Raw genomic sequence first — 72089 nt, forward strand, 5'->3', positions numbered from 1 at the left:
GAGGTCCCGTAACAGAGAATCTGGCCTTATGTCAGCGCAGAATCTGTATTCATGTCATAGCAGAGAATCAGGCTTCACGTCACCCACCACTGGAACAGGCCACTGTCACACATTTAGGCCCAGGCACCCAGTCAGAGGAGAGAGGTCCCGTAACAGAGAATCTGGCTTGATGTCAGCACAGAATCTGTATCATGTCATAGCAGAGAATCAGGCTTCATGTCAACCACCACTGGAACAGGCCACTGTCACACATTTAGGCCCAGGCACCCAGGCAGAGGAGAGAGGTCCCGTAACAGAGAATCTGGCCTTATGTCAGCGCAGAATCAGTCTTCATGTCATAGCAGAGAATCAGGCTTCACGTCACCCACCACTGGAACAGGCCACTGTCACACATTTAGGCCCCGGCACCCAGACAGAGGAGAGCGGTCCCGTAACAGAGAATCTGGCCTTATGTCAGCGCAGAATCTGTATTCATGTCATAGCAGAGAATCAGGCTTCACGTCACCCACCACTGGAACAGGCCACTGTCACACATTTAGGCCCAGGCACCCAGGCAGAGGAGAGAGGTCCCGTAACAGAGAATCTGGCCTGATGTCAGCACTGAATCTGTCTTCATGTCATAGCAGAGAATCAGGCTTCACGTCACCCACCACTGGAACAGGCCACTGTCACACATTTAGGCCAGGCACCCAGTCAGAGGAGAGAGGTCCCGTAACAGAGAATCTGGCCTTATGTCAACACAGAATCTGTCTTCATGTCATAGCAGAGAATCAGGCTTCACGTCACCCACCACTGGAACAGGCCACTGTCACACATTTAGGCCCAGGCACCCAGGCAGAGGAGAGAGGTCCCGTAACAGAGAATCTGGCCTTATGTCAGCACAGAATCTGTCTTCATGTCATAGCAGAGAATCAGGCTTCACGTCACCCACCACTGGAACAAGCCACTGTCACATATTTACGCCCCGGCACCCAGACAGAGGAGAGAGGTCCCGTAACAGAGAATCTGGCCTTATGTCAGCGCAGAATCTGTATTCATGTCATAGCAGAGAATCAGGCTTCACGTCACCCACCACTGGAACAGGCCACTGTCACATATTTAGGCCCAGGCACCCAGGCAGAGGAGAGAGGTCCCGTAACAGAGAATCTGGCCTTATGTCAGCACAGAATCTGTATTCATGTCATAGCAGAGAATCAGGCTTCACGTCACCCACCACTGGAACAGGCCACTGTCACACATTTAGGCCCAGGCACCCAGGCAGAGGAGAGAGGTCCCGTAACAGAGAATCTGGCCTTATGTCAGCACAGAATCTGTCTTCATGTCATAGCAGAGAATCAGGCTTCACGTCACCCACCACTGGAACAAGCCACTGTCACATATTTAGGCCCCGGCACCCAAACAAAGGAGAGAGGTCCCATAACAGAGAATCTGGCCTTATGTCAGCGCAGAATCTGTATTCATGTCATAGCAGAGAATCAGGCTTCACGTCACCCACCACTGGAACAGGCCACTGTCACATATTTAGGCCCAGGCACCCAGGCAGAGGAGAGAGGTCCCGTAACAGAGAATCTGGCCTTATGTCAGCGCAGAATCTGTCTTCATGTCATAGCAGAGAATCAGGCTTCACGTCACCCACCACTGGAACAGGCCACTGTCACACATTTAGGCCCCGGCACCCAGACAGAGGAGAGCGGTCCCGTAACAGAGAATCTGGCCTTATGTCAGCGCAGAATCAGTCTTCATGTCATAGCAGAGAATCAGGCTTCACGTCACCCACCACTGGAACAGGCCACTGTCACACATTTAGGCCCAGGCACCCAGGCAGAGGAGAGAGGTCCCGTAACAGAGAATCTGGCCTGATGTCAGCACAGAATCTGTCTTCATGTCATAGCAGAGAATCAGGCTTCACGTCACCCACCACTGGAACAGGCCACTGTCACACATTTAGGCCAGGCACCCAGTCAGAGGAGAGAGGTCCCGTAACAGAGAATCTGGCCTTATGTCAACACAGAATCTGTCTTCATGTCATAGCAGAGAATCAGGCTTCACGTCACCCACCACTGGAACAGGCCACTGTCACACATTTAGGCCCAGGCACCCAGGCAGAGGAGAGAGGTCCCGTAACAGAGAATCTGGCCTTATGTCAGCACAGAATCTGTCTTCATGTCATAGCAGAGAATCAGGCTTCACGTCACCCACCACTGGAACAAGCAACTGTCACATATTTAGGCCCCGGCACCCAGACAGAGGAGAGAGGTCCCGTAACAGAGAATCTGGCCTTATGTCAGCGCAGAATCTGTATTCATGTCATAGCAGAGAATCAGGCTTCACGTCACCCACCACTGGAACAGGCCACTGTCACATATTTAGGCCCAGGCACCCAGGCAGAGGAGAGAGGTCCCGTAACAGAGAATCTGGCCTTATGTCAGCGCAGAATCTGAATTCATGTCATAGCAGAGAATCAGGCTTCACGTCACCCACCACTGGAACAGGCCACTGTCACACATTTAGGCCCAGGCACCCAGGCAGAGGAGAGAGGTCCCGTAACAGAGAATCTGGCCTTATGTCAGCACAGAATCTGTCTTCATGTCATAGCAGAGAATCAGGCTTCACGTCACCCACCACTGGAACAAGCCACTGTCACATATTTAGGCCCCGGCACCCAAACAAAGGAGAGAGGTCCCGTAACAGAGAATCTGGCCTTATGTCAGCGCAGAATCTGTATTTATGTCATAGCAGAGAATCAGGCTTCACATCACCCACCACTGGAACAGGCCACTGTCACATATTTAGGCCCAGGCACCCAGGCAGAGGAGAGAGGTCCCGTAACAGAGAATCTGGCCTTATGTCAGCGCAGAATCTGTCTTCATGTCATAGCAGAGAATCAGGCTTCACATCACCCACCACTGGAACAGGCCACTGTCACACATTTAGGCCCCGGCACCCAGACAGAGGAGAGCGGTCCCGTAACAGAGAATCTGGCCTTATGTCAGCGCAGAATCAGTCTTCATGTCATAGCAGAGAATCAGGCTTCACGTCACCCACCACTGGAACAGGCCACTGTCACACATTTAGGCCCAGGCACCCAGGCAGAGGAGAGAGGTCCCGTAACAGAGAATCTGGCCTGATGTCAGCACAGAATCTGTCTTCATGTCATAGCAGAGAATCAGGCTTCACGTCACCCACCACTGGAACAGGCCACTGTCACATATTTAGGCCCAGGCACCCAGGCAGAGGAGAGAGGTCGCGTAACAGAGAATCTGGATTCATGTCAGCACAGAATAAGTCTTCATGTCATAGCAGAGAATCAGGCTTCACGTCACCCACCACTGGAACAGGCCACTGTCACACATTTAGGCCCCGGCACCCAGGCACAGGAGAGGTTCATTCAACTTTGGGTTGCCCCGCAATATAATGGTAAAATGAAATTAAAAATAGTATTGAATGAGGAAGTGCCCTGGAGTAGAATAATATATTGTTAAGGGGAGGTAGTTAATATCTAATCTGCACAAGGGATGGACAGGTCCTGTGGGATCCATGCCTGGTTCATTTTTATGAACGTCAGCTTGTCCACATTGGCTGTAGACAGGCGGCTGCGTTTGTCTGTAATGACGCCCCCTGCCGTGCTGAATACACGTTCAGACAAAACGCTGGCCGCCGGGCAGGCCAGCACCTCCAAGGCATAAAAGGCTAGCTCTGGCCACGTGGACAATTTGGAGACCCAGAAGTTGAATGGGGCCGAACCATCAGTCAGTACGTGGAGGGGTGTGCACAGGTACTGTTCCACCATGTTAGTGAAATGTTGCCTCCTGCTAACACGTTCCGTATCAGGTGGTGGTGCACTTAGCTGTGGCGTGGTGACAAAACTTTTCCACATCTCTGCCATGCTAACCCTGCCCTCAGAGGAGCTGGCCGTGACACAGCTGCGTTGGCAACCTCTTGCTCCTCCTCTGCCTTCGCCTTGGGCTTACACTTGTTCCCCTGTGACATTTGGGAATGCTCTCAGTAGCGCGTCTACCAACGTGCGTTTGTACTCGCGCATCTTCCTATCACGCTCCAGTGTAGGAAGTAAGGTGGGCACATTGTCTTTGTACCGGGGATCCAGCAAGGTGGCAACCCAGTAGTCCGCACACGTTAAAATGTGGGCAACTCTGCTGTCATTGCGCAGGCACTGCAGCATGTAGTCGCTCATGTGTGTCAGGCTGCCCAGAGGTAAGGACAAGCTGTCCTCTGTGGGAGGCGTATCGTCATCGTCCTGTGTTTCCCCCCAGCCACGCACCAGTGATGGGCCCGAGCTGCTTTGGGTGCCACCACGCTGTGAACATGCTTCATCCTCATCCTCCTCCACCTCCTCCTCATCCTCGTCCTCCTCATCCTCCAGTAGTGGGCCCTGTCTGGCCACATTTGTACCTGGCCTCTGGTGTTGCAAAAAACCTCCCTCCCTTCAGAGACTGGCCTGAAAGTGCTAAAAATGACCCTTCTTCCTCCTCTTCCTCCCGGGCCACCTCCTCTTCCATCATCGCCCTAAGTGTTTTCTCAAGGAGACATAGAAGTGGTATTGTAACGCTGATAACGGCGTCATCGCCACTGGCCATGTTGGTGGAGTACTCGAAACAGCGCAACAGGGCACACAGGTCTTGCATGGATGCCCAGTCATTGGTGGTGAAGTGTGTCTGATCCGCAGTGCGACTGACCCATGCGTGCTGCAGCTAAAACTCCACTATGGCCTGCTGCTGCTCGCACAGTCTGTCCAGCATATGCAAGGTGGAGTTCCACCTGGTGGGCACGTCGCATATGAGGCTGTGAGCGGGAAGGCCGAAGTTACGCTGTAGCGCAGACAGGCGAGCAGCGGCAGGGTGTGAACGCCGGAAGCGCGAACAGACGGCCCGCACTTTATGCAGCAGCTCTGACATGTCGGGGTAGTTGCGAATGAACTTCTGCACCACCAAATTCAGCACATGCGCCAGGCAAGGGATGTGCGTCAAACCGGCTAGTCCCAGAGCTGCAACGAGATTTCACCCATTATCGCACACCACCAGGCCGGGCTTGAGGCTCACCGGCAGCAACCACTCATCGGTCTGTTGTTCTATACCCCGCCACAACTCCTGTGCGGTGTGGGGCCTGTCCCCCAAACATATGAATTTCAGAATGGCCTGCTGACGTTTTCCCCGGGCTGTGCTGAAGTTGGTGGTGAAGGTGTGTGGCTGACTGGATGAGCAGGTGGAAGAAGAGGAGGAGGAAGCTGAGTAGGAGGAGGAGGAGACAGGAGGCAAATAATGTTGCCCTGCGATCCTTGGCGGCGGAAGGACGTGCGCCAAACAGCTCTCCGCCTGGGGCCCAGCCGCCACTACATTTACCCAGTGTGCAGTTAGGGAGATATAGCGTCCCTGGCCGTGCTTACTGGTCCATGTATCTGTGGTTAGGTGGACCTTGCCACAGATGGCGTTGCGCAGTGCACACTTGATTTTATCGGACACTTGGTTGTGCAGGGAAGGCACGGCTCTCTTGGAGAAGTAGTGGCGGCTGGGAACAACATACTGTGGGACAGCAAGTGACATGAGCTGTTTGAAGCTGTGTGTGTCCACCAGCCTAAATGACAGCATTTCATAGGCCAGTAGTTTAGAAATGCTGGCATTCAGGGCCAGGGATCGAGGGTGGCTAGGTGGGAATTTACGCTTTCTCTCAAATGTTTGTGAGATGGAGAGCTGAACGCTGCCGTGTGACATGGTTAAGATGCTTGGTGACGCAGGTGGTGGTGTTGGTGGTACATCCCATGTTTGCTGGGCGGCAGGTGCCAACGTTCCTCCAGAGGCAGAGGAAGAGGCCGAGGCGGCGGCAGCAGCAGCAGAAGAGGCCGAGGCAGCAGCAGAAGAGGCCGAGGCGGCAGCAGCAGAAGAGGCAGCAGGGGGAGCCTGAGTGACTTCCTTGTTTTTAAGGTGTTTACTCCACTGCAGTTCATGCTTTGCATGCAGGTGCCTGGTCATGCAGGTTGTGCTAAGGTTCAGAACGTTAATGCCTCGCTTCAGGCTCTGATGGCACAGCGTGCAAACCACTCGGGTCTTGTCGTCAGCACATTGTTTGAAGAAGTGCCATGCCAGGGAACTCCTTGAAGCTGCCTTTGGGGTGCTCGGTCCCAGATGGCGGCGGTCAGTAGCAGGCGAAGTCTCTTGGCGGCGGGTGTTCTGATTTTGCCCACTGCTCCCTCTTTTGCTACGCTGTTGGCTCTGTCTCACCACTGCCTCTTCTCCGAACTGTGAAAGTCAGTGGCACGACCTTCATTCCATGTGGGGTCTAGGACCTCATCGTCCCCTGCATCGTCTTCCACCCAGTCTTGATCCCTAACCTCCTGTTCAGTCTGCACACTGCACGCAGCAGTTGGCACCTGTGTTTCATCATCATCAGAGACGTGCTGAGGTGGTATTCCCATGTCCTCATCATCAGGAAAAATAAGTGGTTGTGCGTTAGTGCATTCTATCTCTTCCACCCCTGGGGAAGGGCTAGGTGGATGCCCTTGGGAAACCCTGGCAGCAGAGTCTTCAAACAGCATAAGAGACTGCTGCATAACTTGAGGCTCAGACAGTTTCCCTGATATGCATGGGTGTGATGTAACAGACCGATGGGCTTGGTTTTCATGCGCCATCTGTGGGCTTTCTGCAGAAGACTGGGTGGGAGATAATGTGAACGTGCAGGATCCACTGTCGGCCACCCAATTGACTAATGCCTGCACCTGCTCAGGCCTTACCATCCTTAGAACGGCATTGGGCCCCACCAAATATCGCTGTAAATTCTGCAGGCTACTGGGACCTGAGGTAGTTGGTTCACTAGGACGTGTGGCTGTGGCAGAACGGCCACGTCCTCTCCCAGCACCAGAGGGTACACTAACACCACCACGACCATGTCCACGTCCGCGTCCCTTATTAGATGTTTTCCTCATTGTTCCCGTTCACAACAATTTTGAGAATTGCAAATTTGGGAATGCTTTTTCAACCCAGAACAAAAAGTCTGCTTTGACGGTCACTACAAATAAATTGACCAGCTAAAACTGTGCAGATTTGGTTGAATAGAGATGTGAGACCTGTTTTTTTTTTGCGCTGTGTGACAGTTATAGGTTTAATCACAGAATGACACTTCTATCAGCACGCTAGCGCGTGTCTTAGGTTTTTCTGAATGATACTATCAATAACTTCAATGTAAGATTTTCTTTTTGGGATAGATTTCAAGTAGGCCTGAAATACCACAAACTAGTTATTTTCAGAATGGCAAATTTGAGAATGCTTTTTCAACCCAGAACAAAAAGTCTGCTTTGACGGTCACTACAAATAACTTGACCAGCTAAAACTGTGCAGATTTGGTTGAATAGAGATGTGAGACCTGTTTTTTTTTTGCGCTGTGTGACAGTTATAGGTTTAATCACAGAATGACACTTCTATCAGCACGCTAGCGTGTGTCTTAGGTTTTTCTGAATGATACTATCAATAACTTCAATGTAAGATTTTCTTTTTGGGATAGATTTCAAGTAGGCCTGAAATACCACATACTAGTTATTTTCAGAATGGCAAATTTGGGAATGCTTTTTCAACCCAGAACAAAAAGTCTGCTTTGACGGTCACTACAAATAACTTGACCAGCTAAAACTGTGCAGATTTGGTTGAATAGAGATGTGAGACCTGTTTTTTTTTTGCGCTGTGTGACAGTTATAGGTTTAATCACAGAATGACACTTCTATCAGCACGCTAGCGTGTGTCTTAGGTTTTTCTGAATGAAACTATCAATAACTTCAATGTAAGATTTTCTTTTTGGGATAGATTTCAAGTAGGCCTGAAATACCACAAACTAGTTATTTTCAGAATGGCAAATTTGGGAATGCTTTTTCAACCCAGAACAAAAAGTCTGCTTTGACGGTCACTACAAATAACTTGACCAGCTAAAACTGTGCAGATTTGGTTGAATAGAGATGTGAGACCTGTTTTTTTTTGCGCTGTGTGACAGTTATAGGTTTAATCACAGAATGACACTTCTATCAGCACGCTAGCGTGTGTCTTAGGTTTTTCTGAATGATACTATCAATAACTTCAATGTAAGATTTTCTTTTTGGGATAGATTTCAAGTAGGCCTGAAATACCACAAACTAGTTATTTTCAGAATGGCAAATTTGGGAATGCTTTTTCAACCCAGAACAAAAAGTCTGCTTTGACGGTCACTACAAATAACTTGACCAGCTAAAACTGTGCAGATTTGGTTGAATAGAGATGTGAGACCTGTTTTTTTTTGCGCTGTGTGACAGTTATAGGTTTAATCACAGAATGACACTTCTATCAGCACGCTAGCGTGTGTCTTAGGTTTTTCTGAATGATACTATCAATAACTTCAATGTAAGATTTTCTTTTTGGGATAGATTTCAAGTAGGCCTGAAATACCACAAACTAGTTATTTTCAGAATGGCAAATTTGGGAATGCTTTTTCAACCCAGAACAAAAAGTCTGTTTTGACGGTTACTACAAATAACTTGACCAGCTAAAACTGTGCAGATTTGGTTGAATAGAGATGTGAGACCTGTTTTTTTTTGTGCTGTGTGACAGTTATAGGTTTAATCACAGAATGACACTTCTATCAGCACGCTAGCGTGTGTCTTAGGTTTTTCTGAATGATACTATCAATAACTTCAATGTAAGATTTTCTTTTTGGGATAGATTTCAAGTAGGCCTGAAATACCACAAACTAGTTATTTTCAGAATGGCAAATTTGGGAATGCTTTTTCAACCCAGAACAAAAAGTCTGCTTTGACGATCACTACAAATAACTTGACCATCTAAAACTGTGCAGATTTGGTTGAATAGAAATGTCAGGTCTATTTTTTAGGCGCTGGGTGACAGGCTCAACTTGCCCCTGATGTAATATATGGCCAAAAAATAACCACACTGTTGATGGTTAAATGCACTTGGGTGACACAGGCTCAGCCTGCAGCTGATGTAGTATATGGCCAAAAAATAATCAGACTGTTGATGGTTAAATGCACCTGGGTGAAACAGGCTCAGCCTGCAGCTGATGTAGTATATGGCCAAAAAATAACCAGACTGTTGATGGTTAAATGCACTTCGGTGACACAGGCTCAGCCTGCAGCTGATGTAGGATATAGCACAAAATAACCACACTATCGATGGTTAAATACACTTGGTGATAGCTCGTGCTGGCGCACCACAAGTCACAAAATGGCCGCCGATCACCCCAGAAAAACAGTGATCTAAAAACGCTCTGGGCAGCCTCAAAAAAGTGAGCAAGTCAATAATAGCACTTCAATGATCCACAGCTGCAGATCGATCACAGAATGAAGTCTTTTGGAGGAGTTAATCTGCCTAATCTCGCCCTAACGTCGCAGCTGCAACCTCTCCCTATACTGATCATAGCAGAGTGACGTGCGGCGCTACGTGACTCCAGCTTAAATAGAGGCTGGGTCACATGGTGCACTGGCCAATCACAGCCATGCCAATAGTAGGCATGGCTGTGATGGCCTCTTGGGCCAAGTAGTATGACGCTTGTTGATTGGCTGCTTTGCAGCCTTTCAAAAAGCGCCAAGAAAGCGCCGAACACCGAACCCGAACCCGGACATTATACAGTTCGGGTTCGCTCATCCCTAGACATGAGCAAAGGGCAGGTGTCACACATAAGCTGCCACTGTATAAAGTCTAAGTTATGCCTTGTCTGTCTGCATCATTAAGAAATTGGTCACAGGTTTCCTCTGCTCATACAGTCGGTCCAACATGTGCAGCGTGGAGTTCCAATGTGTGAAAACGTCACATATGAGGCAGTGTAGGGGAACACCATTCTGCCTTTGCAGGTCAAGAAGAACTGTATAACCCCTCAGGTGAACATCGTAATTTTTTTTTTTAAAACTGTGCTAAAAAAAAACATTTTTTTGTCAACTTACATCACTAAAAGGGCAAAACCAAGCGATCAAAAAGGCGTATGCCCCCCAAAATAGTACCAATCTAACCAGTACCTTATCCTGCCCCTAGCTAAGACAATCGCCCAAAAAATTAAAAAAAACTATGGCTCTCAGACTATGTAGACATTAAAACATGTTTCAAAAATGCTTTTATTGTGTTAAATGTAAAAAACAAAAAAAATAGACATATTTGGTATCACCGCGTCCATAACAACCTGCTCTATAAAAATACCACATTACCTAACCCCTCAGGGGAAAACCGTGAAAAAGATCAAATAAAAACTGTGTCAAAAAAGCCATTTTTTGTCACCTTACATTACAAAAAGTGTAATACCATTCGATCAAAAAGTCATATGCACCCCAAAATCATACCAATCCAACAAATATGGTGCCAAAACAGCTATTTTTTGTTACCTTGCCTCACAAAAAGTGTAATATAGAGCAACCAAAATCATATGATTAGGTATGAATGGTGCAGCAGGTGAACTAGATAAATGTGCATATATATAACACACCGGCTGTTGACACTGAGTCGGACACACAGAAGTGTATGTATAACAGAAAAGATTCAGTATGAATGGTGCAGCAGGTGAACAAGATCCACAGGGTGATTATACTGTCCCTGCAGTCTCCCTATGTTCTCCCTACAGTTTCTAAAAACTCTCCCCACGATCTCCCTTCACTGTCCCTGCAGTCCCCCTATCCAATATTCTACAATTAATAGCTTTCTGAAACACTGTCCATAGCTCTTGCCAGGTGCTCAGCTCACTGTGAAATGGCGAACTGTAGACTGCATAGAATGAGGCTTTTGTAGTGCTGTGAATTCATAGACAATCTGAGGATTGTCTGGCTGCACGGCATTGTGGGTGATCTCTCATTCCCGGGCATCTTATGTTCACTTTGTAACATGTGTAGCTGCCATTTTAGGAAAAAACTATTAGTTACCACGAAGCGCGAGGAAATTTGCATTCATTGCAAATCTAATTTTTCCTAAACTTTGGATCCGAATTCCATTTCAGATGCTTTCATTCGCTCAACCCTAGTAATAATTATGTAATATTAAAATCTTAGACAACCCCTTTAATTTCTCCCCCCAAAAAAGCTTGTTAAATAAGTTAATCATTTCTAGTAGCTTCCAAACCTTGAGAAGTGCAATAATCAAATCATCCTACCTAAGATGCACCAGTGGTCACACCATAACTGAACATAACAATGGGACCAGACCACCAGGTATGTAATAGAAATTGAGTTTCATGTGTCAAGATACATGTTGAAATTGCACAGACTTGCGAACATACTGTATAATGACAGGGACATCAAAAGGAAACAACCTAAAAGCAAAATATTTAGAGAACCAAAATGATAGAAAAGAAAATGCACAGCATCAAACACCTCTCCCATCTTAAGCTTGACTTTTTTCTTCACGCAGTGAAATGTATATTTATTGACATGACTATGATCCCCGATGGTAAAACAATTTCAGCAGAGATTCAAATTAATTATTTTCAATGACATTTGTAGAAAATACAAGGAAAACATAATTTTGTCACATGAGAATACAGGAGATAATAACACAATGTATACAGGAGACAGACAACAAACATTGATTTTGCGTCATTTTAGAGTTGGGCAGGACTCAAAAAGGCAAATGATTTACTGTATATTGCAACAACATATTATCAAAAGTCCTCATGCATACAGTCAAATTACAAATTTACTACTTCTGCACAAATGGAGCCATAAGGACTCAACTAGGGATAAGCAAATTTCTTATTTTGAAATTTGTTTTCGCTTCGTGTTGTGGTATTTACTGAATTGCGTTATGGATTCTGTTACCACGGACCATAATGCAATTCTATGACAGAATGCATAACGGAATGCCTATAGAGACATTCCGTTATTCATTCCGTCATAAAAAAAGTCTATGGGCTGCATAACGGATCCGTCCCGTTTCCGTTATGCAGGAGAGAACTCCATTAACAGGAGGAGAGAACTCTATTACCACATTTAACCCGTAGGATACCAGCGCTGAAAGCTGGGACACAAATACCAGCGCCGTACAGCTACGGCGCGCTGATCAGGCGGGCAGCACTAATAGTCGGACCCCTGCTGTATACACCGGCATTGGTGAAAACACAGATGCCGGCGCATTAACCCTTGCATAGCCACGGTCAGCACTGACCACGGCACGTGCGGTATCCTGACGGGTGAAAAAAAGAAAAGTAGGCATATTAGGTATCAACGGATCCGTATCGACCGGCTCTATAAAAATATAACATGATATAACCCCTCAGGTGAACATCGTAAATTTTTTTTTTAAAACTGTGCTAAAAAAAAACATTTTTTTGTCAACTTACATCACTAAAAGGGCAAAACCAAGCGATCAAAAAGGCGTATGCCCCCCAAAATAGTACCAATCTAACCAGTACCTTATCCTGCCCCTAGCTAAGACAATCGCCCAAAAAATTAAAAAAACTATGGCTCTCAGACTATGTAGACATTAAAACATGTTTCAAAAATGCTTTTATTGTGTTAAATGTAAAAAACAAAAAAAATAGACATATTTGGTATCACCGCGTCCATAACAACCTGCTCTATAAAAATACCACATTACCTAACCCCTCAGGGGAAAACCGTGAAAAAGATCAAATAAAAACTGTGTCAAAAAAGCCATTTTTTGTCACCTTACATTACAAAAAGTGTAATACCATTCGATCAAAAAGTCATATGCACCCCAAAATCATACCAATCAAACAAATATGGTGCCAAAACAGCTATTTTTTGTTACCTTGCCTCACAAAAAGTGTAATATAGAGCAACCAAAATCATATGTACCCTACAATTGTAAAAACAAAATTGCCACCTTATCCCGGAGTTTCCAAAATGGGATCTTTTTTTGGAGTTTCTACTCTAGGGGTGCATCAGGGGATCTTCAAATGTGACATGGCAACTTAAATTTATCCTAGTGAAATCTGCCTTCCAAAAACCATATGGCGTTCCTTTCCTTCTGTGCCCTGCCGTGTGCCCGTACAGCAATTTACGACCACATATGGGGTGTTTCTGTAAACTACATAATCAGAGTAATAAATATTGAGTTTTGTTTGGCTGTTAACCCTTGCTTTGCTACTGTAAAAAATGGATTACAAGAATCGGCCAAAAAAGCAAAATTCTAAAATTTAATTTACATTTTCCTTTAATTTTTGTGTAACACCTAAAGGGTTAACAAAGTTTGTAATATCAGTTTTGAATACCTTGATGCGTGTATTTTCCAAAATGGGGTCACTTTTTAGGAGTTTGTACTCTAGGGGTGCATCAGGGAGTCTTCAAATGTGACGTGGCAACTTAAAATTGTCCCAGTGAAATCTGCCTTCCAAAAACCATATGGCATTCCTTTCCTTCTGTGCCCTGCCGTGTGCCCGTACAGCAATTTACGACCACATATGGGGTGTTTCTGTAAACTACATAATCAGAGTAATAAATATTGAGTTTTGTTTGGCTGTTAACCCTTGCTTTGCTACTGTAAAAAATGGATTACAAGAATCTGCCAAAAAAGCAAAATTCTAAAATTTAAATTCGGAAATTTAATCTAGATTTTCCTTTTATTCTTGTGGCACACCTAAAGGGTTAAGAAAGTTTGTAAAATCAGTTTTACATACCTTGAGGGGTTTAGTTTTTAAAATGGGCCATTTATTAGTAGTTTCTATTATGTAAGCCTCACAAAGTGACTTCAGACCTGAACTGGTCCTTAAAAAGTGGGTTTTGCAAATTTTCTGAAAAATTTCAAGATTTGCTTCTAAACTTCTGAGCCTTCTAAAGTCCCAAAAAAAGAAAATCTAATTTACAAAATGATCCAAACATGAAGTAGACATATGGGAAATGTAAAGTAATAACTATTTTAGTAGGTATCAATATCTGTTTTAAAAGCATAGAAATAAAAATTTTGAAAATTGAGAATTTTTCCAAATTTTTGGTAAATTTGATATTTTTTAACCACCTCCGGACCGCCTAACGCACGGATGCGTCTGGAAGGTGGTTGATTCATTCCTCCTGGACGCATCCGTGCGTCATCTCGCGAGACGCGAGATTTCCTGTGAACGCGCGCACACAGGCGCGCGTGCTCACAGGAACGGAAGGTGAGCGAGTGGATCTCCAGCCTGCCAGCGGCGATCGTTCGCTGGCAGGCTGGAGATGTGATTTTTTTAACCCCTAACAAGTATATTAGACGCTGTTTTGATAACAGCGTCTAATATACCTGCTACCTGGTCCTCTGGTGGTCCCTTTTGTTTGGATCGACCACCAGAGGACACAGGTAGCTCAGTAAAGTAGCACCAAGCACCACTACACTACACTACATCCCCCTGTCACTTATTAACCCCTTATGAACCCCTGATCACCCCTGATCACCCCATATAGACTCCCTGATCACCCCCCTGTCATTGATCACCCCCCTGTCATTGATCACCCCCCCTGTAAGGCTCCATTCAGATGTCCGTATGATTTTTACGGATCCACTGATACATGGATCGGATCCGCAAAACGCATACGGACGTCTGAATGGAGCCTTACAGGGGGGTGATCAATGACGGGGGTGATCACCCCATATAGACTCCCTGATCACCCCCCTGTCATTGATCACCCCCCTGTAAGGCTGCATTCAGATGTTCGTATGATTTTTACGGATCCACTGATACATGGATCGGATCCGCAAAACACATACGGACATCTGAATGGAGCCTTATAGGGGGATGATCAATGACAGGGGGGTGATCACCCCATATAGACTCCCTGGTCACCCCCCTGTCATTGATCAACCCCCTGTCATTGATCACCCCCCTGTAAGGCTGCATTCAGATGTCCGTATGATTTTTACTGATCCACTGATACATGGATCGGATCCGCAAAACACATACGGACATCTGAATGGAGCCTTATAGGGGGGTGATCAATGACAGGGGGGTGATCACCCCATATAGACTCCCTGATCACCCCCCTGTCATTGATCACCCCCTGTCATTGATTACCCCTCTGTAAGGCTGCATTCAGATGTCCGTATGATTTTTACGAATCCACTGATACATGGATCGGATCCGCAAAACACATACGGACATCTGAATGGAGCCTTACAGGGGGGTGATCACCCCATATAGACTCCCTGATCACCCCCCTGTCATTGATTACCACCCTGTCATTGATCACCCCCCTGTAAGGCTGCATTCAGATGTCCGTATGATTTTTACGGATCCACTGATACATGGATCGGATCCGCAAAACACATACGGACATCTGAATGGAGCCTTACAGGGGGGTGATCACCCCATATAGACTCCCTGATCACCCCCCTGTCATTGATCACCCCCCTGTCATTGATCACCCCCCTGTCATTGATCACCCCCCTGTCATTGATCACCCCCCTGTAAGGCTGCATCCAGATGTCCGTATGATTTTTACCGATCCACTGATACATGGATCGGATCCGCAAAACACATACGGACATCTGAATGGAGCCTTATAGGGGGGTGATCAATGACAGGGTGGTGATCACCCCATATAGACTCCCTGATCACCCCCCTGTCATTGATCACCCCCCTGTCATTGATCACCCCCCTGTAAGGCTCCATTCAGACATTTTTTTGGCCCAAGTTAGCGGAAATTATTTATTTTTTTCTTACAAAGTCTCATATTCCACTAACTTGTGTAAAAAAAATAACTCACATGAACTCACCATAGCCCTCACGGAATCCAAATGCGTAAAAATTTTTAGACATTTATATTCCAGACTTCTTCTCACGCTTTAGGGCCCCTAGAATGCCAGGGCAGTATAAATACCCCACATGTGACCCCATTTCGGAAAGAAGACACCCCAAGGTATTCCGTGAGGGGCATATTGAGTCCATGAAAGATTGAAATTTTTGTCCCAAGTTAGCGGAAAGGGAGACTTTGTGAGAAAAATAAAATATATCAATTTCCGCTAACTTGTGCCAAAAAAATAAAAATTCTCTTTGGAATGTGGGCCCCTTTGCCCACCTAGGCTGCAAAAAAGTGTCACACATCTGGTACCCCCGTACTCAGGAGAAGTTGGGCAATGTGTTTTGGGGTGTCTTTTTACATATACCCATGCTGGGTGAAAGAAATATCTTGGCAAAAGACAACTTTTCCCATTTTTTTATACAAAGTTGGCATTTGCCCGAGATATTTATCTCACCCAGCATGGGTATATGTAAAATGACACCCCAAAACACATTTCCCAACTTCTCCTGAGTACAGTGATACCAGATGTGTGACACTTTTTTGCAGCCTAGGTGATCAAAGGGGCCCACATTCCAAAGAGCACCTTTCGGATTTCTCCGGCCATTTTTTACAGATTTTGATTTCAAACTACTTACCACACATTAGGGCCCCTAGAATCCCAGGGCAGTATAACTACCCCACAAGTGACCCCATTTTGGAAAGAAGACACCCCAAGGTATTCGCTGATGGGCATAGTGAGTTCATGGAAGTTTTTATTTTTTGTCACAAGTTAGTGGAATATGAGACTTTGTAAGAAAAAACAAACAAAAAAAAAACACATCATTTTCCGCTAACTTGTGACAAAAAATAAAAAATACTAGGAACTCGCCATGCCCCTCACGGAATACCTTGGGGTGTCTTTTTTCCAAAATGGGGTCACTTGTGGGGTATTTATACTGCCCTGGCATTCTAGGGGCCCAAATGTGTGGTAAGTAGTTTGAAATCAAAATCTGTAAAAAATGGCCGGTGAAATCCGAAAGGTGCTCTTTGGAATGTGGGCCCCTTTGCCCACCTAGGCTGCAAAAAAGTGTCAAACATGTGGTATCTCCGTACTCAGGAGAAGTTGGGCAATGTGTTTTGGGGTGTCATTTTACATATACCTATGCTGGGTGAGATAAATATCTTGGTCAAATGCCAACTTTGTATAAAAAAATGGGAAAAGTTGTCTTTTGCCAAGATATTTTATTTTTTTTGCAAAAAAATCGTTAAATTTCGATTAATAACAAAAAAAGTAAAAATGTCAGCAGCAATGAAATACCACCAAATGAAAGCTCTATTAGTGAGAAGAAAAGGAGGTAAAATTCATTTGGGTGGTAAGTTGCATGACCGAGCAATAAACTGTGAAAGTAGTGTAGGTCAGAAGTGTAAAAAGTGGCCTGGTCATTAAGGGTGTTTAAACCAAGGGGGCTGAGGTGGTTAATAAACAAAAATTTTATATTTTGATTCAAATTTACCACTGTCATGACGTACAATGTCATGAGAAAACAATATTAGAATGTCTTGGATAAGTAAAAACGTTTCAGAGTTATTACAACATAAAGTGACAGATTTATTAGCTGCAAGTACTACCTTCAAGTACTACATTAAGTACAGTAAAGAGATATTGCAGGAGATAGTCAGGAGGTAGGCTGGAAGGTGGAAACAATACAAAAAAAAAAGGTAAGATTTGTTTGATTTAAATTTACAATTTTTTTTTTTTTTTCATCTCTTTAAAATGGCAGACTTGGTTCAGTGCAGGAATTGCTGTGCATTTATTTCATGTTCCACTCTTTGGAGATTCGGATGCTGTCAGCTCTGTAGACAGTTCTCCTTACTGCAGCAGGAAATTGCATTTTTGAAATCTGAAATATTTAAATTTTCATTTTCTGAAGTTCTGCCTGTGCATAATGTTCAGAATGATAGGCAGAGACGCATAAAGGAGTTCAACATATGGCTTGGTAAATGGTGTCAAGAGCAAGGATTTGGCTTTGTTTCTCATGATAGCTCTACTTGGAATAGAAAGGAACTGTACAAAAAAGATGGTTTGCATCTTTCTCTCAAAGGAACAAATGTACTTAGTGAACAACTCCAAGAATTTGCGAAAGAGTATTTAAACTAGGAAGGGGGGGCAAATGAGTGAAAATAAAAGAGTCCAATTGCCCCCCGAAACAATGCCAGAACAGGTCAGAAGCACAGAGGTTAAGAAATGATAAGCTCAGAGTCCTGTCTACAAATGCTCGCAGTTTAGGTAAAATAATCAATGAACTTGGGTCAAAAATGGCATCTGAGAATGTAGACTTAGTGGCTGTTACGGAGACATGGTTTAATGAAAGAAATGACTGGGACATAACCATACCAGGGTACTCTTTATACAGAAGAGACAGAGAAGGCAAGAAAGGAGGAGGAGTGGCCCTGTATGTGAAAGATAGCATTAAATCTAACCTAATACAAGTTGGTGAGGCCAACATAGAGTCAGTTTGGGTTACGTTGCAGTTTGCTAACCATGCAGTAACTCGTGTAGGTGTGATATATAGACCACCTGGTCAAGTTAAAGAACTAGATGATCTACTAGTTGAAGAAATAGCTAAAATGACAATGAAAGGAGAAGTTATCATTATGGGAGATTTCAATCTTCCAGATATAAACTGGAAAACCAAAATAGCAAGTTCTACCAGGAGTACAGGTATTCTAAATTCCCTACTGGGGTTATCTCTACAACAAGTGGTTGAGGAGCCAACCCGGAGGGAGGCCATTTTGGATTTGGTATTTACAAATGGGGATTCGGTATATGATGTCATTGTAGGCGAAACCTTGGGATCTAGTGATCACCAGTCAGTGTGGTTTAATATAAGAACTGTGAAAGAGTCCCACCACACAAAAACAAAAGTTTTAGATTTTAGAAAAACAGACTTTTCAAAAATGAAATTAGTCATAAATGAGTCCTTATCAGACTGGAACGGATTACATGGAGTCCAGGAGAAATGGGACTACTTAAAAGGTGCATTATTGAAGGCAACAGAAAATTGCATTAGACTTGTCAGTAAAAGCAAAAAAAGGAGGAGACCACTGTGGTACTCAGCAGAAGTGGCCCAAATCATTAAAAATAAAAAGCTAGCATTTTGTAATTATAAAAAAACCCAGAGCAATGAAGATAAGGAAATCTACAAGATTAGGCAGAGAGAGGCCAAGCAAGTTATAAGAACTTCGAAAGCGCAGGCAGAAGAAAAACTAGCTCAGTCTATGAAAAAAGGGGATAAGACATTCTTCAGATATATAAATGAAAAAAGGAAATTAAAACAAGGAATAACTAAATTAAAAACAAAGGACGGAAGGTATGTAGAAGAGAATAAAGGGCTAGCCGACTGCCTTAATGAATACTTCTGTTCAGTTTTTACAAAAGAAAAAGGAGAAGGACCTCCACTAGAAAGGATGACTAATAAATCGTTTGATGCATGTATCTTTACAGAGGAAGATGTTCTAAGTTTGCTGTCTAAGGTGAAGACAAATAAGTCACAGGGGCCTGATGAGATACACCCAAAATTATTAAAAGAGCTTAGTGGTGAGCTGGCAAAACCGTTAACAGATTTATTTAACCAATCATTAGTAACAGGAGTCGTCCCGGAAGATTGGAAATTGGCAAATGTCGTGCCCATTCACAAGAAAGGTAGTAGGGAGGCATCGAGCAACTATAGACCAGTGAGTCTGACATCAATAGTAGGCAAATTAATGGAAACCCTATAAAAGGATAGGATTGTGGAACATCTAAAATCCCATGGATTGCAAGATGAAAAACAACATGGGTTTACTTCAGGGAGATCATGTGAAACAAATCTTATAGATTTTTTTGACTGGGTGACTAAAATAATAGACGGTGGAGGTGCAGTAGACATCGCATATCTAGATTTTAGTAAGGCTTTTGACACTGTCCCACATAGAAGACTTATCAATAAACTGCAGTCATTGAGCATGGACTCCCATATTGTTGAGTGGATTAGGCAGTGGCTGAGTGACAGAAAACAGAGGGTTGTAGTCAATGGAGAACATTCAAAACAAGGTCATGTTACCAGTGGGGTTCCACAGGGATCTGTACTGGGACCAATTTTGTTTAATATCTTCATAAGTGATATTGCAAAAGGCCTCGATGGTAAGGATTGTCTTTTTGCTGATGACACAAAGATATGTAACAGGGTTGATGTTCCTGGAGGGAAACGCCAAATGGAAAAGGATTTAGGAAAACTAGAAGAATGGTCAGAACTCTGGCAACTGAAATTTAATGTGGATAAGTGCAAGATAATGCACCTGGGGCGTAAAAACCCAAGGGCAGAATATAGAATATTTGACACAGTCCTGACCTCAGTATCTGAGGAAAGGGATTTAGGAGTAATTATTTCAGAAGACTTAAAGGTGGGAAGACAATGTAATAGAGCAGCACGAAATGCCAGCAGAATGCTTGGATGTATAGGGAGAGGTATAAGCAGTAGAAAGAGTGAAGTGCTTATGCCGCTGTACAGAACACTGGTGAGACCTCACTTGGAGTATTGTGCGCAGTACTGGAGGCCATATCTCCAGAAGGATATAGATACTCTAGAGAGAGTTCAGAGAAGAGCTACTAAACTAGTACATGGATTGCAGGATAAAACTTACCAGGAAAGGTTAAAGGACCTTAATATGTATAGCTTGGAAGAAAGAAGAGACAGAGGGGATATGATAGAAACTTTTAAATACATAAAGGGAATCAACTCGGTAAAGGAGGAGAGCATATTTAAAAGAAGAAAAAACTACCACAAGAGGACACAGTTTTAAATTAGAGGGGCAAAGGTTTAAAAGTAATATAAGGAAGTATTACTTTACTGAGAGAGTAGTGGATGCATGGAATAGCCTTCCTGCATAAGTGGTAGCTGCAAATACAGTGAAGGGGTTTAAGCATGCATGGGATAGGCATAAGGCTATCCTTCATATAAGATAGGGCCAGGGACTATTCATAGGATTCAGATATATTGGGCAGACTAGATGGGCCAAATGGTTCTTATCTGCCGACACATTCTATGTTTCTATGTCAGATTTGCAAAAATAGGCCTGGGATTTAATGTGAAAAGTGGCCTGGTACTGAAGGGGTTAAGTAAAATTCTGTTTTGGCAAAAGCTGATGTTGGAGTTGTTTTCCTCATTCGTGACTTCGCTGTATCCTGGGGAGCCCATCCACATCGGTACATGGCTTATAGGGCCACCTCAAATCCAGCCACTGCCATGTCTATAAAGCTTATTCTTAGAGTTAACTGTTCATGATGCGGTTTCAAGTGTTGGAACAAATATGCGGTTTCAAGTGTTGGAACAAAAAAAGAGGCCTAGAAGAGGAGGTGATATCAAAAGACTTCTCCTCAGAAGAGAGGCCTTTTGGATCCACACCTTAGATACTCTGCATCCAAGGGATCTAAACAGAGACTATGAGGTCATACATTTATAAGATTGTTGTGAACAGATTAATACGTTTATTATAGATGATTGATATACACTTTTATGCATTTTCTCTAGACCTCAGCCTTATGATGGAAATATGAATAAATATGAACATTTAGATTCTTCAATAAGGTAGAATACAAATATAAATTTCAGTTATATGTTACTTTGTCTCACCTTGTTTAATCAGTTTGATTGATCATTAATTGAATACCACACATTAGAATGGGTGGAGACGTCCCTAGATGGGCGGTACTATATGTTATATATAGCTTGATTTTTCTTTTTTGGATGTATCTGTTGAGAAAGGCTTGCATGCCGAAACCGGTCCTGGTTGTAGGACATTCTACTTTGAGAAAATAAAAAGAGGCTTATTCACAAAGACACAGCAGCTGGGATTCCTTTATCTTTGATACATTGGAGGTTGCTCCTCTCCCGTGCAGCGTGCAATACCAAGGTGAAGTGCTGACCTGTTTCCTTCTTTCCATAGCAGAGAATCAGGCTTCACGTCACCCACCACTGGAACAGGCCATTGTCAGATATTTAGGCCCCGGCACCCAGACAGAGGTCCCATAGCAGAGAATCAGGCTTCAAGTCACAGCAGAGAATCAGGCTTCATGTCATAGCAGAGAATCAGGCTTCATGTCACCCACCACTGGAACAGGCCATTGTCAGATATTTTTAGGCCCCGGCACCCAGACAGAGGAGAGAGGTCCCATAGCAGAGAATCAGGCTTCATGTCATAGCAGAGAATCAGGCTTCATGTCACCCAACACTGGAACAGGCCATTGTCAGATATTTTTAGGCCCCGGCACCCAGACAGAGGAGAGAGGTCCCATAGCAGAGAATCAGGCTTCATGTCATAGCAGAGAATCATGCTTCATGTCACCCAACACTGGAACAGGCCACTGTCAGATATTTTTAGGGCCCGGCACCCAGACAGAGGAGAGAGGTCTCATAGCAGAGTTTCAGGCTTCATGTCAAAGCAGAGAATCAGGCTTCATGTCACCCAACACTGGAACAGGCCATTGTCAGATATTTTTAGGCCCCGGCACTCAGACAGAGGAGAGGTTCATTCAACTTTGGGTTGCCGCGCAATATAATGGTAAAATGAAAATCAAAAAAGGATTGAATGAGGAAGTGCCCTGGAGAACAATAATATATGGTTAAGGGGAGGTAGTTATAAATGTCTAATCTGCACAAGGGATGGACTGTGGGATCCATGCTTGGTTAATTTTTTGAACGTCAGCTTGTCCACATTGGCTGTAGACAGGCGGCTGCGTTTGTCTGTAATGACGCCCCCTGCCGTGCTGAATACACGTTCAGACAAAACGCTGGCCGCCGGGCAGGCCAGCACCTCCAAGGCATAAAAGGCTAGCTCTGGCCACGTGGACAATTTGGAGACCCAGAAGTTAAATGGGGCCAAACCATCAGTCAGTACGTGGAGGGGTGTGCACAGGTACTGTTCCACCATGTTAGTGAAATGTTGCCTCCTGCTAACACGTTCCATATCAGGTGGTGGTGCAATTAGCTGTGGCGTGGTGACAAAACTTTTCCACATCTCTGCCATGCTAACCCTGCCCTCAGAGGAGCTGGCCGTGACACAGCTGCGTTGGCGACCTCTTGCTCCTCCTCTGCCTTCGCCTTGGGCTTCCACTTGTTCCCCTGTGACATTTGGGAATGCTCTCAGTAGCGCGTCTACCAATGTGCGCTTGTACTCGCTCATCTTCCTATCACGCTCCAGTGCAGGAAGTAAGGTGGGCACATTGTCTTTGTACCGGGGAACCAGCAGGGTGGCAACCCAGTAGTCCGCACACGTTAAAATGTGGGCAACTCTGCTGTCGTTGCGCAGGCACTGCAGCATGTAGTCGCTCATGTGTGCCAGGCTGCCCAGAGGTAAGGACAAGCTGTCCTCTGTGGGAGGTGTATCGTCATCGTCCTGCGTTTCCCCTCAGCCATGCACCAGTGATGGGCCCGAGCTGCGTTGGATGCCACCCCGCTGTGAACATGCTTCATCCTCATCCTCCTCCACCTCCTCCTCATCCTCGTCCTCCTCGTCCTCCAGTAGTGGGCCCTGGCTGGCCACATTTGTACATGGCTTCTGCTGTTGCAAAAAACCTCCCTCTGAGTCACTTATAAGAGACTGGCCTGAAAGTGCTAAAAATGACCCCTCTTCCTCCTCCTCATGGGCCCCCTCCTCTTCCATCATCGCCCTAAGTGTTTTCTCAAGGAGACATAGAAGTGGTATTGTAACGCTGATAACGGCATCATCGCCACTGGCCATGTTGGTGGAGTACTCGAAACAGCGCAACAGGGCAAACAGATCTCGCATAGAGGCCCAGTCATAGGTGGTGAAGTGGTGCTGTTCCGCAGTGCGACTGACCCATGCGTGCTGCAGCTGAAACTCCACTATGGCCTGCTGCTGCTCGCACAGTCTGTCCAGCATGTGCAAGGTGGAGTTCCACCTGGTGGGCACGTCGCATATGAGGCGGTGAGCGGGAAGGCGGAAGTTACGCTGTAGCGCAGACAGGCGAGCAGCGGCAGGATGTGAACGCCGGAAGCGCGCACAGACGGCCTGCACTTTATGCAGCAGCACTGACATGTCTGGGGAGTTGTGAATGAACTTCTGCACCACCAAATTCAGCACATGCGCCAGGCAAGGGATGTGCGTCAAACCGGCTAGTCCCAGAGCTGCAACGAGATTTCGCCCATTATCGCACACCACCAGGCCGGGCTTGAGGCTCACCGGCAGCAAACACTCATCGGTCTGTTGTTCTATACCCCGCCACAACTCCTGTGCGGTGTGGGGCCTGTCCCCCAAACATATGAGTTTCAGAATGGCCTGCTGACGTTTACCCCGGGCTGTGCTGAAGTTGGTGGTGAAGGTGTGTGGCAGACTGGATGAGCAGGTGGAAGAAGAGGAGGAGGAAGCCGAGTAGGAGGAGGAGGCAACAGGAGGCAAAGAATGTTGCCCTGCGATCCTTGGCGGCGGAAGGACGTGCGCCAAACAGCTCTCCGCCTGGGGCCCAGCCACCACTACATTTACCCAGTGTGCAGTTAGGGAGATATAGCGTCCCTGGCCGTGCTTACTGGTCCACGTATCTGTGGTTAGGTGGACCTTGCCACAGATGGCGTTGCGCAGTGCACACTTGATTTTATCGGATACTTGGTTGTGCAGGGAAGGCACGGCTCTCTTGGAGAAGTAGTGGCGGCTGGGAACAACATACTGTGGGACAGCAAGCGACATGAGCTGTTTGAAGCTGTCTGTGTCCACCAGCCTGAATGACAGCATTTCATAGGCCAGTAGTTTAGAAATGCTGGCATTCAGGGCCAGGAATCGAGGGTGGCTAGGTGGGAATTTACGCTTTCTCTCAAATGTTTGTGAGATGGAGAGCTGAACGCTGCCGTGTGACACGGTTGAGATGCTTGGTGATGGAGGTGGTGGTGTTGGTGGTACATCCTCTGTTTTCTGGGCGGCAGTTGCCAACGTTCCTCCAGAGGCGGAGGAAGAGGCCGAGGCGGCAGCAGCAGAAGAGGTAGCAGGGGGAGCCTGAGTGAGTTCCTTGTTTTTAAGGTGTTTACTCCACTGCAGTTCATGCTTTGCATGCAGGTGCCTGGTCATGCAGGTTGTGCTAAGGTTCAGAACGTTAATGCCTCGCTTCAGGCTCTGATGGCGTCTTGTCGTCAGCACATTGTTTGAAGAACTGCCACTCAAGGGAGCTACTTGAAGCTGCCTTTGGGGTGCTCGGTCCCAGATGGCGGTGGCCAGTAGCAGATGGACTCTCTTGGCGGCGGGTGTTCTGCTTTTGCCCACTGCTCCCTCTTTTGCTACGCTGTTGGCTCGGTCTCACCACTGCCTCTTCCTCCGAATTCTGAAAGTCAGTGGCACGACCTTCATTCCATGTGGGGTCTAGGACCTCATCGTCCCCTGCATCGTCTTCCACCCAGTCTTCCTCCCTGACCTCCTGTTCAGTCTGCACACTGCAGAAAGACGCAGCAGTTGGCACCTGTGTTTCGTCATCATCAGAGACGTGCTGAGGTGGTATTCCCATGTCCTCATCATCAGGAAACATAAGTGGTTGTGCGTCAGTGCATTCTATGTCTTCCACCGCTGGGGAAGGGCTAGGTGGATGCCCTTGGGAAACCTTGCCAGCAGAGTCAGCATAAGAGACTGCTGCATAACTTGAGGCTCAGACAGTTCCCTGATATGCATGGGGGCGATGTGACAGACTGATGGGATTGGTTTTCAGGCGCCATCTGTGCGCTTTCTGCAGAAGACTGGGTGGGAGATAATGTGAACGTGCTGGATCCACTGTCGGCCACCCAATTGACTAATTCCTGTACCTGCTCAGGCCTTAACATCCTTAGAATGGCATTGGGCCCCACCAAATATCGCTGTAAATTCTGGCGGCTACTGGAACCTGAGGTAGTTGGTTCACTAGGACGTGTGGCTGTGGCAGAACGGCCACGTCCTCTCCCAGCACCAGAGGGTCCACTAACACCACCATGACCATGTCCGCGTCCGAGTCCCTTACTAGATGTTTTCCTCATTGTTACCGTTCACCACAATAAGAAAAAAATTATTTGGCTTAATGTATTGAATTCAAATTCAGGCCTTTTTTTACAGGCACCTAAGACTAACTGGCTATCAATTTAGGTACCATATTACACTAATACAGGCACAGCAGTAACGACAGATTTAGCTAAATATAAATTGTAGGCCTAGTATTTAGGCCTAGGATGACAGGTATCTCTTTTACGGACAGAATTAGACTTGGAAATGCACGGTAGCGTGTGAAGTTATTGAGGATGACCCTATCCGCACCTTCAATGTAATATACCCTTTTATGGATAGATTTAAACTTGGCCTGATACAGCAGAAACCACTGATGTAAGGAATTGCTAAGTTGGGAATTGTATTTCAACCCAGAACAAAAACTGTGCTTTGGCGGACACTAAATAAATTGACCAGCCACAGCAGTAACAACAGATTTAGCTGAATATAAATTTTAGGCCTATTATTTAGGCGCTGGGTGACAGGTATACGTTTACGGACAGAATTAGACTTGGAAATGCACGGTAGCGTGTGAAGTTATTGAGGATGACCCTATCAGCACCTTCAATCTAATATACCCTTTTATGGATAGATTTAAACTTGGCCTGATACAGCAGAAACCACTGATTTAGGGAATTGCTAAGTTGGGAATTGTATTCAACCCAGAACAAAAACTGTGTTTCGGCAGACAGCAGACAGTACTACAATTGGCTAGCCACAGCTGAAACACCAGATTTAGGGTACTGCTATTTTGGCAATTGTATTTTACCCCTCAATAAAATAGCAAGCACAGCCAAGCCCCTGATGTAGGATATAGCAGAAAAAAAACACACTATTGATGGTTAAAAATGGACTTGGTGGCAGCTTGTGCTGGCGCACCACAAGACACAAAATGGCCACCGATCACCCCAGAAAAAATTGACTGAAAAACGCTCTGGGCAGCCTTAAAACAGTGAGCAATTGAATAGCAGAGGTTGTATGATACACAGCTGTATATCGATCACTTCAGTAAGTAAATCACTGCCTAATCTCGCCCTAACAGCAGCAGCTGCATCCTATCCCTACACTGATCAGAGCAGAGTGACGTGCGGCGCTACGTGACTCCAGCTTAAATAGAGGCTGTGTCACATGCTGCACTGGCCAATCACAGCCATGCCAATAGTAGTCATGGCTGTGATGGCCTCTTGGGGCAAGTAGTATGACGCTTGTTGATTGGCTGCTTTGCAGCCTTTCAAAAAGCGCCAAGAAAGCGCCGAACACCGAACCCGAACCCAGACTTTTACGAAAATGTTCGGGTTCGGGTCCGTGTCACGGACACCCCAAAATTCGGTACAGTTCGGGTTCGCTCATCCCTAATCATAAGGTAACTCGTGTAGGTGTGATATATAGACCACCTAGCCAAGTCAAAGAATTAGATGATCTACTAGTTGAGGAAATAGCTAAAATGACATTGAAGGGGGAAGTTATCATTATGGGAGACTTCAATCTTCCTGATGTAAACTGGAAAACCAAAATAGCTAGTTCTGCCAGGAGTACAGATATTCTAAATTTCCATTTAAAATATAACTTTTATTTCTCTTTTAATAAACAGATTATTCACAAAAACATATAAATTTAAACAGTGAGCAATTGAATAGCAGAGGTTGTATGATACACAGCTGTATATCGATCACTTCAGTAAGTAAATCACTGCCTAATCTCGCCCTAACAGCAGCAGCTGCATCCTATCCCTACACTGATCAGAGCAGAGTGACGTGCGGCGCTACGTGACTCCAGCTTAAATAGAGGCTGTGTCACATGCTGCACTGGCCAATCACAGCCATGCCAATAGTAGTCATGGCTGTGATGGCCTCTTGGGGCAAGTAGTATGACGCTTGTTGATTGGCTGCTTTGCAGCCTTTCAAAAAGCGCCAAGAAAGCGCCGAACACCGAACCCGAACCCAGACTTTTACGAAAATGTTCGGGTTCGGGTCCGTGTCACGGACACCCCAAAATTCGGTACAGTTCGGGTTCGCTCATCCCTAATCATAAGGTAACTCGTGTAGGTGTGATATATAGACCACCTAGCCAAGTCAAAGAATTAGATGATCTACTAGTTGAGGAAATAGCTAAAATGACATTGAAGGGGGAAGTTATCATTATGGGAGACTTCAATCTTCCTGATGTAAACTGGAAAACCAAAATAGCTAGTTCTGCCAGGAGTACAGATATTCTAAATTTCCATTTAAAATATAACTTTTATTTCTCTTTTAATAAACAGATTATTCACAAAAACATATAAATTTAAAATGCCATATGCTGGGCAAGCTGAGGTGTATAGAAATATGCTGAGGTGTATAGAAAGCCAACCTCCACAAATAGTTATTTGCATTGGGGGAGTTGGCATCCTCTACCACTCAAGAGAGGAATATCTACGGGCCAATATTTGAGGGCCCGTAGGAATTGCTCTGATGCAGTAACTTTTGAAAGAGAGAGCAAACACCTCTATACCAGCTTCAAAAAAAGAGGCTATCCTATAGCTCCCTTAAAAAGAGCTTATAACAGAGCGAAAGCTATGAGTAGGGATGAACTACTTACGACTACTCTTCCCAAGAAAAATGAGACTATTCGGTGTATTGGAACTTTTGACGGGTACAATAAGGAAATATACAGCATACTTCAAAAATATTGGTACATCATTCAGACAGAGAGAGATCTCAGAGAAGTCCTTACCGTCAATCCAAGTGTGACATATAGAAGGAGCTCCAATCTAAAAGATCACCTAGTACATAGCCATCTAAAAGAAAAAGGAAAAGGAGAAAATATAATTAGAGAAAAATATTGTGGCTCTTCACTGTGTGGGGATTGCTCTTTTTGTAGATATATCCCACGCATTAAAAAATTTACAAATCCATCAGATGGAAAGGAATATACAATTAGACAACTGATTACCTGAGTGCTCACAAAGACTAATCAATTATCTACTAGAATATGAGAAGAGCTCCTTCACTAAATTAGACCTACAACTGGAGAAGGAAATAAAGGAGATACAGGACTTTAACCAACATCCAGAATTTAATAACCTGGAACAGCAAATTAAGAAAAATATAGATCTCTTACAAAACGAAATTAAGGAACGCAAACATAAAAAATATATTAGAGACCGTCAGGATTTTGAAACGGATAGGGTATACATTTGGAAAAATAGGAATACCACCAGGAACATCTACCAGAGAAACACTGAATACTCTGATACTGATTCTTCTGGAGCAGAGGGTTCAGTATATAGTGGAAATTATCCCAATTCAAGAACAGGGACAAAACGTAAAATAAAGAAAGGGAGATATCAGCCCCCGAAAAAAGTTACTCAAGAAGCCAGACAAACGCCAAAAATATGTCCATCAACAATGGGAAAACAGTACCACACAGGTCCAAATACAACAATGACCAATATAACCCCTGGTCCATTTTCTGGAACTTATTCCACCTCTACCTCTGCACAACCGTTTGCTTTCGGACAGACAGTGAATGGGATAACCAATGTGAACCCAAATCTTCCCATTCCTCAAATAACATCAACACAGATAAACACTCAGACGAATACAGCTATAGCCCCCCTTTTTTTAGGACAGGCAGGGATACAACTACGGGATCGGGAGAAATGGGGATACAGCAAATAGGAGAAAATATACAAATAGAAGAAGATAATGATAGACGGATTATCAATCTGTCCACATACCCCCTAACAACAGCACAGAGAAAACTTTTAAATAAAGGTCTTACTTTCTCTCCAGTTCCACAGAGCGATAAGTTCTTGTGGATAAAGGATATCAATCTCTTTGCGCGCAAATTGGCTTTACACAAGGTACATAAACAGGCAGAATGGGATCTGAGAAAAACGCAAGAAAATGAGGAAAAATGTATTCAAACCCTAGAGGATCTCCTGAGGGAGAATGAAGGACAAGGCGTTATTCCAGACCCCCCGTTTTCTACTCTAAAACCAAAATCAAAGACCACTCCGCTATTTGCACAATTCAAAGAGATTGATACCTTTGTCTGCCTGGTTACTCAGGATATAAAAGCATTAAAAATGAGAAAAGACCATATAGACCAAAATATGAATACCCAGGAATTAAAAGCTCTGGAAGAACTCAAGAATAATGAGGACATTGTTATCAAGCCTAGTGACAAGGGGGGAAACATAGTCATTCAGGATAGAGAGGACTATGTAGATATGGTGCAGAGACTCCTGAAAGATAAAAAGATCTACAAAATACTCCCCAATGACCCGACCAGTGAATACATCACAGAATTAAAGGTTCTCCTGCAAGAGGCAAAGTCTAGAGATATAATAACAAAAGATGAATTTGCATATCTCCTTAATAAAGATCCTACCATCTCTACCTTTTACGCACTTCCAAAAGTGCATAAGGGGAAAACTCCAATCCCAGGGAGACCGATAGTTTCCGGGAACGACAATCTGACACAGGGGGCAAGCCAGTATGTTGACCAAATACTGAGGCCTTTTGTAACCACCTTACCGTCCTATATCAAAGACACAAAAGATCTCTTTTTAAAAATTAATGATATGGTGATGACACCAAATACTATATTAGCTAGCTTGGATGTCGAATCCCTGTATAGTAATATACAACACTCACTGGGCATAAACGCAGTCCACCTATTTCTTAGTACCAAAAGTAGTATTTTTCATCAACACAATCACTTTGTTATATCTATGTTAAAATTAGTTTTAGAGCACAATTACTTTATATTTCAGGGGAAATATTATAAACAGATTAATGGTACCGCTATGGGGACATCTTGCGCCCCTACTTATGTTAATTTATTTTTAGGGTGGTGGGAAAATGACACTGTATTTACGGAGGGGATGTCGCGATATACCTGCCACATTCTTTATTGGGGCAGGTATATCGACGACATCCTCATCCTATGGGATGGTGCACAAACACTCTTCAGGGAATTCGCCCAGGTATTAAATGATAACAACATAGGTATGAGGTTTACGTACGAACTACAGGATAGAGAAATTGTGTTTTTAGATCTGAAAATCAAGATCATGGACAATGGACACCTTGGTACTGAGGTGTATAGAAAGCCAACCTCCACAAATAGTTATTTGCATTGGGGGAGTTGGCATCCTCTACCACTCAAGAGAGGAATACCTACGGGCCAATATTTGAGGGCCCGTAGGAATTGCTCTGATGCAGTAACTTTTGAAAGAGAGAGCAAACACCTCTATACCAGCTTCAAAAAAAGAGGCTATCCTATAGCTCCCTTAAAAAGAGCTTATAACAGAGCGAAAGCTATGAGTAGGGATGAACTACTTACGACTACTCTTCCCAAGAAAAATGAGACTATTCGGTGTATTGGAACTTTTGACAGGTACAATAAGGAAATATACAGCATACTTCAAAAATATTGGTACATCATTCAGACAGAGAGAGATCTCAGAGAAGTCCTTACCGTCAATCCAAGTGTGACATATAGAAGGAGCTCCAATCTAAAAGATCACCTAGTACATAGCCATCTAAAAGAAAAAGGAAAAGGAGAAAATATAATTAGAGAAAAATATTGTGGCTCTTCATCGTGTGGGGATTGCTCTTTTTGTAGATATATCCCACGCATTAAAAAATTTACAAATCCATCAGATGGAAAGGAATATACAATTAGACAACTGATTACCTGTAAGACCAAAGGAGTGATATATATAGCATCGTGCCCATGTCCCAAGTTGTACGTGGGCAAAACTATCCAGGAATTGAGGCGCCGTATCTCTGGACATATGAGCTCTATAGAGACAGCGAAGGACACACCAATTGCCAGGCATGTTAAATATATGCATGGCAATAATATAAAAATCCTACGGTTCTGGGGCATAGAAAAACTGAGTATGGGTCCCAGAGGAGGCAACCTGGATAGGAAACTCCTACAAAGTGAAGCAAGATGGATTCAGAGATTGGATACCATGAGTCCTAATGGATTGAATGAAGGATTCACCTTCACAGCGTTTATATGAATAAAAATTGAATCATGATAAGATAAGAAAAAATTTGTATATGATAAAGTAATCACTCTTGCTATTATAAATAATTCTATATAATCATGTGCTTTACAGCAGTGAGAATAATATATAAAAAACTAATAATAAACAATATGTAGAAGCAAAAATAGAATAGAGCATACCTATCCAGATAATAGAAAATATGTAGTTAATAGTGTTGAGCGAACAGTTCGAGCATAGTTCGGGTCCGTACCGAATTTTGGGGTGTTCGTGACACGGACCCGAACCCGAACTTTTTCGTAAAAGTTCGGGTTCGGGTTCGTCGTTCGGCATGTATTTTGGCGCATTTTGAAAGGCTGCAAAGCAGCCAATCAACATGCATCATACTACTTGCCCTAAGATGCCATCGCAGCCATGCCTACTATTGGCAAGGCTGTGATTGGCCAAGTGCAGCATGTGACTCAGCCTCTTATAAGCTTGTGCGCACGTCGGGACGTGCTCACTCCCGATGTGAATAGAACAGGGTTAGACGCAGCTGATGCTAGGGCGAGAATAGGCAGGGATAATTGAATAACTGGAAGCAAATTTCTCTCCTCCACCTGTGATTCATCTGAACAACTGCAGCTGAGCTGCTTTTTTGATAGGGATTGGCTATTTTTAGAGTGGCCAGAGTGATTTTTCCATCCACATGTACCCGGGCTGACCGCCGGCCGCCATTTTGCGACTTGTAGTGCTGCAGCAGAAGCTGCCACAGTGTGCATTCCAAAGCTCCAAACAAGTCAGACATCTACACCTGGGATTCAGACCAATAGCGATTTAGCAGCACAGTCCAAGGCTATTTTTTTTAAAGGTTGTGCAGACCATTTTGTGGCACATGTTACTGGGCTGATAGGCGGCGGCCATCTTGGGACTAGTGCTGCAGCACAATCTCTCCCAACGTCCATTAATCACTTGTAATAGTGGTCTGTGCCATAGAAATCCTACATCAGGTACTTGGGTGTGCTTGTGTCACCCCTACTAATACCAGTCCACCTGTAATCCATACAGTGAAAAGCCATAAAGTATTCCAGTGAGGGGATTTTTTTTATTTAAAAAAGGCCAAGTTAGTTTATCTGGCGTTCAATATACTAGATACAGTTAGGCCTGCGTTTCATACATCTGGAATTAGCAAACTAATGTGCTGGGGTTGGGAAAACATATATGTACCCATACTAGAATCTGTCAAAGAAAGCGGTACTCACATATAACAGTCATTCCATCTGTAATCCATACAGTCAAAAGACTGAAAGTATTCCAGTGAGGGAATTTTTTTTATTTAAAAAAGGCCAAGTTAGTTTATCTGGCGTTCAATATACTAGATACAGTTAGGCCTGCGTTTCATACATCTGGAATTAGCAAACTAATGTGCTGGGGTTGGGAAAACATATATGTACCCATACTAGAATCTGTCAAAGAAAGCGGTACTCACATATAACAGTCATTCCATCTGTAGTCCATACAGTCAAAAGACTGAAAGTATTCCAGTGAGGGAATTTTTTTTATTTAAAAAAGGCCAAGTTAGTTTATCTGGCGTTCAATATACTAGATACAGTTAGGCCTGCATTTCATACATCTGGAATTAGCAAACTAATGTGCTGGGGTTGGGAAAACATATATGTACCCATACTAGAATCTGTCAAAGAAAGCGGTACTCACATATAACAGTCATTCCATCTGTAATCCATACAGTCAAAAGACTGAAAGTATTCCAGTGAGGGAATTTTTTTTTTATTTAAAAAAGGCCAAGTTAGTTTATCTGGCGTTCAATATACTAGATACAGTTAGGCCTGCGTTTCATACATCTGGAATTAGCAAACTAATGTGCTGGGGTTGGGAAAACATATATGTACCCATACTAGAATCTGTCAAAGAAAGCGGTACTCACATATAACAGTCATTCCATCTGTAATCCATACAGTCAAAAGACTGAAAGTATTCCAGTGAGGGAATTTTTTTTTTTTTTAAAAAAGGCCAAGTTAGTTTATCTGGCGTTCAATATACTAGATACAGTTAGGCCTGCGTTTCATACATCTGGAATTAGCAAACTAATGTGCTGGGGTTGGGAAAACATATATGTACCCATACTAGAATCTGTCAAAGAAAGCGGTACTCACATATAACAGTCATTCCATCTGTAATCCATACAGTCAAAAGACTGAAAGTATTCCAGTGAGGGAATTTTTTTTATTTAAAAAAGGCCAAGTTAGTTTATCTGGCGTTCAATATACTAGATACAGTTAGGCCTGCGTTTCATACATCTGGAATTAGCAAACTAATTTGCTGGGGTTGGGAAAACATATATGTACCCATACTAGAATCTGTCAAAGAAAGCGGTACTCACATATAACAGTCATTCCATCTGTAATCCATACAGTCAAAAGACTGAAAGTATTCCAGTGAGGGAATTTTTTTTATTTAAAAAAGGCCAAGTTAGTTTATCTGGCGTTCAATATACTAGATACAGTTAGGCCTGCGTTTCATACATCTGGAATTAGCAAACTAATTTGCTGGGGTTGGGAAAACATATATGTACCCATACTAGAATCTGTCAAAGAAAGCGGTACTCACATATAACAGTCATTCCATCTGTAATCCATACAGTCAAAAGACTGAAAGTATTCCAGTGAGGGAATTTTTTTTTTATTTAAAAAAGGTCAAGTTAGTTTATCTGGCGTTCAATATACTAGATACAGTTAGGCCTGCGTTTCATACATCTGGAATTAGCAAACTAATGTGCTGGGGTTGGGAAAACATATATGTACCCATACTAGAATCTGTCAAAGAAAGCGGTATTCACATATAACAGTCATTCCATCTGTAATCCATACAGTCAAAAGACTGAAAGTATTCCAGTGAGGGAATTTTTTTTATTTAAAAAAGGCCAAGTTAGTTTATCTGGCGTTCAATATACTAGATACAGTTAGGCCTGCGTTTCATACATCTGGAATTAGCAAACTAATGTGTTGGGGTTGGGAAAACATATATGTACCCATACTAGAATCTGTCAAAGAAAGCGGTACTCACATATAACAGTCATTCCATCTGTAATCCATACAGTCAAAAGACTGAAAGTATTCCAGTGAGGGAATTTTTTTTTTATTTAAAAAAGGTCAAGTTAGTTTATCTGGCGTTCAATATACTAGATACAGTTAGGCCTGCGTTTCATACATCTGGAATTAGCAAACTAATGTGCTGGGGTTGGGAAAACATATATGTACCCATACTAGAATCTGTCAAAGAAAGCGGTATTCACATATAACAGTCATTCCATCTGTAATCCATACAGTCAAAAGACTGAAAGTATTCCAGTGAGGGAATTTTTTTTATTTAAAAAAGGCCAAGTTAGTTTATCTGGCGTTCAATATACTAGATACAGTTAGGCCTGCGTTTCATACATCTGGAATTAGCAAACTAATTTGCTGGGGTTGGGAAAACATATATGTACCCATACTAGAATCTGTCAAAGAAAGCGGTACTCACATATAACAGTCATTCCATCTGTAATCCATACAGTCAAAAGACTGAAAGTATTCCAGTGAGGGAATTTTTTTTTTATTTAAAAAAGGCCAAGTTAGTTTATCTGGCGTTCAATATACTAGATACAGTTAGGCCTGCGTTTCATACATCTGGAATTAGCAAACTAATGTGTTGGGGTTGGGAAAACATATATGTACCCATACTAGAATCTGTCAAAGAAAGCGGTACTCACATATAACAGTCATTCCATCTGTAATCCATACAGTCAAAAGACTGAAAGTATTCCAGTGAGGGAATTTTTTTTATTTAAAAAAGGCCAAGTTAGTTTATCTGGCGTTCAATATACTAGATACAGTTAGGCCTGCGTTTCATACATCTGGAATTAGCAAACTAATGTGCTGGGGTTGGGAAAACATATATGTACCCATACTAGAATCTGTCAAAGAAAGCGGTACTCACATATAACAGTCATTCCATCTGTAATCCATACAGTCAAAAGACTGAAAGTATTCCAGTGAGGGAATTTTTTTTATTTAAAAAAGGCCAAGTTAGTTTATCTGGCGTTCAATATACTAGATACAGTTAGGCCTGCGTTTCATACATCTGGAATTAGCAAACTAATTTGCTGGGGTTGGGAAAACATATATGTACCCATACTAGAATCTGTCAAAGAAAGCGGTACTCACATATAACAGTCATTCCATCTGTAATCCATACAGTCAAAAGACTGAAAGTATTCCAGTGAGGGAATTTTTTTTATTTAAAAAAGGCCAAGTTAGTTTATCTGGCGTTCAATATACTAGATACAGTTAGGCCTGCGTTTCATACATCTGGAATTAGCAAACTAATGTGCTGGGGTTGGGAAAACATATATGTACCCATACTAGAATCTGTCAAAGAAAGCGGTACTCACATATAAAAGTCATTCCATCTGTAATTCATACAGTCAAAAGACTGAAAGTATTCCAGTGAGGGAATTTTTTTTATTTAAAAAAGGCCAAGTTAGTTTATCTGGCGTTCAATATACTAGATACAGTTAGGCCTGCGTTTCATACATCTGGAATTAGCAAACTAATGTGCTGGGGTTGGGAAAACATATATGTACCCATACTAGAATCTGTCAAAGAAAGCGGTACTCACATATAACAGTCATTCCATCTGTAATCCATACAGTCAAAAGACTGAAAGTATTCCAGTGAGGGAATTTTTTTTATTTAAAAAAGGCCAAGTTAGTTTATCTGGCGTTCAATATACTAGATACAGTTAGGCCTGCATTTCATACATCTGGAATTAGCAAACTAATTTGCTGGGGTTGGGAAAACATATATGTACCCATACTAGAATCTGTCAAAGAAAGCGGTACTCACATATAACAGTCATTCCATCTGTAATCCATACAGTCAAAAGACTGAAAGTATTCCAGTGAGGGAATTTTTTTTATTTAAAAAAGGCCAAGTTAGTTTATCTGGCGTTCAATATACTAGATACAGTTAGGCCTGCGTTTCATACATCTGGAATTAGCAAACTAATGTGCTGGGGTTGGGAAAACATATATGTACCCATACTAGAATCTGTCAAAGAAAGCGGTACTCACATATAACAGTCATTCCATCTGTAATCCATACAGTCAAAAGACTGAAAGTATTCCAGTGAGGGAATTTTTTTTATTTAAAAAAGGTCAAGTTAGTTTATCTGGCGTTCAATATACTAGATACAGTTAGGCCTGCGTTTCATACATCTGGAATTAGCAAACTAATGTGCTGGGGTTGGGAAAACATATATGTACCCATACTAGAATCTGTCAAAGAAAGCGGTATTCACATATAACAGTCATTCCATCTGTAATCCATACAGTCAAAAGACTGAAAGTATTCCAGTGAGGGAATTTTTTTTATTTAAAAAAGGCCAAGTTAGTTTATCTGGCGTTCAATATACTAGATACAGTTAGGCCTGCATTTCATACATCTGGAATTAGCAAACTAATGTGCTGGGGTTGGGAAAACATATATGTACCCATACTAGAATCTGTCAAAGAAAGCGGTACTCACATATAACAGTCATTCCATCTGTAATCCATACAGTCAAAAGACTGAAAGTATTCCAGTGAGGGAATTTTTTTTTATTTAAAAAAGGCCAAGTTAGTTTATCTGGCGTTCAATATACTAGATACAGTTAGGCCTGCGTTTCATACATCTGGAATTAGCAAACTAATGTGCTGGGGTTGGGAAAACATATATGTACCCATACTAGAATCTGTCAAAGAAAGCGGTACTCACATATAACAGTCATTCCATCTGTAATCCATACAGTCAAAAGACTGAAAGTATTCCAGTGAGGGAATTTTTTTTTTTTTAAAAAAGGCCAAGTTAGTTTATCTGGCGTTCAATATACTAGATACAGTTAGGCCTGCGTTTCATACATCTGGAATTAGCAAACTAATGTGCTGGGGTTGGGAAAACATATATGTACCCATACTAGAATCTGTCAAAGAAAGCGGTACTCACATATAACAGTCATTCCATCTGTAATCCATACAGTCAAAAGACTGAAAGTATTCCAGTGAGGGAATTTTTTTTTATTTAAAAAAGGCCAAGTTAGTTTATCTGGCGTTCAATATACTAGATACAGTTAGGCCTGCGTTTCATACATCTGGAATTAGCAAACTAATGTGCTGGGGTTGGGAAAACATATATGTACCCATACTAGAATCTGTCAAAGAAAGCGGTACTCACATATAACAGTCATTCCATCTGTAATCCATACAGTCAAAAGACTGAAAGTATTCCAGTGAGGGAATTTTTTTTATTTAAAAAAGGCCAAGTTAGTTTATCTGGCGTTCAATATACTAGATACAGTTAGGCCTGCGTTTCATACATCTGGAATTAGCAAACTAATTTGCTGGGGTTGGGAAAACATATATGTACCCATACTAGAATCTGTCAAAGAAAGCGGTACTCACATATAACAGTCATTCCATCTGTAATCCATACAGTCAAAAGACTGAAAGTATTCCAGTGAGGGAATTTTTTTTTTATTTAAAAAAGGTCAAGTTAGTTTATCTGGCGTTCAATATACTAGATACAGTTAGGCCTGCGTTTCATACATCTGGAATTAGCAAACTAATGTGCTGGGGTTGGGAAAACATATATGTACCCATACTAGAATCTGTCAAAGAAAGCGGTATTCACATATAACAGTCATTCCATCTGTAATCCATACAGTCAAAAGACTGAAAGTATTCCAGTGAGGGAATTTTTTTTATTTAAAAAAGGCCAAGTTAGTTTATCTGGCGTTCAATATACTAGATACAGTTAGGCCTGCGTTTCATACATCTGGAATTAGCAAACTAATGTGTTGGGGTTGGGAAAACATATATGTACCCATACTAGAATCTGTCAAAGAAAGCGGTACTCACATATAACAGTCATTCCATCTGTAATCCATACAGTCAAAAGACTGAAAGTATTCCAGTGAGGGAATTTTTTTTTTATTTAAAAAAGGTCAAGTTAGTTTATCTGGCGTTCAATATACTAGATACAGTTAGGCCTGCGTTTCATACATCTGGAATTAGCAAACTAATGTGCTGGGGTTGGGAAAACATATATGTACCCATACTAGAATCTGTCAAAGAAAGCGGTATTCACATATAACAGTCATTCCATCTGTAATCCATACAGTCAAAAGACTGAAAGTATTCCAGTGAGGGAATTTTTTTTATTTAAAAAAGGCCAAGTTAGTTTATCTGGCGTTCAATATACTAGATACAGTTAGGCCTGCGTTTCATACATCTGGAATTAGCAAACTAATTTGCTGGGGTTGGGAAAACATATATGTACCCATACTAGAATCTGTCAAAGAAAGCGGTACTCACATATAACAGTCATTCCATCTGTAATCCATACAGTCAAAAGACTGAAAGTATTCCAGTGAGGGAATTTTTTTTTATTTAAAAAAGGCCAAGTTAGTTTATCTGGCGTTCAATATACTAGATACAGTTAGGCCTGCGTTTCATACATCTGGAATTAGCAAACTAATGTGTTGGGGTTGGGAAAACATATATGTACCCATACTAGAATCTGTCAAAGAAAGCGGTACTCACATATAACAGTCATTCCATCTGTAATCCATACAGTCAAAAGACTGAAAGTATTCCAGTGAGGGAATTTTTTTTATTTAAAAAAGGCCAAGTTAGTTTATCTGGCGTTCAATATACTAGATACAGTTAGGCCTGCGTTTCATACATCTGGAATTAGCAAACTAATTTGCTGGGGTTGGGAAAACATATATGTACCCATACTAGAATCTGTCAAAGAAAGCGGTACTCACATATAACAGTCATTCCATCTGTAATCCATACAGTCAAAAGACTGAAAGTATTCCAGTGAGGGAATTTTTTTTATTTAAAAAAGGCCAAGTTAGTTTATCTGGCGTTCAATATACTAGATACAGTTAGGCCTGCGTTTCATACATCTGGAATTAGCAAACTAATGTGCTGGGGTTGGGAAAACATATATGTACCCATACTAGAATCTGTCAAAGAAAGCGGTACTCACATATAACAGTCATTCCATCTGTAATCCATACAGTCAAAAGACTGAAAGTATTCCAGTGAGGGAATTTTTTTTATTTAAAAAAGGCCAAGTTAGTTTATCTGGCGTTCAATATACTAGATACAGTTAGGCCTGCATTTCATACATCTGGAATTAGCAAACTAATTTGCTGGGGTTGGGAAAACATATATGTACCCATACTAGAATCTGTCAAAGAAAGCGGTACTCACATATAACAGTCATTCCATCTGTAATCCATACAGTCAAAAGACTGAAAGTATTCCAGTGAGGGAATTTTTTTTATTTAAAAAAGGCCAAGTTAGTTTATCTGGCGTTCAATATACTAGATACAGTTAGGCCTGCGTTTCATACATCTGGAATTAGCAAACTAATGTGCTGGGGTTGGGAAAACATATATGTACCCATACTAGAATCTGTCAAAGAAAGCGGTACTCACATATAACAGTCATTCCATCTGTAATCCATACAGTCAAAAGACTGAAAGTATTCCAGTGAGGGAATTTTTTTTATTTAAAAAAGGTCAAGTTAGTTTATCTGGCGTTCAATATACTAGATACAGTTAGGCCTGCGTTTCATACATCTGGAATTAGCAAACTAATGTGCTGGGGTTGGGAAAACATATATGTACCCATACTAGAATCTGTCAAAGAAAGCGGTATTCACATATAACAGTCATTCCATCTGTAATCCATACAGTCAAAAGACTGAAAGTATTCCAGTGAGGGAATTTTTTTTATTTAAAAAAGGCCAAGTTAGTTTATCTGGCGTTCAATATACTAGATACAGTTAGGCCTGCGTTTCATACATCTGGAATTAGCAAACTAATGTGCTGGGGTTGGGAAAACATATATGTACCCATACTAGAATCTGTCAAAGAAAGCGGTACTCACATATAACAGTCATTCCATCTGTAATCCATACAGTCAAAAGACTGAAAGTATTCCAGTGAGGGGATTTTGCTTATAAAAAATAATATATTTCATTGTGGTGCGAGTTGAATCGCAACAATGAAGAAAAATACTATTAAGGGACGAGGACGCGGTCGTGGTGGTGTCCGTGGAGCCTCTGTTGCTGGTAGAGGACGTGGCCGTTCGGCCCCAGGCGCACACAGTAGGGAACGAACTCCCTCAACTAGCCGGCAGAATGTACCGCAATATCTCGTGGGGCACAATGCCGCTCTTAGGATGGTAAGGCCTGAGCAGGTACAGGCATTAATCGATTGGGTGGCCGACAGTGCTTCTAGCACGTTCACCACATGGTCTTCCACCCAGTCTTCTGCGGAAAGCGCACAGGTGGCACCTGAAAACCAAGCCCATCAGTCTGTCACATCACCCCCAAGCATATCAGGGAAACGGTCTGAGCCACAAGTTATGCAGCAGTCTCTTCTTCTGTTTGAAGACTCTGCTTCCAGGGTTTCCCAGGGGCGTCCACCTAGCCCTTCCCCAGTGGAGGAAGACATACCATGCACTGACGCACAACCACTTATGTCTCCAGATGAAGAGGACATGGGAATACCACCACAGCAGAGTCACCGACTCTCTGATGATGACGAAACACAGGTGCCCACTGCCGCGTCTTTTTGCAGTGTGCAGACTGAACAGGAGGAGGTCAGGGAGGGAGACTGGGTGGAAGACGATGCAGAGGACGATGAGGTCTTAGACCCCACATGGACTGAAGGTCGTGGCGATGACTTTCACAGTTCAGAGGAAGAGGTAGTGGTGAGACCGAGACAACAGCGAAGCCAAAGAGGGAGCAGGGGGCCAAAGCAGACGAGCCGCCGCCCCCATAGTTCGCCTGCTACTGGACATCGCCAACAGGGACCCAGCCCCACAAAGGCAGCTTCAAAGAGTTCCCTGGCATGGCACTTCTTTAAACAATGTCCTACCGACAAGACCCGAGTGACTTGCACGCTCTGCCATCAGAGCCTGAGGCGAGGCATTAACGTTCTGAACCTCAGCACAACCTGCATGACCAGGCATCTACATGCAAAGCATGAACTGCAGTGGGGTGCACACCTTAAAAACCAGGCACTCGCTGAGGTTCCCCCTGCTCTCTCTACCGCTGCTGCCTCGGCTTCCGCCTCGAGAGGAATGTTGCCACCTGCCGAGCAGCAAACAGAGGATGTGCCACCGACACCACCACCACCGCCACCGTCAACTAGCGTCTCCACTATATCACACAGCAGCGTTCAGCTCTCAATATCTCAAACCTTAGAGAGGAAGCGCAAATTCCCCCCGAGTCAACCTCGAGCCCTTGGCCTGAACGCCAGCATTTCTAAACTGCTGGCCTTTGAAATGCTGTCATTCCGGCTGGTGGACACAGACAGCTTCAAAAAGCTGATGGCCATGGCTGTCCCGCAGTATGTGGTTCCCAGCCGCCACTACTTCTCCAAGACAGCCGTGCCTTCCCTGCACATGCAAGTGTCCGATAAAATCAAGTGTGCACTGCGCAACGCCATTTGTGGCAAGGTCCACCTAACCACAGATACGTGGACCAGTAAGCACGGCCAGGGACGCTATATCTCACTAACTGCACACTGGATGAATGTAGTGGCGGCTGGGCCCCCGGCGGACAGTTCCTTGGCGCACGTCCTTCCGCCCCCTAGGATCGCAGGGCATCATTCTCTGCCTCCTGTAGCCTCCTCCTCCTACTCGGCTTCCTCCTCCACTGCTTCCACCAGCTCATCCGGTCAGCCACACACCTTCACCACCAACTTCAGCACAGCCCGGGGTAAACGTCAGCAGGCCATTCTGAAACTCATATGTTTGGGGGACAGGCCCCACACCGCACAGGAGTTGTGGCGGGGTATTGAACAACAGACCGACGAGTGGTTTCTGCCGGTGGGCCTCAAGCCAGGCCTGGTGGTATGCGATAATGGGCGAAATCTCGTGGCAGCTCTGGGACTAGCCGGTTTGACGCACATCCCTTGCCTGGCGCATGTGCTGAACTTGGTGGTGCAGAGGTTCATTCACCACTACCCCAACATGTCAGAGCTGCTGCATAAAGTGCGGGCCGTCTGTGCGCGCTTCCGCCGTTCACATCCTGCCGCTGCTCGCCTGTCTGCGCTACAGCGGAACTTCGGCCTTCCCGCTCACCGCCTCATATGCGACGTGCCCACCCGGTGGAACTCCACCTTGCACATGCTGGAGAGACTGTGCGAGCAGCAGCAGGCCATAGTGGAGTTTCAGCTGCAGCACGCTCGCGTCAGTCGTACTGCCGAACAGCACCACTTCACCACCAATGATTGGGCCTCCATGCGAGACCTGTGTGCCCTGCTGCGCTGTTTCGAGTACTCCACCAACATGGCCAGTGGCGATGACACTGTTATCAGCGTTACAATACCACTTCTATGTCTCCTTGAGAAAACACTTAGGGCAATGATGTTAGAGGAGGTGGCCCAGGTGGAGGAGGATGAGGGCTCGTTTCTAACACTTTCGGGCCAGTCTGTTCGAAGTGGCTCAGAGGGAGGTTTGTTTAAGCAGCAGAGGACAGGTTCACAAGTCGCCAGCCAAGGCACTGTACTGGAGGACGAGGAGGATGAGGAGGAGGAGGTAGAGGGGGACGAGGATGACGCAAGTTCACAGCGGGGTGGCAGCCCAGGCCCATCACTGGTGCGTGGCTGGGGGGATACGGTGGACGATGACGATACGCCTCCCACAGAGGACAGCTTGTCCTTACCCATGGGTAGCCTGGCCCACATGAGCGAATATATGCTCCAATGCCTGCGCAACGACAGCAGAGTTGCCCACGTTTTAACGTGTGCAGACTACTGGGTGGCCACCCTGCTGGATCCCCGGTATAAAGACAATGTGTCCACTTTAATTCCTGAACTGGAGCGCGACCGTAAGATGCGCGAGTACAAGCGCACGCTGATAGAGGCGCTCTTGAGAGCATTCCCACATGTCACAGGGGAACAGGTGGAAGGTGAAGGCAGAGGAGTGGCAAGAGGTCGCCAACGCAGCTGTGTCACGGCCAGCTCATCTGAGGGCAGGGTTAGCATGGCAGAAATGTGGAAAAGTTTTGTCTCCACGCCACAGCTATCTGCACCGACACCTGATACGGAACGTGTTAGCAGGAGGCAGCATTTCACTAACATGGTTGAACAGTATGTCTGCACACCCCTCCACATCCTGACGGATGGTTCGGCCCCATTCAACTACTGGGTTTCGAAATTGTCCACGTGGCCAGAGTTAGCATGTTATGCCTTGGAGGTGCTTTCCTGCCCGGCGGCCAGTGTTTTATCTGAACGCGTATTCAGCACGGCAGGGGGCGTCATTACTGACAAGCGCAGCCGCCTGTCCACAGCCAACGTGGACAAGCTGACCTTCATAAAGATGAACCAGGCATGGATCCCACAGGACCTGTCCCTCCCTTGTGCAGAGTAGTCCTTATTAACTGCCTAAAACATGTCTTGTTGTGCTACGGGCCACTTCTTTATTTGATACAAATTTTATGAAACCCACAGTTGAATGAAACTCTTCTCTGTCTGGGCGCCGGGGCCTAACCAGATGAAAGTGGCCGGTTAAACTAACGGGTGACATGAAGCCATAACCTCTGCCATGCTACCTCTGTCTTCTGTCTGGGTGCTGAGGCCTAAGTCAAATAAAGCGGTCTTCTGCTGTGCTGGGGGATATGAAGCTAATCTCTGACCTCTCTCCTCTGTCTGGGTCCAAAGGCCTAAATCACTGAAAGAGGCCTTCTCCTGTGGTGTGTGATATGATGCCAGAATATGTGCTGTGGGGCCTCTCTCCTCTTCCTGGGTGCAGGGGTCAAAGTAACTCAATGGTGGCTTCTCCTGTGGTGGCTGATATGATGCCAGAATATGTGCTGTGGTGCCTCTCTCCTCTTCCTGGGTGCAGGGGTCAAAGTAACTAAATGGTGGCTTCTCCTGTGGTGGCTGATATGATGCCAGAATATGTGCTGTGGGGCCTCTCTCCTCTTCCTGGGTGCAGGGGTCAAAGTAACTCAATGGTGGCTTCTCCTGTGGTGGCTGATATGCCAGAATATGTGCTGTGGTGCCTCTCTCCTCTTCCTGGGTGCAGGGGTCAAAGTAACTAAATGGTGGCTTCTCCTGTGGTGGTTGATATGATGCCTGATTCTCTGCTGTGAAACCTCTCTCCTCCATCTGGGTGTAGGGGTCAAAGTCTTTCAAAGTCGCCTTCTCCTGTGCTGATTGATATAAAGCTGATGGTTGTGCCATCTGACATGGTTGCCAGGGTCTGATTCAATGGGGGCCTACTCCTGTGGTGGGTGATCTAAATGCCTGATTCTCTGCTGTGAAACCTCTCTCCTCCGTCTGGGTGTAGGGGTCAAAGTCTTTCAAAGTCGCCTTCTCCTGTGCTGATTGATATGAAGCTGATGGTTGTGCCATCTGACATGGTTGCCGGGGTCCCATTAAATTGTGGCCTACTCCTGTGGTGGTTGATATGATGCCTGATTCTCTGATGTGGAACCTCTCTCCTCTGTTTGGGTGAAGGGGTCAAAGTAACTAAATGGTGGCTTCTCCTGTGGTGGCTGATATGATGCCAGAATATGTGCTGTGGGGCCTCTCTCCTCTTCCTGGGTGCAGGGGTCAAAGTAACTCAATGGTGGCTTCTCCTGTGGTGGCTGATATGATGCCAGAATATGTGCTGTGGTGCCTCTCTCCTCTTCCTGGGTGCGGGGGTCAAAGTAACTCAATGGTGGCTTCTCCTGTGGTGGCTGATATGATGCCAGAATATGTGCTGTGGTGCCTCTCTCCTCTTCCTGGGTGCAGGGGTCAAAGTAACTAAATGGTGGCTTCTCCTGTGGTGGTTGATATGATGCCTGATTCTCTGCTGTGAAACCTCTCTCCTCCATCTGGGTGTAGGGGTCAAAGTCTTTCAAAGTCGCCTTCTCCTGTGCTGATTGATATAAAGCTGATGGTTGTGCCATCTGACATGGTTGCCAGGGTCTGATTCAATGGGGGCCTACTCCTGTGGTGGGTGATCTAAATGCCTGATTCTCTGCTGTGAAACCTCTCTCCTCCGTCTGGGTGTAGGGGTCAAAGTCTTTCAAAGTCGCCTTCTCCTGTGCTGATTGATATGAAGCTGATGGTTGTGCCATCTGACATGGTTGCCGGGGTCCCATTAAATTGTGGCCTACTCCTGTGGTGGTTGATATGATGCCTGATTCTCTGATGTGGAACCTCTCTCCTCTGTTTGGGTGAAGGGGTCAAAGTAACTAAATGGTGGCTTCTCCTGTGGTGGCTGATATGATGCCAGAATATGTGCTGTGGGGCCTCTCTCCTCTTCCTGGGTGCAGGGGTCAAAGTAACTCAATGGTGGCTTCTCCTGTGGTGGCTGATATGATGCCAGAATATGTGCTGTGGTGCCTCTCTCCTCTTCCTGGGTGCGGGGGTCAAAGTAACTCAATGGTGGCTTCTCCTGTGGTGGCTGATATGATGCCAGAATATGTGCTGTGGTGCCTCTCTCCTCTTCCTGGGTGCGGGGGTCAAAGTAACTCAATGGTGGCTTCTCCTGTGGTGGCTGATATGATGCCAGAATATGTGCTGTGGTGCCTCTCTCCTCTTCCTGGGTGCAGGGGTCAAAGTAACTAAATGGTGGCTTCTCCTGTGGTGGTTGATATGATGCCTGATTCTCTGCTGTGAAACCTCTCTCCTCCATCTGGGTGTAGGGGTCAAAGTCTTTCAAAGTCGCCTTCTCCTGTGCTGATTGATATAAAGCTGATGGTTGTGCCATCTGACATGGTTGCCAGGGTCTGATTCAATGGGGGCCTACTCCTGTGGTGGCTGATCTAAATGCCTGATTCTCTGCTGTGAAACCTCTCTCCTCCGTCTGGGTGTAGGGGTCAAAGTCTTTCAAAGTCGCCTTCTCCTGTGCTGATTGATATGAAGCTGATGGTTGTGCCATCTGACATGGTTGCCGGGGTCCCATTAAATTGTGGCCTACTCCTGTGGTGGTTGATATGATGCCCGATTCTCTGATGTGGAACCTCTCTCCTCTGTTTGGGTGAAGGGGTCAAAGTAACTAAATGGTGGCTTCTCCTGTGGTGGCTGATATGATGCCAGAATATGTGCTGTGGGGCCTCTCTCCTTTCCTGGGTGCAGGGGTCAAAGTAACTCAATGGTGGCTTCTCCTGTGGTGGCTGATATGATGCCAGAATATGTGCTGTGGTGCCTCTCTCCTCTTCCTGGGTGCGGGGGTCAAAGTAACTCAATGGTGGCTTCTCCTGTGGTGGCTGATATGATGCCAGAATATGTGCTGTGGTGCCTCTCTCCTCTTCCTGGGTGCGGGGGTCAAAGTAACTCAATGGTGGCTTCTCCTGTGGTGGTTGATATGATGCCTGATTCTCTGCTGTGAAACCTCTCTCCTCCATCTGGGTGTAGGGGTCAAAGTCTTTCAAAGTCGCCTTCTCCTGTGCTGATTGATATGAAGCTGATGGTTGTGCCATCTGACATGGTTGCCGGGGTCCCATTAAATTGTGGCCTACTCCTGTGGTGGTTGATATGATGCCTGATTCTCTGATGTGGAACCTCTCTCCTCTGTTTGGGTGAAGGGGTCAAAGTAACTAAATGGTGGCTTCTCCTGTGGTGGCTGATATGATGCCAGAATATGTGCTGTGGGGCCTCTCTCCTCTTCCTGGGTGCAGGGGTCAAAGTAACTCAATGGTGGCTTCTCCTGTGGTGGCTGATATGATGCCAGAATATGTGCTGTGGTGCCTCTCTCCTCTTCCTGGGTGCGGGGGTCAAAGTAACTCAATGGTGGCTTCTCCTGTGGTGGCTGATATGATGCCAGAATATGTGCTGTGGTGCCTCTCTCCTCTTCCTGGGTGCAGGGGTCAAAGTAACTAAATGGTGGCTTCTCCTGTGGTGGTTGATATGATGCCTGATTCTCTGCTGTGAAACCTCTCTCCTCCATCTGGGTGTAGGGGTCAAAGTCTTTCAAAGTCGCCTTCTCCTGTGCTGATTGATATAAAGCTGATGGTTGTGCCATCTGACATGGTTGCCAGGGTCTGATTCAATGGGGGCCTACTCCTGTGGTGGGTGATCTAAATGCCTGATTCTCTGCTGTGAAACCTCTCTCCTCCGTCTGGGTGTAGGGGTCAAAGTCTTTCAAAGTCGCCTTCTCCTGTGCTGATTGATATGAAGCTGATGGTTGTGCCATCTGACATGGTTGCCGGGGTCCCATTAAATTGTGGCCTACTCCTGTGGTGGTTGATATGATGCCTGATTCTCTGATGTGGAACCTCTCTCCTCTGTTTGGGTGAAGGGGTCAAAGTAACTAAATGGTGGCTTCTCCTGTGGTGGCTGATATGATGCCAGAATATGTGCTGTGGGGCCTCTCTCCTCTTCCTGGGTGCAGGGGTCAAAGTAACTCAATGGTGGCTTCTCCTGTGGTGGCTGATATGATGCCAGAATATGTGCTGTGGTGCCTCTCTCCTCTTCCTGGGTGCGGGGGTCAAAGTAACTCAATGGTGGCTTCTCCTGTGGTGGCTGATATGATGCCAGAATATGTGCTGTGGTGCCTCTCTCCTCTTCCTGGGTGCGGGGGTCAAAGTAACTCAATGGTGGCTTCTCCTGTGGTGGCTGATATGATGCCAGAATATGTGCTGTGGTGCCTCTCTCCTCTTCCTGGGTGCAGGGGTCAAAGTAACTAAATGGTGGCTTCTCCTGTGGTGGTTGATATGATGCCTGATTCTCTGCTGTGAAACCTCTCTCCTCCATCTGGGTGTAGGGGTCAAAGTCTTTCAAAGTCGCCTTCTCCTGTGCTGATTGATATAAAGCTGATGGTTGTGCCATCTGACATGGTTGCCAGGGTCTGATTCAATGGGGGCCTACTCCTGTGGTGGCTGATCTAAATGCCTGATTCTCTGCTGTGAAACCTCTCTCCTCCGTCTGGGTGTAGGGGTCAAAGTCTTTCAAAGTCGCCTTCTCCTGTGCTGATTGATATGAAGCTGATGGTTGTGCCATCTGACATGGTTGCCGGGGTCCCATTAAATTGTGGCCTACTCCTGTGGTGGTTGATATGATGCCCGATTCTCTGATGTGGAACCTCTCTCCTCTGTTTGGGTGAAGGGGTCAAAGTAACTAAATGGTGGCTTCTCCTGTGGTGGCTGATATGATGCCAGAATATGTGCTGTGGGGCCTCTCTCCTTTCCTGGGTGCAGGGGTCAAAGTAACTCAATGGTGGCTTCTCCTGTGGTGGCTGATATGATGCCAGAATATGTGCTGTGGTGCCTCTCTCCTCTTCCTGGGTGCGGGGGTCAAAGTAACTCAATGGTGGCTTCTCCTGTGGTGGCTGATATGATGCCAGAATATGTGCTGTGGTGCCTCTCTCCTCTTCCTGGGTGCGGGGGTCAAAGTAACTCAATGGTGGCTTCTCCTGTGGTGGCTGAAATGATGCCAGAATATGTGCTGTGGTGCCTCTCTCCTCTTCCTGGGTGCAGGGGTCAAAGTAACTAAATGGTGGCTTCTCCTGTGGTGGTTGATATGATGCCTGATTCTCTGCTGTGAAACCTCTCTCCTCCATCTGGGTGTAGGGGTCAAAGTCTTTCAAAGTCGCCTTCTCCTGTGCTGATTGATATAAAGCTGATGGTTGTGCCATCTGACATGGTTGCCGGGGTCCCATTAAATTGGGGCCTACTCCTGTGGTGGTTGATATGATGCCTGATTCTCTGATGTGGAACCTCTATCCTCTGTTTGGGTGAAGGGGTCAAAGTAACTCAATGGTGGCTTCTCCTGTGGTGGCTGATATGATGCCAGAATATGTGCTGTGGTGCCTCTCTCCTCTTCCTGGGTGCGGGGGTCAAAGTAACTCAATGGTGGCTTCTCCTGTGGTGGCTGAAATGATGCCAGAATATGTGCTGTGGTGCCTCTCTCCTCTTCCTGGGTGCAGGGGTCAAAGTAACTAAATGGTGGCTTCTCCTGTGGTGGTTGATATGATGCCTGATTCTCTGCTGTGAAACCTCTCTCCTCCATCTGGGTGTAGGGGTCAAAGTCTTTCAAAGTCGCCTTCTCCTGTGCTGATTGATATAAAGCTGATGGTTGTGCCATCTGACATGGTTGCCAGGGTCTGATTCAATGGGGGCCTACTCCTGTGGTGGGTGATCTAAATGCCTGATTCTCTGCTGTGAAACCTCTCTCCTCCGTCTGGGTGTAGGGGTCAAAGTCTTTCAAAGTCGCCTTCTCCTGTGCTGATTGATATGAAGCTGATGGTTGTGCCATCTGACATGGTTGCCGGGGTCCCATTAAATTGGGGCCTACTCCTGTGGTGGTTGATATGATGCCTGATTCTCTGATGTGGAACCTCTCTCCTCTGTTTGGGTGAAGGGGTCAAAGTAACTAAATGGTGGCTTCTCCTGTGGTGGCTGATATGATGCCAGAATATGTGCTGTGGGGCCTCTCTCCTCTTCCTGGGTGCAGGGGTCAAAGTAACTCAATGGTGGCTTCTCCTGTGGTGGCTGATATGATGCCAGAATATGTGCTGTGGTGCCTCTCTCCTCTTCCTGGGTGCGGGGGTCAAAGTAACTCAATGGTGGCTTCTCCTGTGGTGGCTGATATGATGCCAGAATATGTGCTGTGGTGCCTCTCTCCTCTTCCTGGGTGCGGGGGTCAAAGTAACTCAATGGTGGCTTCTCCTGTGGTGGCTGATATGATGCCAGAATATGTGCTGTGGTGCCTCTCTCCTCTTCCTGGGTGCAGGGGTCAAAGTAACTAAATGGTGGCTTCTCCTGTGGTGGTTGATATGATGCCTGATTCTCTGCTGTGAAACCTCTCTCCTCCATCTGGGTGTAGGGGTCAAAGTCTTTCAAAGTCGCCTTCTCCTGTGCTGATTGATATAAAGCTGATGGTTGTGCCATCTGACATGGTTGCCAGGGTCTGATTCAATGGGGGCCTACTCCTGTGGTGGGTGATCTAAATGTCTGATTCTCTGCTGTGAAACCTCTCTCCTCCGTCTGGGTGTAGGGGTCAAAGTCTTTCAAAGTCGCCTTCTCCTGTGCTGATTGATATGAAGCTGATGGTTGTGCCATCTGACATGGTTGCCGGGGTCCTATTAAATTGGGGCCTACTCCTGTGGTGGTTGATATGATGCCTGATTCTCTGATGTGGAACCTCTCTCCTCTGTTTGGGTGAAGGGGTCAAAGTAACTAAATGGTGGCTTCTCCTGTGGTGGCTGATATGATGCCAGAATATGTGCTGTGGGGCCTCTCTCCTCTTCCTGGGTGCAGGGGTCAAAGTAACTCAATGGTGGCTTCTCCTATGGTGGCTGATATGATGCCAGAATATGTGCTGTGGTGCCTCTCTCCTCTTCCTGGGTGCGGGGGTCAAAGTAACTCAATGGTGGCTTCTCCTGTGGTGGCTGATATGATGCCAGAATATGTGCTGTGGTGCCTCTCTCCTCTTCCTGGGTGCGGGGGTCAAAGTAACTCAATGGTGGCTTCTCCTGTGGTGGCTGATATGATGCCAGAATATGTGCTGTGGTGCCTCTCTCCTCTTCCTGGGTGCAGGGGTCAAAGTAACTAAATGGTGGCTTCTCCTGTGGTGGTTGATATGATGCCTGATTCTCTGCTGTGAAACCTCTCTCCTCCATCTGGGTGTAGGGGTCAAAGTCTTTCAAAGTCGCCTTCTCCTGTGCTGATTGATATAAAGCTGATGGTTGTGCCATCTGACATGGTTGCCAGGGTCTGATTCAATGGGGGCCTACTCCTGTGGTGGGTGATCTAAATGCCTGATTCTCTGCTGTGAAACCTCTCTCCTCCGTCTGGGTGTAGGGGTCAAAGTCTTTCAAAGTCGCCTTCTCCTGTGCTGATTGATATGAAGCTGATGGTTGTGCCATCTGACATGGTTGCCGGGGTCCCATTAAATTGTGGCCTACTCCTGTGGTGGTTGATATGATGCCTGATTCTCTGATGTGGAACCTCTCTCCTCTGTTTGGGTGAAGGGGTCAAAGTAACTAAATGGTGGCTTCTCCTGTGGTGGCTGATATGATGCCAGAATATGTGCTGTGGGGCCTCTCTCCTCTTCCTGGGTGCAGGGGTCAAAGTAACTCAATGGTGGCTTCTCCTGTGGTGGCTGATATGATGCCAGAATATGTGCTGTGGTGCCTCTCTCCTCTTCCTGGGTGCGGGGGTCAAAGTAACTCAATGGTGGCTTCTCCTGTGGTGGCTGATATGATGCCAGAATATGTGCTGTGGTGCCTCTCTCCTCTTCCTGGGTGCGGGGGTCAAAGTAACTCAATGGTGGCTTCTCCTGTGGTGGCTGATATGATGCCAGAATATGTGCTGTGGTGCCTCTCTCCTCTTCCTGGGTGCAGGGGTCAAAGTAACTAAATGGTGGCTTCTCCTGTGGTGGTTGATATGATGCCTGATTCTCTGCTGTGAAACCTCTCTCCTCCATCTGGGTGTAGGGGTCAAAGTCTTTCAAAGTCGCCTTCTCCTGTGCTGATTGATATAAAGCTGATGGTTGTGCCATCTGACATGGTTGCCAGGGTCTGATTCAATGGGGGCCTACTCCTGTGGTGGCTGATCTAAATGCCTGATTCTCTGCTGTGAAACCTCTCTCCTCCGTCTGGGTGTAGGGGTCAAAGTCTTTCAAAGTCGCCTTCTCCTGTGCTGATTGATATGAAGCTGATGGTTGTGCCATCTGACATGGTTGCCGGGGTCCCATTAAATTGTGGCCTACTCCTGTGGTGGTTGATATGATGCCCGATTCTCTGATGTGGAACCTCTCTCCTCTGTTTGGGTGAAGGGGTCAAAGTAACTAAATGGTGGCTTCTCCTGTGGTGGCTGATATGATGCCAGAATATGTGCTGTGGGGCCTCTCTCCTTTCCTGGGTGCAGGGGTCAAAGTAACTCAATGGTGGCTTCTCCTGTGGTGGCTGATATGATGCCAGAATATGTGCTGTGGTGCCTCTCTCCTCTTCCTGGGTGCGGGGGTCAAAGTAACTCAATGGTGGCTTCTCCTGTGGTGGCTGATATGATGCCAGAATATGTGCTGTGGTGCCTCTCTCCTCTTCCTGGGTGCGGGGGTCAAAGTAACTCAATGGTGGCTTCTCCTGTGGTGGCTGAAATGATGCCAGAATATGTGCTGTGGTGCCTCTCTCCTCTTCCTGGGTGCAGGGGTCAAAGTAACTAAATGGTGGCTTCTCCTGTGGTGGTTGATATGATGCCTGATTCTCTGCTGTGAAACCTCTCTCCTCCATCTGGGTGTAGGGGTCAAAGTCTTTCAAAGTCGCCTTCTCCTGTGCTGATTGATATAAAGCTGATGGTTGTGCCATCTGACATGGTTGCCGGGGTCCCATTAAATTGGGGCCTACTCCTGTGGTGGTTGATATGATGCCTGATTCTCTGATGTGGAACCTCTCTCCTCTGTTTGGGTGAAGGGGTCAAAGTAACTAAATGGTGGCTTCTCCTGTGGTGGCTGATATGATGCCAGAATATGTGCTGTGGTGCCTCTCTCCTCTTCCTGGGTGCGGGGGTCAAAGTAACTCAATGGTGGCTTCTCCTGTGGTGGCTGAAATGATGCCAGAATATGTGCTGTGGTGCCTCTCTCCTCTTCCTGGGTGCAGGGGTCAAAGTAACTAAATGGTGGCTTCTCCTGTGGTGGTTGATATGATGCCTGATTCTCTGCTGTGAAACCTCTCTCCTCCATCTGGGTGTAGGGGTCAAAGTCTTTCAAAGTCGCCTTCTCCTGTGCTGATTGATATAAAGCTGATGGTTGTGCCATCTGACATGGTTGCCAGGGTCTGATTCAATGGGGGCCTACTCCTGTGGTGGGTGATCTAAATGCCTGATTCTCTGCTGTGAAACCTCTCTCCTCCGTCTGGGTGTAGGGGTCAAAGTCTTTCAAAGTCGCCTTCTCCTGTGCTGATTGATATGAAGCTGATGGTTGTGCCATCTGACATGGTTGCCGGGGTCCCATTAAATTGGGGCCTACTCCTGTGGTGGTTGATATGATGCCTGATTCTCTGATGTGGAACCTCTCTCCTCTGTTTGGGTGAAGGGGTCAAAGTAACTAAATGGTGGCTTCTCCTGTGGTGGCTGATATGATGCCAGAATATGTGCTGTGGGGCCTCTCTCCTCTTCCTGGGTGCAGGGGTCAAAGTAACTCAATGGTGGCTTCTCCTGTGGTGGCTGATATGATGCCAGAATATGTGCTGTGGTGCCTCTCTCCTCTTCCTGGGTGCGGGGGTCAAAGTAACTCAATGGTGGCTTCTCCTGTGGTGGCTGATATGATGCCAGAATATGTGCTGTGGTGCCTCTCTCCTCTTCCTGGGTGCGGGGGTCAAAGTAACTCAATGGTGGCTTCTCCTGTGGTGGCTGATATGATGCCAGAATATGTGCTGTGGTGCCTCTCTCCTCTTCCTGGGTGCAGGGGTCAAAGTAACTAAATGGTGGCTTCTCCTGTGGTGGTTGATATGATGCCTGATTCTCTGCTGTGAAACCTCTCTCCTCCATCTGGGTGTAGGGGTCAAAGTCTTTCAAAGTCGCCTTCTCCTGTGCTGATTGATATAAAGCTGATGGTTGTGCCATCTGACATGGTTGCCAGGGTCTGATTCAATGGGGGCCTACTCCTGTGGTGGGTGATCTAAATGCCTGATTCTCTGCTGTGAAACCTCTCTCCTCCGTCTGGGTGTAGGGGTCAAAGTCTTTCAAAGTCGCCTTCTCCTGTGCTGATTGATATGAAGCTGATGGTTGTGCCATCTGACATGGTTGCCGGGGTCCTATTAAATTGGGGCCTACTCCTGTGGTGGTTGATATGATGCCTGATTCTCTGATGTGGAACCTCTCTCCTCTGTTTGGGTGAAGGGGTCAAAGTAACTAAATGGTGGCTTCTCCTGTGGTGGCTGATATGATGCCAGAATATGTGCTGTGGGGCCTCTCTCCTCTTCCTGGGTGCAGGGGTCAAAGTAACTCAATGGTGGCTTCTCCTATGGTGGCTGATATGATGCCAGAATATGTGCTGTGGTGCCTCTCTCCTCTTCCTGGGTGCGGGGGTCAAAGTAACTCAATGGTGGCTTCTCCTGGGGTGGCTGATATGATGCCAGAATATGTGCTGTGGTGCCTCTCTCCTCTTCCTGGGTGCGGGGGTCAAAGTAACTCAATGGTGGCTTCTCCTGTGGTGGCTGATATGATGCCAGAATATGTGCTGTGGTGCCTCTCTCCTCTTCCTGGGTGCAGGGGTCAAAGTAACTAAATGGTGGCTTCTCCTGTGGTGGTTGATATGATGCCTGATTCTCTGCTGTGAAACCTCTCTCCTCCATCTGGGTGTAGGGGTCAAAGTCTTTCAAAGTCGCCTTCTCCTGTGCTGATTGATATAAAGCTGATGGTTGTGCCATCTGACATGGTTGCCAGGGTCTGATTCAATGGGGGCCTACTCCTGTGGTGGGTGATCTAAATGCCTGATTCTCTGCTGTGAAACCTCTCTCCTCCGTCTGGGTGTAGGGGTCAAAGTCTTTCAAAGTCGCCTTCTCCTGTGCTGATTGATATGAAGCTGATGGTTGTGCCATCTGACATGGTTGCCGGGGTCTGATTCAATGGTGGCCTACTCCTGTGGTGGGTGATCTAAATGCCTGATTCTCTGCTGTGTAACCTCTCTCCTCCGTCTGGGTGTAGGGGTCAAAGTAACTAAATGGTGGCCTACTCCTGTGGTGGGTGATATGATGCCTGGTTCTCTGCTGTGGGACCTCTCTCCTTTGTCTGGGTGCTGTGGTCAAAATAATAGTAAGTGACCTTCTCCATTGGTGGGTGACTTGAAGCCTGATTCTGTGCTATGGGACCTCACTCCAATTAATATTGTTTAATTTTTATTTATTTTATGTTAACTCATCATTTCCCTATCTACATTTGTTTGCAGGGGATTTAACTACATTTTGCTGCCTTTTGCAGCCCTCTAGCCCTTTCCGGGTGTGTTTTACAGCCTTTTTAGTGCCCAAAAGTTCGGGTCCCCATTGACTTCTATGGGGTTCGGGTTCGGGATGAAGTTCGGGTCGAGTTCGGATCCCGAACCCGAACATTTTTCGAAAGTTCGGCCGAACTCGTCGAACCCGAACATCCAGGTGTTCGCTCAACTCTAGTAGTTAACTCACAAATAATCAGAATAAATCGTTTAAATTCAGTCAGTCAGTATGTATATGTGTCTGAATTATATTGAGGTTATGGATATGGAAGTAAGTATATAAGATGATCTGAGATATGGGCATGACACTTTAATTATTTTATTTATACAGTTCGGATTATAAAGAGGATGAAAGGATACACATCCCCTTGATGATATCATGGAGATTCCTCTAGTATAAATATAATAGAAACACCTCTAGTTGAGTAAGTGTCAAGATGACCTTTAGTGGTGTAATCGACTGAGCAAACTTCCCAATTGGATTTAGTACTCAGAAAAAATAAAGAAAAATACTATGGAGAAAGATCCAAGTTCGGACATATGGTACTTACACCTTGGAGATCGGGAGTGAATTCATGTTCGCTCTACTTGGAAGGAGATAGATCCCCTAAGTAGAAGAGAAAAATCTAAATCTCAATATATACGCATCAAAACATCTATGGGAAAATTTTAAGTGACTATGGATGCGCAATGATGACATCAAAATTAAGTAGAAATTCTAAGAATATATATATAAATAAATAAATAGTCACAATAAAAAGACACTAAATCTAGATGCAAGCTCATCTAATAGTTATAATAAAAAGACACATGTCTCGATGCAAGCACATAGAATAGTTACAACAATAAAATAATAATAATAAAATAAAGTAGAAATCTAAAGTTTAGACGCAAGTGTATACCCAGCCAAAAAACACATGAAGTTCTGACACAAGCGCACATTACAATCACCATGAAAAGACATTAAGTCCTGACGCAAGCGCACAAAATATTCACAAAAGAGAAAAGACACTAAGCTCCGACGCAAGCGCACATAACAGTTGTAAATAAAAAAAAACACTAAGTTCCTACGCAGGCACACATAATAGTCACAAATAAAAGAAACTAAGTCCCGACGCAAGCGCACATAATGGTCGGAAATAAAAAAGATACTAAGTCCAGAGGCAAGCGCATACAACAGTCTAAAATAAAATAGATACCAAGTCCCGACGCAAGCGCACATAAGAGTCATAATAGAAAAGATACTAAGTCCCGACGCATGCGCACTTAACAACTATTAAAAAGAAACTAAGTACGGAACGCAAGCGCATCAGCAACAATGTAACTGGCTGACAAACAGACCATTGTGACTGACGAAACCACATCTGGATTGGATCATATGCAGGTCTTTCAACATGAGATGTAAACCTATAGGACAATATTGAGCGGAAATCCGCCCTCTGGATATATAAGTTCTTACAAACGGAACACTCGTGTTGCTAGTAGCTCATTAGCCCCCTGAAGAAGCCGCATCTCGCGGTGAAGCATGTTGGGGGAGCTGCACCATTAGTTTTTAATGATTATGCAGGGCCAAAGAATGAATCACTGAACGGCGATCTGCAGATGCCGCTTACATAAGCACTTTACAGGGGCAGATATAGCGCCATAGGAAGGGTATTAAACCCAGGAGCGATAGCTGTAAAAGTGTCTGATGTCGGATGACATTACAGACATTTATCTCGCAAATTGTTGCTAGAGATAACCGACTCCTTAGCTCATATAAATTAAGCAGTGGACGCTAAATCTATAAGTCCCCCATTAGTATTTGCACAGCATATGGCATTTTAAATTTATATGTTTTTGTGAATAATCTGTTTATTAAAAGAGAAATAAAAGTTATATTTTAAATGGAAAATTAGTGAAAAGACCAGAAACAGGAAATATAGTCTTAGACTATTGAAACCGTACCCCTTGACCTCCTGGGTCCAGTGGATCACTTGAAATCATACAGATATTCTAAATTCCCTACTGGGATTATCTCTACAGCAAGTAGTTGAGGAGCCAACCCGGAAGGAGGCCATTTTAGATTTAGTATTCACAAATGGGAATTTGGTATATGATATTACTGTAGGGGAAAGCTTGTGATCTAGTGATCACCAGTCAGTGTGGTTTACTATAAGTACAGTGGCTGAGTCACACCACACAAAAACAAAAGTTTTAGATTTTAGAAAAATTGACTTTTCTAAAATTAGATTAGTGGTATACGAGTCCCTATCAGATTGGAACAGTTTCATTGGAGTCCAGGAGAAATGGGACTACTTAAAAGAGGCACTATTGAAGGCAACAGAAAATTGCATTAGGCTTGTCAGTAAAAGCAAAAAAAGGAAAAAACCACTGTGGTACTCAGCAGAAGTGGCCAAAATCATTAAAAACAAAAAGATAGCATTTAGGAATTATAAAAAAAACAAAAAACGAGGTTGACAGGCTAATTTACAAGATTAGGCAGAGAGAGGCCAAACAAGTTATAAGAGCTTCTAAAGCACAGGCAGAAGAGAAATTAGCTCAGTCAAGGAAAAAAAGACGATAAGGCATTCTTCAGATACATAAATGAAAAAAGGAAACTAAAACAAGGAATTACAAAATTAAAAACAAAAGAAGGAAGGTATATGGAAGAAGATAAAGAACTAGCTGACTGCCTCAATGAATACTTCTGTTCAGTTTTTACGAAGGAAAATGAAGGAAAAGGACCTCAGTTAGGAAAGAAGACTAATGAATATTTTGATGCATGTGTCTTTACAGAGGAAGAGGTTCTAAGTCAGCTGTCTAAAATCAATACAAATAAGTCACAGGTGCCTGATGGGATACACCCAAAGCTATTAAAAGAGCTCAGCGGTGAACTAGCAAAACCATTAACAGATTTATTTAACCAATCACTGGCAACAGGAGTCGTCCCAGAAGATTGGAAATTAGCAAATGTTGTGCCCATTCACAAGAAAGGTAGTAGGGAGGAATCGGGCAACTATAGGCCAGTAAGCCTGACATCAATAGTGGGGAAATTAATGGAAACGATACTTAAGGAGAGGATTGTGGAACATCTAAAATCCCATGGATTTAAAGATGAAAAACAGCATGGGTTTACTTCAGGGAGATCATGTCAAACTAATCTTATTGATTTTTTTGATTGGGTGACTAAAACAATAGATGGCGGAGGTGCAGTAGACATCGCTTATCTAGACTTCAGTAAGGCTTTCGATACTGTCCCACACAGAAGGCTTATCAATAAATTGCAGTCTTTGGGCTTGGACTCCCATATTGTTGAATGGATTAGGCAGTGGCCTAGGGACAGGCAACAGAGGGTTGTAGTCAATGGAGTATATTCAGACCAAGGTCTTGTTACCAGTGGGGTACCTCAGGGATCTGTTCTGGGACCCATATTGTTTAATATCTTTATCAGCGAAATTGCAGAAGTCCTCGATGGTAAGGTGTGTCTTTTTGCTGATGACACAAAGATTTGTAACAGGGTTGATGTTCCTGGAGGGAAAAGGATTTAGGAAAACTAGAGGAATGGTCAAAAATCTGGCAACTAAAATTTAATGTGGATAAGTGCAAAATAATGCACCTGGGGCGTAAAAACCCAGGAGCAGAATATAAAATCAGTGATACAGTCCTAACCTCAGTATCTGAGGAAAGGGATTTAGGGGTCATTATTTCAGAAGACTTAAAGGTAGGCAGACAATGTCATAGAGCAGCAGGAAATGCTAGCAGAATGCTTGGGTGTATAGGGAGAGGCATTACCAGTAGAAAGAGGGAGGTGCTCATGCCGCTCTACAGAGCACTAGTGAGACCTCATTTGGAGTATTCTGCTCAGTACTGGAGACCATATCTCCAGAAGGATATTGATATTTTGGAGAGAGTTCAGAGAAGAGCTACTAAACTGGTACATGGATTGCAGGATAAAACTTACCAGGAAAGATTAAAGGACCTTAACATGTATAGCTTGTAAGAAAGACGAGACAGAGGGGATATGATAGAAACTTTTAAATACATAAAGGGAATCAACAAGGTAAAAGAGGAGAGAATATTTAAAAGAAGAAAAACTGCTTCAAGAGGACATAGTTTTAAATTAGAGGGGCAAAAATTTAAAATTAATATCAGGAAGTATTACTTTACTGAGAGAGTAGTGGATGCATGGAATAGCCTTCCTGCAGTAGTGGTAGCTGCAAATACAGTGAAGGAGTTTAAGCATGCATGGGATAGGCATAAGTCCATCCTTCATATAAGATAGGGCCACGGGCTATCCATAGTATTCAGTATATTGGGCAGACTAGATGGGCCAAATGGTTCTTGAGTTGAGCGAACACCTGGATGTTCGGGTTCGAGAAGTTCGGCCGAACTTCCCGTAAATGTTCGGGTTCGGGATCCGAACCCGAACCGAACTTCGTGCCGAACCCGAACCCCATTGAAGTCAATGGGGACCCGAACTTTTAAGCACTAAAAAGGCTGTAAAACAGCCCAGGAAAGAGCTAGAGGGCTGCAAAAGGCAGCAACATGTAGGTAAATCCCCTGCAAACAAATGTGGATAGGGAAATGAATTAAAATTAAAATTAAAAAAATAAAAATGAACCAATATCAATTGGACAGAGGTCCCATAGCAGAGAATCTGGCTTCACGTCAGCAGAGAATCAGTCTCTTCATGCCATAGCAAAGAATCTGGCTTCATGTCAGCAGAGAATCAGTCTCTTCATGCCATAGCAGAGAATCTGGCTTCATGTCAGCGCAGAATCTGTCTTCATGTCATAGCAGAGAATCAGGCTTCACGTCACCCACCACTGGAACAGGCCACTGTCACACATTTAGGCCCCGGCACCCAGACAGAGGAGAGCGGTCCCGTAACAGAGAATCTGGCCTTATGTCAGCGCAGAATCTGTCTTCATGTCATAGCAGAGAATCAGGCTTCACGTCACCCACCACTGGAACAGGCCACTGTCACACATTTAGGCCCAGGCACCCAGACAGAGGAGAGAGGTCCCGTAACAGAGAATCTGGCCTTATGTCAGCGCAGAATCTGTCTTCATGTCATAGCAGAGAATCAGGCTTCACGTCACCCACCACTGGAACAGGCCACTGTCACACATTTAGGCCCCGGCACCCAGACAGAGGAGAGCGGTCCCGTAACAGAGAATCTGGCCTTATGTCAGCGCAGAATCTGTATTCATGTCATAGCAGAGAATCAGGCTTCACGTCACCCACCACTGGAACAGGCCACTGTCACACATTTAGGCCCCGGCACCCAGACAGAGGAGAGCGGTCCCGTAACAGAGAATCTGGCCTTATGTCAGCGCAGAATCTGTCTTCATGTCATAGCAGAGAATCAGGCTTCACGTCACCCACCACTGGAACAGGCCACTGTCACACATTTAGGCCCAGGCACCCAGGCAGAGGAGAGAGGTCCCGTAACAGAGAATCTGGCCTTATGTCAGCGCAGAATCTGTCTTCATGTCATAGCAGAGAATCAGGCTTCACGTCACCCACCACTGGAACAGGCCACTGTCACACATTTAGGCCCCGGCACCCAGACAGAGGAGGGCGGTCCCGTAACAGAGAATCTGGCCTTATGTCAGCGCAGAATCTGTATTCATGTCATAGCAGAGAATCAGGCTTCACGTCACCCACCACTGGAACAGGCCACTGTCACACATTTAGGCCCAGGCACCCAGGCAGAGGAGAGAGGTCCCGTAACAGAGAATCTGGCCTTATGTCAGCGCAGAATCTGTATTCATGTCATAGCAGAGAATCATGCTTCACGTCACCCACCACTGGAACAGGCCACTGTCACACATTTAGGCCCCGGAACCCAGACAGAGGAGAGGTTCATTCAACTTTGGGTTGCCCCACAATATAATGGTAAAATGAAATTAAAAATAGTATTGAATGAGGAAGTGCCCTGGAGTAGAATAATATATTGTTAAGGGGAGGTAGTTAATATCTAATCTGCACAAGGGATGGACAGGTCCTGTGGGATCCATGCTGGTTCATTTTTATGAACGTCAGCTTGTCCACATTGGCTGTAGACAGGCGGCTGCGTTTGTCTGTAATGACGCCCCCTGCCGTGCTGAATACACCTTCAGACAAAACGCTGGCCGCCGGGCAGGCCAGCACCTCCAAGGCATAAAAGGCTAGCTCTGGCCACGTGGACAATTTGGAGACCCAGAAGTTGAATGGGGCCAAACCATCAGTCAGTACGTGGAGGGGTGTGCACAGGTACTGTTCCACCATGTTAGTGAAATGTTGCCTCCTGCTAACACGTTCCGTATCAGGTGGTGGTGCACTTAGCTGTGGCGTGTTGACAAAACATTTCCACATCTCTGCCATGCTAACCCTGCCCTCAGAGGAGCTGGGCTTGACAAAGCTGCGTTGGCGACCTCTTGCTCCTCCTCTGCCTTCGCCTTGGGCTTCCACTGGTTCCCCTGTGACATTTGGGAATGCTCTCAGTAGCGCGTCTACCAACGTGCGCTTGTACTCGCGCATCTTCCTATCACGCTCCAGTGTAGGAAGTAAGGTGGGCACATTGTCTTTGTACCGGGGATCCAGCAGGGTGGCAACCCAGTAGTCAGCACACGTTAAAATGTGGGCAACTCTGCTGTCGTTGCGCAGGCACTGCAGCATGTAGTCGCTCATGTGTGCCAGGCTGCCCAGAGGTAAGGACAAGCTGTCCTCTGTGGGAGGCGTATCGTCATCGTCCTGTGTTTCCCCCCAGCCACGCACCAGTGATGGGCCCGAGCTGCTTTGGGTGCCACCCCGCTGTGAACATGCTTCATTTTCATCCTCCTCCACCTCCTCCTCATCTTCGTCCTCCTCGTCCTCCAGTAGTGGGCCCTATCTGGCCACATTTGTACCTGGCCTCTGGTGTTGCAAAAAACCTCCCTCTGAGTCACTTCGAAGAGACTGGCCTGAAAGTGCTAAAAATGACCCCTCTTCCTCCTCTTCCTCCTGTGCCACCTCCTCTTCCATCATCGCCCTAAGTGTTTTCTCAAGAAGACATAGAAGTGGTATTGTAACGCTGATAACGGCGTCATCGCCACTGGCCATGTTGGTGGAGTACTCGAAACAGCGCAACAGGGCACACAGGTCTCGCATGGAGGCCCAGTCATTGGTGGTGAAGTGGGTCTGATCCGCAGTGCGACTGACCCGTGCGTGCTGCAGCTGAAACTCCACTATGGCCTGCTGCTGCTCGCACAGTCTGTCCAGCATATGCAAGGTGGAGTTCCACCTGGTGGGCACGTCGCATATGAGGCGGTGAGCGGGAAGGCCGAAGTTACGCTGTAGCGCAGACAGGCGAGCAGCGACAGGGTGTGAACGCCAAAAGCGCGAACAGACGGCCCGCACTTTATGCAGCAGCTCTGACATGTCGGGGTAGTTGCGAATGAACTTCTGCACCACCAAATTCAGCACATGCGCCAGGCAAGGGATGTGCGTCAAACCGGCTAGTCCCAGAGCTGCAACGAGATTTCGCCCATTATCGCACACCACCAGGCCGGGCTTGAGGCTCACCGGCAGCAACCACTCGTCGGTCTGTTGTTCTTTACCCCGCCACAACTCCTGTGCGGTGTGGGGCCTGTCCCCCAAACATATGAGTTTCAGAATGGCCTGCTGACGTTTACCCCGTGCTGTGCTGAAGTTGGTGGTGAAGGTGAGTGGCTGACTGGATGAGCAGGTGGAAGAAGAGGAGGAGGAAGCTGAGTAGGAGGAGGAGGAGACAGGAGTCAAAGAATGTTGCCCTGCGATCCTTGGCGGCGGAAGGACGTGCGCCAAATAGCTCTCCGCCTGGGGCCAAGCCGCCACTACATTTACCCAGTGTGCAGTTAGGGAGATATAGCGTCCCTGGCCGTGCTTACTGGTCCACGTATCTGTGGTTAGGTGGACCTTGCCACAGATGGCGTTGCGCAGTGCACACTTGATTTTATCAGACACTTGTTTGTGCAGGGAAGGCACGGCTCTCTTGGAGAAGTAGTGCCGGCTGGGAACAACATACTGTGGGACAGCAAGCGACATGAGCTGTTTGAAGCTGTCTGTGTCCACCAGCCTGAATGACAGCATTTCATAGGCCAGTAGTTTAGAAATGCTGGCATTCAGGGCCAGGGATCGAGGGTGGCTAGGTGAGAATTTACGCTTTCTCTCAAATGTTTGTTAGATGGAGAGCTGAACGCTGCCGTGTGACATGGTTGAGATGCTTGGTGACGCAGGTGGTGGTGTTGGTGGTACATCCCATGTTTGCTGGGCGGCAGGTGCCAACGTTCCTCCAGAGGCGGAGGAAGAGGCCGAGGCGGCGGCAGCAGCAGCAGCAGAAGAGGCCGAGGCGGCAGCAGCAGAAGAGGTAGCAGGGGGAGCCTGAGTGACTTCCTTGTTTTTAAGGTGTTTACTCCACTGCAGTTCATGCTTTGCATGCAGGTGCCTGGTCATGCAGGTTGTGCTAAGGTTCAGAACGTTAATGCCTCGCTTCAGGCTCTGATGGCACAGCGTGCAAACCACTCGGGTCTTGTCGTCAGCACATTGTTTGAAGAAGTGCCATGCCAGGGAACTCCTTGAAGCTGCCTTTGGGGTGCTCGGTCCCAGATGGCGGCGGTCAGTAGCAGGCGGAGTCTCTTGGCGGCGGGTATTCTGATTTTGCCCACTGCTCCCTCTTTTGCTACGCTGTTGGCTCGGTCTCACCACTGCCTCTTCCTCCGAACTGTGAAAGTCAGTGGCACGACCTTCATTCCATGTGGGGTCTAGGACCTCATCGTCCCCTGCATCGTCTTCCACCCAGTCTTGATCCCTGACCTCCTGTTCAGTCTGCACACTGCAGAACGACGCAGCAGTTGGCACCTGTGTTTCGTCATCATCAGAGACGTGCTGAGGTGGTATTCCCATGTCCTCATCATCAGGAAAAATAAGTGGTTGTGCGTTAGTGCATTCTATCTCTTCCACCCCTGGGGAAGGGCTAGGTGGATGCCCTTGGGAAACCCTGGCAGCAGAGTCTTCAAACAGCATAAGAGACTGCTGCATAACTTGAGGCTCAGACAGTTTCCCTGATATGCATGGGGGTGATGTGACAGACCGATGGGCTTGGTTTTCATGCGCCATCTGTGCGCTTTCTGCAGAAGACTGGGTGGCAGATAATGTGAACGTGCTGGATTCACTGTCGGCCACCCAATTGACTAATGCCTGTACCTGCTCAGGCCTTACCATCCTTAGAACGGCATTGGGCCCCACCAAATATCGCTGTAAATTCTGCTGGCTACTAGGACCTGAGGTAGTTGGTTCACTAGGACGTGTGGCTGTGGCAGAACGGCCACGTCCTCTCCCAGCACCAGAGGGTCCACTAACACCACCACGACCATGTCCACGTCCGCGTCCGCATCCCTTATTAGATGTTTTCCTCATTGTTCCCGTTCACCACAATTTTGAGAATGGCAAATTTGGGAATAGTTTTTCAACCCAGAACAAAAAGTCTGATTTTACGGTCACTACAAATAACTTGACCAGCTAAAACAGTACAGATTTGGTTGAATAGAAATGTGAGGCCTGTTTTTTTTTTTGCGCTGTGTGACAGGTATAGGTTTAATCACAGAATCAGACTTCTATCTGCACGGTAGCGTGTGTTTTAGGTTTTTCTGAATGACACTATCAGCACCTTCAATGTAAGATATCCTTTTTGGGATAGATTTCAAGTAGGCCTCATATACCAGAAACTAGTTATTTTGAGAATGGCAAATTTGGGAATAGTTTTTCAACCCAGAACAAAAAATGTGCTTTTACGGTTACTACAAATAACTTGACCAGCTAAAACAGTACAGATTTGGTTGATTAGAAATGTGAGACCTGTTTTTTATTGCGCTGTGTGACAGGTATAGGTTTAATCACAGAATCAGACTACTATCTGCACGGTAGCGTGTGTCTTAGGTTTTTCTGAATGACACTATCAGCACCTTCAATGTAAGATATCCTTTTTGGGATAGATTTCAAGTAGGCCTCATATAGCAGAAACTAGTTATTTTGAGAATGGCAAATTTGGGAATAGTTTTTCAACCCAGAACAAAAAATGTGCTTTTACGGTCACTACAAATAACTTGACCAGCTAAAACAGTACAGATTTGGTTGAATAGAAATGTCTGGTCTATTTTTTAGGTGCTGGGTGACAGTCTCAACTTGCCCCTGATGTAGTATATGGCCAAAAAATAACCACACTGTTGATGGTTAAATGCACTTGGGTGACACAGGCTCAGCCTGCACCAGATGTAGTATATGGCCAAAAAATAACCAAACTGTTGATGGTTAAATGCACTTCGGTGACACAGGCTCAGCCTGCAGCTGATGTAGTATATGGCCAAAAAGTAACCACACTGTTGATGGTTAAATGCACTTGGGTGACACAGGCTCAGCCTGCACCAGATGTAGTATATGGCCAAAAAATAACCAGACTGTTGATGGTTAAATGCACTTCGGTGACACAGGCTCAGCCTGCAGCTGATGTAGGATATAGCACAAAATAACCACACTATTGATGGTTAAATACACTTGGTGATAGCTTGTGCTGGCGCACCACAAGTCACAAAATGGCCGCCGATCACCCCAGAAAAAAAGTGATCTAAAAACGCTCTGGGCAGCCTCAAAAAAGTGAGCAAGTCAATATTAGCACTTCAATGATCCACAGCTGCAGATCGATCACAGAATGAAGTCTTTTGGAGGAGTTAATCTGCCTAATCTCGCCCTAACGTCGCAGCTGCAACCTCTCCCTATGCTTGAATCAGCAGAGTGACGTGCAGCGCAACGTGACCCAAGCTTATATAGAGGCTGGGTCACATGCTGCACTGGCCAATCACAGCCATGCCAATAGTAGGCAAGGCTGTGATGGCCTCTTGGGGCAAGTAGTATGATGCTTGTTGATTGGCTGCTTTGCAGCCTTTCAAAAAGCGCCAAGAAAGCGCCGAACACCGAACCCGAACCCGGACTTTTACGAAAAATGTTCGGGTTCGGGTCCGTGTCACGGACACCCTAAAATTCGGTACGAACCCGAACTATACAGTTCGGGTTCGCTCATCCCTAAGTGAGGTGGCAACAGCATGAGTAGTAAACACAGTGGCCCAGTGAGAGAGTGGTGAGGTGGCAACAACATGAGGAGTCAACACAGTGGCCCAGTCACAGAGTGGTGAGGGTGGCAATAGCATGAGTAGTAAACACAGTGGCCCGGGGACAGAGTGGTGAGGGTGGCAACAACATTAGGAGTCAACACAGTGGCCCAGTGACAGAGTGGTGATGTGGAAACAGCATGAGGAGTCAACACAGTGGCCCAGTGACAGATTGGTGAGGGTGACAACAGCTTGAGGAGAAAACATATTGGCCCAGTGATAAAGTGGTGAGGTGGCAACAGCATGAGGAGTAAGCACAGTGGCCCAGTTACGGAGTGGTGACTAGGGTAGCAACAGCATGAGGAGTCAACACAGTGGCCCAGTGATAGAATGGTGAGGTGGCAACAGCATGAGGAGTCAACATAGTGGCCCAGTCACAGAGTGTTGAGGTGGGGGGCCAAAAGCAGTTGCAGCAACAGCACAAGATGGTGGGTGGCAGTAGGAGCACATGGCTACATGTATGTTGCATCAGGCGGTTGGCAACATTCGAATTGTGGCTGAAGCAGGTGGTCAGAAGAAAAGGGTCTCTTTTCACAGAGTTTGGGTGTGGCACCCACTTAGAATGATCTAGTCTGTTGCATCAGGTACTGGTGTGTGGAAACCCTGGCTGATCCATGCCTGATTCATTTTCACAAAGGTCAGTCTCTTCACATTTTGGGTGGAAAGGCGAGTTCTCCTTGGGATAACTATTCCCCCAGCCGCACTAAGCACCCGCTCTGATGCCACACTACTGGCCGGGCAAGAAAGCTTGTCCAGGGCAAACTCGGCTAGTTGTGGTTACAAATCAAGTTTGGTTGCCCAGTAGTCCAGGGGATATTCCATGTGGGATGGCAGGGTGCACTATGTCACCACCTGCTGGTTCAGGTTCTGCTCCATGTCTTGTTGCTTCTGATGGGTGGTTTCTTCACTAGGTGGGTGAAGAAAACTGATCATCAGAGACTCTAGACTAAAGTTGCTGTTGATAGAGTTGGTACTGCTCCTGCCCCCCAGTAGTCATCCCTCTGCTGAATTGTGATAATTTGGCTGTCACTACACAAGCAGCCGAGCAAGCATCGGGCAATTTGCGCAAGCGACTTGGAGGAGCTACCTGCCTCCATCTGCACTGCATACTGCCACTGTGTCCTGGAGTCATCTGCCTGGTCTTCCTCATTGCCCTCTACCTCCTCCTGCTCCACCTCTCCTGTTACTTCTGCAGAAAAACCACCCATTTCTGTATACATTGCTTGTGCGTGAATGTCCTACTCCTTCTCCACTTTAGCCCCCACAGGGCTCATGTGGCCGTGAGATATAGGTGCCACGTCTCCTGTGTCCTGGCCATACATGCTGCGCAGCATCTGTTTCAGGACACGAAGCAGTGAAATGACGTTGTTTATCCCGTACTTCTTGCTACTGACAAATAAAGTGACCTCCTCAAAGGGCCCGAGCAAACGGCAGGTGTGGTGGAGATGGGTGGAAGTTTACAGGAACCACTTTCCAGAGGCCACTATTTTCACTGTTACTGCCACCCTCCCCACTTTGTCATGCAGTCACTATTGTCAATGTTACTGCCACTGCTGCCACCCTCCCCGCTCTGTCATACGGCCATTATTGTCACTGTTACTGCCCCTGCTGCTTCAACCCTCAGCACTCTGTCATGGGGCCACTACTTTATACTACTTTTTATGAAATGTATTAGACACAGCCAGCATACTGGGATTGGTCCCCCAGGTTGGTTAAAAATACTGTGTTAGGCCTCATGCACACGTTGTTTTTATTGGTCCGCAAAATGGGGTTCGGTTGTTCCGTGATCCGTGTCCGTTTTTGCTTCCGTTGTGTTTCCGTGTGTCTTACGTTTTTTTTGGAGGACCGTCAGAAAACAAAGAAGGGGGGAAAAAAATGTAATTTTAATATCTCCACCCAGGATACTGGTATATATGCAGGTCACCTGAGTTTGGTTTGGTGGCCATTTTCTGTTATCTTTACAGGGTACATAGGTTCTTTTGGTTGCATGTCTTTGCGGTTTCACCATGGCGGATGACTCAGAGGAAGAGGTCGTACTGCATTGGCTTGTTTCTCGGCGATGGGGACAGTGCACTCTTTTGTTGGACGAGGAACCTAGTAGAAGGCGGCGATTTTGGGTCCATCCGATTGTTTCACAACGCTACCGGAAAGGACACTTTCATACCCTCTACCAAGATCTTCGCCTGCATCCTGAGAAGTTTTTTTCCTTCTGTCAGATGTCAGTGACTACATTTGATTGTTTGCTGTCGTTTCTACGTACTGTCCTTACTTTCATGGACGCCAATATGAGGCGCAGCATTTCTCCTGAGGAAAGGCTCATCGTCACGTTGAGGTAAGCAATATTTTACGTTTATAGTTTCAACAGTAATGTGCACTGCTTCTGTCAGGAGGAACATATTTCTGGAAATGGCTGCTGTTAGACATGTGCTACTGTTTGCTGAAGTAACCTTTCTTTGCCCATAATGTTTTGCGAACATTGTTATGTCCTTTTTTTTTTTTTTACTTGAATCCCTGACACATAACATGGCAATATTAAAGGTCGTTGTTTCGTTTAAGCAGGTTTCCAATTTGTGTTCAGCTAACGTCATCATCATGCGTAATGTTCACATCATTCTTAAGTTGCCCATAACCTTCTGCATGTAAAGGGTCTAAACACAGTTGTTGTAACTTAGTTGTGGTAGTACTGCCCACACCCCAATCGCTGGTAGTGTTTGGTTCATACACACAAAATCACATTCAATATTTTTTTGTTTAGTCGACAATGGACATAGATTGTTTAAAAACATGTCTTGTATACAACATTATAGGCGAATCATGTATCGGATGTTCCCTTTGATTTGCTGCTTACTGATATTATTTTTTTTCTTTTTTCTACAGATTCCTTGCAACTGGGAACTCTTTTGCATCCCTGCATTTTGAGTTTCTTTTAGGAATCTCGACGATCTCTCGGATTGTACGTCACACTTGCCATGTCATCTGGCAGCAACTCCGAGAGACGGTGATGCCACAGCGCAAGGCGGACGATTGGGTTCGGATCGCTGTGGGCTTCAATATTTCCGCGCAGTTTCCAAACTGCATCGGGGCAATGGATGGCATGCACATCCGTGTGAAGAAGCCTCCTCACTCAGGGTCCTTATTCTTCAATTATAAACAATATTTTTCAGTAGTGCTGATGGCTGTTGCTGACAGTAAGCTGACTACCGGTTTATAATGGTTGATATCGGGGCCTAAGGAAGCACTGCGGATGCTCGCATCTTTAGTGCTTCTAGAATGGGTGAGCGGCTTCGTGCCAACCAGCTTGCCCTGCCCGAGTCCAGAGGACTGCCCGGATATGCAGGTCCGCCGGCTCCATTTGTCATTGTGGCGGATGAAGGGTTTGCATTGACTCCCCATGTTATGCGGCCCTTCCCAAAGCGTGGTTTGATGTCAGGAGGCGCATTTTCAACTACCAGTTGACTCGTGCCCATATGTATGTTGAGTGCGCTTTCGGGATACTCTCTAGCAAGTGGAGGGTGTTCTTGTCATCCATACACATGTATCCGGAGAATGCTACCCTGGTGATTCAAGCTTGTGTTGTTCTACACAATTTCACCAGGATTAATGAGACTTCTTCTTCTGTTGACATGGAAGATTTTCCTACGTCATCAGATTTGGGTTTGGAAAGGAACCTGCATAGACGACCTGAGACTGCAGGCATTGCAGTTCGGGAACTCTGTGCAGACTACTTTTACAGCCCAGAGGGGTCCTTGCCATGGCAGAGGGACACTATTCTTGGCAGATTTTGATATCTTATGGCCTCGTTAGTTTTTTTTATTTTCTAGATAGATAATCTAAATTTATTGTGGTAGTTGAGTGTAGGGACTCACAAGAGAATGAGGACCCTTGACGTGGGCTTGCGGGCTGAGATTTTTTGGACATCACATATTTTAAACTCCATATAAATACTAAAGTGCAATGAAAACATTTAGAAACATATGATCTCAAATTTCAAAGAGGTCTTGGGTAAATGACCCAGGACCATATGATGAGCGTGGGCGTACATGGGCCTGTTCTGTGGCCCCAGTTGCCAAACTGGCCGGGTAATTTCGATGACCCACATGTTGTGTCGGGTCTTGGGAATGATGGCATGGTGGTTGGGGGGGGGGAGATGGCCCTTGAGGTGGGTGTGGATGCTGGTGGTAGCTGCGTGTTCCCTGGTAAGGGGAGGAATACATTTTAATTACTAGGGCCAGAGAAGCCATGCACTCATGGTGCTTGTCCAGAGTGACCTGCTTCATTAATGGTCCTAGTCCCCTTAACATTGCCTCCCCCATGCCATCACTCCTCCTCTGGGCAAGGAATTCTGCGACTCGTGCATCAATCATTTCACGAGTCGCTTTCCCAGAGGAAGAGGGAGGGACATGGCAGCGACACCTGGGCTGCGGCTGCTGGCCTCTCTCTGGGGTCGCCATTGCTAGGGTGGGCTGGCCCAGTGACGTCTCTTCAGGCTCCTCTGCTGGCATTGGGGCAGGACTTGTTGCGGGTGAAAAAACAGCCGGTGTCTCACTTCCCGCAGTCTCTGAGTCATCTGGGTCATCCAGACTGTCCACAGTACTGTATTTGAAAATAACAAGAAAAAATATATCACATCATTTGACTACTTCATTGCAAAAGTACATCATTTTAACTACGTTAAAACAGCTGTGTGTGTACTATATATACGCTGAGGCTGCATACATCACATATTTGTTTAAAAAAAAGGAATAACACCTTCAATGTGAATTTTTCCTAATAAAAATATTTAAAAAAAACTACATTTTTTAACACATTTGGATATTTGCTGTAAAAGCCTAATGTTAAACTATTTGGAATACATTGTTTGGCATTTGGAGCTGTCCAGCACCAAAAGAGGTTTACACATTCAAGGACCAAAACCAGTGCTGATATTCAGTCCATCTCGTCTGTATGTGGCCTGCTTCCACCATCCAAACATACAAGATGTAATGTAAACCTAATAGAACATCATTTCCTGAGAAACAACATGTACCAGGCAACACAAGCCCATGGTGGGGGTAGTAGTTTAAAATCAGCTGGTCGGACGTAGTTGGAGCATCATTATACTCGATTATCATCGGATTATGTAATTGGCATTTTATATGGGAACTTTTAGGAATCCATGTTGTGGTTTGTAGTATACCATTTAACCTTTGTAAATGACAATGACAGTACAGAACGGGTATCAAATTCTAAAACAAACAAAAGTAAGATAGCAGGT

This window comes from Bufo bufo, chromosome 4 (genome assembly GCF_905171765.1).
Source record: "Bufo bufo chromosome 4, aBufBuf1.1, whole genome shotgun sequence".
NCBI lineage: Eukaryota > Metazoa > Chordata > Amphibia > Anura > Bufonidae > Bufo > Bufo bufo.